Source organism: Lathyrus oleraceus, chromosome 7 (assembly GCF_024323335.1).
Source record: "Lathyrus oleraceus cultivar Zhongwan6 chromosome 7, CAAS_Psat_ZW6_1.0, whole genome shotgun sequence".
Lineage (NCBI taxonomy): Eukaryota > Viridiplantae > Streptophyta > Magnoliopsida > Fabales > Fabaceae > Lathyrus > Lathyrus oleraceus.
In genome coordinates, this window is record NC_066585.1 from 89,092,886 (window position 1) to 89,164,974 (window position 72,089).

General features: G+C 37.3%; 1 protein-coding gene and 1 non-coding gene across 2 annotated transcripts; one reads left to right on the forward strand and one right to left on the reverse strand.

Moving 5' to 3' along the window:
- The first annotated feature begins 9,683 nt into the window (after nucleotides 1–9,683).
- On the forward strand, nucleotides 9,684–10,529 carry LOC127106092 (RING-H2 finger protein ATL78-like). Its single transcript, XM_051043373.1, has one exon. It carries the CDS (start codon nucleotides 9,688–9,690, stop codon nucleotides 10,369–10,371), a length of 684 nt encoding a protein of 227 aa, XP_050899330.1. The 5' UTR covers nucleotides 9,684–9,687; the 3' UTR covers nucleotides 10,372–10,529.
- A 13,200-nt stretch (nucleotides 10,530–23,729) lies between these two features.
- LOC127109945 (small nucleolar RNA R71) lies at nucleotides 23,730–23,836 on the reverse strand. The gene has a single exon (XR_007797188.1). It is a non-coding gene; the product is annotated as a small nucleolar RNA R71 (small nucleolar RNA).
- Between the last annotated feature and the right edge of the window lie 48,253 nt (nucleotides 23,837–72,089).

Here is a 72,089-nt window from a genome sequence, read left to right on the forward strand (position 1 = left end):
TCTAAAGGTGAGTCTGACTCTGAAGGCGAGTTTAACTCTGAAGGTGAATCTGAATCTAATTCAGTTTTTGATGGTGATTCAGACTCTGGTGGAGACCCAGACTCTGGAAATATTCTAGACTCTGAAGGTGGTCATGCCTCTGAAGATGGTAGTTATGGGGTTCCAGTATCTGATACTATTCCAACATTCGAAGAATATCCTGAACAAGTTCATAGGCCACAAAGAATCAGAAACATTCCAAGAAGGTTTGTAGAGTTTGACATGCTGCAAGATACTAAAATAGACTCTGAAGGGGAAGTCATTTAATGTGTCATGTTAGTAGACTTTGAACCAGTGAGCACAGAAGAAAAGATCAAGAAGAAAGTGTGGCTGAAGGACATGAAATAATAACTTGAGGCTATAGAAAGAAATAAGACTTAGAAGTTGACTGAGTTTCCAAAGAACAAGAAAGCCATCAGCTTCAGATGGGGTTTCAAGGTGAAACTGAAGCCAGATGGATCAATTGGAAAACACAAAGCAAGGTTAGTGGCAAGAGATTTTATACATAAACCTGGGTTAGACTATGTTGAGGTGTTTTCTTCTGTAGTGAGACATGAGACAATCATACTAGTGATTGCAATATCTACTAACAAAAATTGGCCTATGATGCATTTAGATGTGAAATATGCATTTATGAACGGTCCATTGCAAGAAGAGGTATATGAGTCACAACCTCCTGGATTTCTAAAAAAGAATCAGGAAAGAATGGTGTACAAATTACATAAAGTGTTATATGGACTGAAACAAGCTCCTAGAGCTTGGAATCTAAAAATTGATTCATTTTTCAAGCTCCAAGGATTCAGAAAGTGTGAGATGGAGTATGGAGTTTATGTTTAACATACTTATGAAGGGAATATGATTCTGGTGTGTCTCTATGTTGATGACATATTGCTAATAGGGAGTTGTCAACATGAGATAACTAAGTTCAAGAATGTGCTGATGAATGAGTTTGAGATAACTAATATAGGAAAGATGACATATTTCCTAGGGATGAAGTTTATATACTCTGAGAAGGGTATCATTTTGCATCAGTTGAAATATGAACTTGAGCTTCTAAATAGATTCGAGTTGATGAACTATAAGGTTGTTGTCACACCTGCAGAAACAAATCACAAATTGGATTATGATTCTTAAGGTGATGATGTAGATGCCACAACTTTCAAGTAGTTGGTTGGCTCTTTAAGGTATTTGTGTAATACCAGACCTGCCATTTGATATGCAGTTGGAATGGTTAGTAGGTTCATAAGTAAACCAAAGTAGTCCCATTACCAATCTGCTTTTAGGATTCTGAGGTATATTAAGGGGACTATGAAGTATTGAGTTTTGTTCCCCTCTGGTGAAAAGACTAATTCAAAGATGATATGTTACTCATAATCTGATTGGTGTGGTGATAGAGTTGACAAAATAAGTACTTCTGGATATTTCTGAGAAGCAACCAGTTGTTGTTTTGTCAACCTGTGAAGCTGAATATATTGCAGGCGTTATGGCTGCATGTCAAGCTGTTTGGCTTCTGAATTTACTGCAGGATCTGAAGATTAAGGTAAACAAGCTTCTGAAGTTAATGATTGATAAAAAGTATGCAATCAATCTTGCCAAGAACCCAGTATTTCATGGGAGAAGCAAGCATATTGAGACTAAGCATCATTTTCTAAGAAATCAGGTTCAGAATAGAGTGCTAGAAGTTATGAAACTGTAGCACCAAGAAGAAACTGGCAGATGTTCTGACGAAAGCGATCAAGACTGATTAATTTTTCCACTTGAGGGATGACATTGGTGTTATTAGTTTTGGTTAGTTAAATCCTGAATCAAGGGATAATATTGAAGGGTAACTCAATATTTTTAATATTTCGCCTACGCGGCATGATTGTTTGTGTATATAAGTGAGTAGTGTGCTTAACCATTAAGTAATGTAACACACAATACGCAAAACATGAGCTGTAATCATTATGTGTATTCGTTAGTGGAATAGTAGTGGAAGTTTGTTAGAGTTAGTTATTCTCTCTCCCTCTCTCTCTCTTTCTCTCTCTCTCTCTCTCTCTCTCTCTCTCTCTCTCTCTCTCTCTTATCTCTATTCCTTCATCTTCATCTTGTACACCAACATTATTTCTTTCACTAACCACTCTTTGAACATATAACCTATTAAATTAATTTTAAAAATAATAATATGAAAAATTATGTTGTATTTGAAAAACATCTTACAGTAATCAATCTTTTTCGAGCACTCATAACTCATTATTCATTTCATGTTCTTTAATGGTTAAAATTTCTCTCAGCGATTTTAGTTTTCGTTCAACTTTCTTCTATACTTGTTCATTTTGCAAAACATCAAATGTTATGCTTTGAAGAATGAATTAGTATAGAAGAAAGTGTTGAATGATGAGCTTGAAACATTGAAGGAAATTTTAACCATTAAAGAACGAGAGATGGATAATGTGTTACAACATGTTCGAAAAATATTAATTAGTGTAAGTTGTTATTCAAATATAACATAATTTTCATATAATTATTTTGTAAAACAATTTGAAAGTTTATATGTTCAGTTAGGGTTTGGTGAAATAAGCAACTCGCATTAGATATTATAAATTCAAGGGTTAAATATGTTTGTGGTCCTCTTAAATATCTCAATTTTCGTTTTTAGTCCCTCAAAATGTTTCCTTCAAAGAACGGTCCTCCTAAAATTTTTCATCCACACTTTTGGTCCCTAATACTAAAATCGTTGCTAAAATAGTCGTTAATTCAATCGCTAAGTAATAATTATTCGCTAAAACTTTTGCTAATTTTGTCGCTAAATTGTAAAAGTTGTCGCTAAGTTGCAGGAGGGACCAAAAGTGTGGATGAGAAATTTCAAGAGGACCATTATTTGATATTTTGAAGGACTAAAAATGAAATTTGAGATATTTAGGAGGACCACAAACATATTTAATCCTAAATTCAATTTAATATTACCCGCCAATTAAATGAATAAATTGAAGGGAAAATTATTTTTGCCATTTAAAAATTCAAGAAGTTATCATTGAGGATCGAACTCATGACCATTATACCTTTTTCGTTTGTGGAATTTTTCAATTCGAAAGGTAAATTGACGTACTTTTAACGATGCCCTTCTTTTCTTTGCATATGAAACCAAAGTAACACCTTATAATGTTAAATATGTTTTCCATAGTAGTGTTAAAACCTTGATGATATATTTAATATTCTCAATTATGAAAAATGTATTCGATAAAGTACATAATGAAATAAACGATGTGGATTCAGAAGAGGGTTCATGTGGGTACTAGTGTCCCCATTGCCTAATTTGTCCCCATATTTTGTAATCGAAAAAAATCTAAACCCAAATCTAAATTCAGTCAAAATAATTTTTTCTCGCCAACATTGAGATGGGTTCGGGCGAACACCCGCATGTACATATTATGTTGTCATGCTTAGTCTATACATCACAGAAAATAAAACACATTTTTTAGCGTGTAAGTGTTACCTAGATCTTGATTTAAAAACCAAGCGTTGTTGATTGAATCTTAAAAAAAAACACTATCTCATCCACCTCTCTACCTAGAATCTCCCTAATAGTACCCCAACTCCACATATATGTCAGACATGCACACCTTTATCTAACACAAAGAAAACAAAGTCTCCTATTAAGTATTCTATGAGGATAAAAAATTCTTCCCATTCTCACATTTTTTACATTAATTACTAGTAAACCACTTAGCCTCTCCCCTTAAACCAATGTAATGCCTTTTCATCAAATAAAGTACTCTCACACTACCATCCACCACCATATTTGTATTTAGAAAACCTAATCACAAATTTTAGACAAGTTTATGGATCAACAAATTACAAGTTTTTTTTTAGTTAAAGATGCACTTGAAAATTCTCAAAGAAATCAAAAGATTTCATCAATAACCACCCTAAAATATGTTGAGGATACAATATTAAGTCCTCCACTCATTTGTATTGTCTTTATACATAAAAGTCAGATATCAAAATTAACCATGGCTAGCTAATCAGATATCTCCTTGATACATTTTTATACATAGTTGGAGTAATAGATATATCTAACATTCAACTAACACTTGTATATGCCCACTATGAGATACTGGATCGAACTCTAGTATGGTCGAATGATAGTTTCTTGGTTCGACAATCCGACAAGAACATTAACATGTCGTCAAAGTCTATTCACATGTTGTAGTCGAAGTATGCTAGGATTGTTAGCATGTCGAATTGGGCCTATTTGTTATGCATAATTGTTTAAGTTATCTTGTTCCCTAAGTTAGCTTGTGTAATGGGCCTGTGTGTAAAAGTTCATTAGTTTAGTATGTTAGTTTTCTTATAAATAGCATACTAGTCTCTCATTATTACACAAATGTAAATCCTAATTATGGTGAGATAGGTTATTTTCTATTCTGTAACACTTGTAATCTTGTTTCAAAGAGAAACTAAAGAATAGTAGTTTATAAACAATTTCATTGTATTCTTATTGTTTTCTCCTTTTCTACCCTTATGGGTTTCTTATCGATCAAGAAACCAATTATACTTTGTAATTTTGACATCGTTTTCACAACAAATTGGTGCGGTGAGCATGGAGAAGATGCCATCAACAAAGTATGAGATTGAAAAGTTCACCGGAGTGTACGATTTCTATATGTACGCTTGCAGATGAAAGCCATACTGGTTCAGCAAGGTTGCTTAGAAGCGTTGAAGGGAGCCGCATCCACGGATGTTGCGTTAAAGGATAATGAAAAATTGACTATGGTAGAGAAAACCCACAACGCCATCTTATTGAGCCTTGATGATAAGGTTCTTTGACAGGTTTCGAAAGAGACGATGCGCCAGGTCTTTGGAAGAAACTCAAAAGTTTGTACATGACCAAATCGTTGGTCAACCGCCTCTACCTAAATCAAGTTTTGTATTCATTCAAGATGAGTGAAGAAAAAGTTCCGACTGAGCAGTTGGATATATTTAATAAGCTGATTCTTGATCTTGAAAATATCGATGTAAAAATCGAGGATGAATATCAAACAGTGTTACTGTTGTGTGCTTATCCCATAACACATGACCACTTCAAAGAAACTCTCTTGTATGAAAGAGTCTCTGACCTTTGAAGAAGTTCAATCAGCCTTATACTATAAGGATTTGAACAAACGAAAGAAGAACATGCCATCTTCGACTGGTGAAGGTCTATAGGTTAAGGCGAAATTCACAAAGAGATATGGAGAGTTCGAATAGAAGAAGAGTAAAAGTCAGCAGAAGTCTTATAGTGGTGATGCATCTGGTATTCAATGTTATCACTGTAAGAAGGAAGGTCATACAAGAAAAGTATGCTCTGAATTCCTGAAAGACCACAGAGGTAAGGATAATGGCAAAGCAACCATTGTTCAAGATGATTTTGAATCATCTGATGTTCTTGTGGTTTCAAGCGGCGACTCAAGTAAAAAGTGGATTATGGATTCAGGTGGCACTTGGCACATGAATCCAAACAAAGACTTGTTCAAGGAACTATGTGATCAAGATAATGGATTTGTATTAATTGGAAACAATAAAGCTTACAATATTGCAGGTGTTGGATCTATGAGATTCAAGCTCCGTGATGAGTCAATAAGGTTGTTGACTGAAGTCAGATATCTACCTGATTTGAAGAGAAATTTGATTTCTCTTGGGGAATTCGACAAGAAAGGATATGTTTTCCAAGGAGAGAAAAGTATTCTACAAGTCATGAAGGGGTCGAAGGAAGTCTTAAGAGGCATAAAGAAACAAGACTTGTATACCCTTTAGGTTGAAGTTGTCAGTGGTTTTGTAGATGTTGCATCCACGAAAACTTTGTCGAAGACAGAAATTTGGCACATGAGATTGGGCCATGCCAGTGAAAGGGGTCTGGTAGAATTAGGGAAACAAAATCTACTTGGTGAAGACAAAGTCGAAAAGCTGAAGTTTTGTGAACCCTGTGCACTTGGAAAATCTTGCAAAGTGAAGTTCAATAAAGACAAACAAAGAACACATGGATCCCTTGATTACATCCATGCTAATCTTTGGGGGCCTGTGAGGTGTCTATCACATTCAGAAGCAAGTTATTTTTTATCCATAGTTGATGATTATTCCAGAAAGTTATGGGTATTTGCCCAGAAGACTAAGGATGAAACTTTTGAGATCTTCAAAATTTGGAAGACTCTGGTCGAAAATAAGAATGGTAGGAAGCTTAAGAGGTTGAGAAACGAAAATGGCCTTGAATTTTGTAATGAGGCATTCAACAATTTTTGTGCAGCCTCTGGTATTGCAAGGCACAAAACTACTGCAGGTACTCCCCATCAAAATGGTTTGGCTGAAAGGTTTAATCGAACCATTTTAGAAAGAGTTAGATGCATATTGACTAGTGTTGGGTTAAAAAAGGTGTTTTGGGCAAAGGCTGTTTCGACAACAACATATATGATAAACAAATATCCTTCATCTGCGTTAGATATAAAGACACCTGAAGAAATTTGGTCGGGACATCCACCAAATCTCGAAAAACTTAGAGTATTGACTGCATAACCTATGCTCACATTAGGCAGGATAAGGTCAAACCTAGAGCTCTGAGATGCATGCTCATGGGATACCTTGAAGGAGTCAAAGCTTATAGGATATGGTGCCTAGAGCCAGGTCACATGAGGTGTATCACCAGCCGGGATATAGTTTTCAATGAAGCTGAGATGTCTTTCCAAAAAACTGTTGACGTTAGTCAAAGTGCACATATATCTGAAGAAGAGCTAGAACAGGAAGAGGTTCCTGTTGAGGCGGAACATGTCGATGCTGAATTATGTATCCCATATCAAGTTGAAGAAGAAGCACAAGATGCTGAAGATATTGAGGAAGATGAGGAAACTGTCGATGACTACCTGTTGGCAAGAGATAGGACATGAAGAGTCATCAAGTCACCTCAAAGACTTGGGTATGCAGATCTCATAGCTTATGCCTTAATCTCTGCAAGCGAGGTTCTAGATGAAGAACCTAGAGACTATTAGAAAGTTATGAGAAGTCAAAATAAGACTGAATGGCTGAAGGCCATGGATGATGAGATGAAGTATCTTCATGATAACCACATTTAGGAATTGATCAAAAAACCTGTTGGAGCCAAGTTAGTCAGTTGTAAGTGGATTTTCAAAGTTAAGGAATGGATCTAATGAGTGACGTCGAAGAGATACAAGGCAAGATTGGCCGCAAGGGATTTCACCCAGAAAGAAGGTGTCGACTTCAATAATGTGTTCTCTCATGTTGTGAGGCACATGTCCATTCAAATGTTACTTGTCATAGTGACACAGTTCGACCTAGAACTGAAACAAATGGATGTGAAAACTGCTTTCTTATATGTAGATCTAGATGAAACAATCCTGATGAGGCAACCTGGAGGGTATGTAGAAAAGGGTAAGGAAGATTATGTGTGCAAGCTGAATAAATCTTTATATGGACTAAAACAATCTCCTCGACAGTGAAATATGAGATTCGACAAGTTCATGACACACATAGGTTTCATTAGAAGTCAGTTCAACCACTGTGTTTACTTCAGATTTTGACCTGGGAATTTATTTGTTATTTTGTTGCTTAATGTGGATGATATTCTCATAGCAAGCAACAATGTTGAGGATGCAATGAAGGTGAAGGATGAACTTAATAAAGAGTTGGATATGAAGGATTTGGGAGCAGCACCCAAGATTCTTGGGATTGACATCCAAAGAGAAATAAAGTAGTCAAAATTATGCTTATCTCAAGAGACATATCTACGGAATATTCTCGACGTAGAATATCATATGCAGTAAGTCTTGTAAGCAGGTACATGGCGAATCCTAGAAAGGCTCATTGACAAGCATTGATGTGGATTATAAGATGCATAAATGGATCTCTGAATATAATCCTGACTCATTGTGGAGTATGTGGTGAAAATAGTAAATCAAAAATCGAAGGGTATGCCGACTCTGATTATGCAGGTTGTATGGATTCCAAAAAATCTATTTCTGTAATGTGTTCACTATGTTTGGCACAACAATCAGTTGGAAAGCAACCCTTTAAAAGGTTGTTGCCTTATCAACCACTGAAGCGGAATATATCGGCCTCACTGAAGCTGTGAAAGGAGCATTGTGGCTTGAAGGTTTTGCTAAGGAACTAAAACTTCAAGATCGAGTTATCATTGTTAAATGTGATAGTCAAAGTGCTATACACATGTCGAAGAATTCAACATATCATGAGCGAACCAAGCACATCGATGTGAGGTTGCATTTCGTCAGAGGGGTAATCAAGCATGGAGAAGTCCAAGTGCTAAAGGTTTTGACAAATCACAATGATGCCGATATGATCACCAAGACATTACCAAGTTGCAAGTTTTTCCATTGTATGCAGTTGATAAAGCTGCATGAAGAAAGCTAGTTTGTTCTCTTGATGTTATAGAGTTTGTTCCAAGGTCGAGATTTGTGAGATATTTGATCGAACTTTAGTATGGTCGAATGATAGTTTCTTGGTTCGACAATCCGACATGAGCATTAGACCGTCGAAGTCTGTTCACATGTTGTAGTCGAAGTATGCTAGGATTGTTAGCATGTCGAATTATGCCTGTTTGTTATGTCCAATTGTTTAAGTTAGTTTGTTCTCTAAGTTAGCTTGTGTAATGAGCCTGTGTGTAAAAGCCCATTAGTTTAGTATGTTAGTTTTCTTATAAATAGCATATTAGTCTCTCATCATTGCACAAGTGCAAATCGTAATTAGAGTGAAAGAAGTTATTTGCTATTCTGTAACTCTTGTAATTTTGTTTCAAAGAGAAAATAAAGAATATCAATTTATAACCAATTTCATTGTGTTCTTATTATTTTCTCTTGTTCTACTCTTGTGAATTTCTTATCGATCAAAAAATCAATTATACTTTATAATTCCGATATCATTTTCAACACCCACCTTAATATTTCTTCCTTATCTCAACACTGCATATGCAAAGTAACACTAACATTACAGATACGAATATCCAAGTAAGTGGTACTTGTTCTATTATTGCCTTATCCAAAAGCAAAAGTATCACTTTTTAATAATAGACAAACCAATACTATAATTCATGTCTTCCAAGGTTACTAATTCACTTTTGCGCTACTACATCCAAATATGTTACAATCAAATATTACCAATAAACTAAACAAATGAATACAAATAAAAAGCCCTTTCAAGAAGCACTTTCCCCATAAAAGTACGTATAGCTGTGTAATAAAAATGCTATTATTAGATTGCCTGAAAAAGTAGTATTATTAGATTAGATTGCAGATGAGATATTTAGTTTAAACATTTTGCCGATTTGATTAGGAGCCACGATTTCCTCAAACATATTGCGATCTAACCACTTGCATGAAGATTGTAATTAAACAAATATTCAATATGGCAAAAAGGATTTGTTAAGGATCCAATTATATATTTCAATATAGTGGGCGGCCATAATGCATTAGTAAGTCTTTAAGATAAAGAGCATTCGTATAGTAACTTATTTAGTTTAAACAACTTGGTAACAAAATTATTATAATACTTTAATCAAAGCAAAATACCGTATCCTACTATATTATATAATAGAACTTCCCTATATATACTCCCTTATCTAGTACTATAATATAACAATAGCCATCAACTTCACCAACAAAAAAAAACATGCATGCTTTTACTTCCTTTACTTCACCACTCCTCCATGAGCTTTTCGTGGAATCCCACACAAGAAGGTTACTTTTCCAAGGCCCTATTGATCATCAATCATTAACAACCTCCCATGTTCTCACACACAACACTTCAACAAACTTATATTTTGGTCTTAGCGAAACTGATACAAATGTTGTAATGATACTTGCAGTTCTATTCTGTGCTCTTATTTGCTCACTTGTATTAAACTCCATCATAAGGTGTGCTTTAAGGTTTTCAAACATGGCCATCAACAATAACGCTTCTTCGAGTTCGAGCAGCAACTCTTCACCTCAATCGGTCAACAAAGGAATCAAAAAGAAGGCTCTCAAAACATTCCCAACAATGAGTTATTCAACTGAACTGAAATTACCTAGTTTAGATACGGAGTGTGTCATATGTATCTCAGAGTTTACTAAGGGTGAAAAGGTACGCATTTTGCCAAAATGCAACCATGGTTTTCATGTTCGTTGCATTGACAAATGGTTAAAGGAACACTCATCATGTCCCAAGTGCAGACAATGCCTCCTTGAAATATGTCGAAAGGTTGGTGAGTCGCAGGTGCAACCAATTGTGCTGCCAGTGCCAGAAATCATTATAAGGGTTCAACCACTAGACCATGAAGCTGTTGAACGTAACTATAGGGAAGAAAGAAGATAAATGCTCATTGTAGTTTGAAGCCTTTAGTTGCTTTAGGTTGACCCCAAATGTAAATATAAATGAGTTAAAATTTGGAGAAAATTGTTTTCAACAATACTCTGAAGTAAATAATTGTTTGAACATATAATATAAATGATATTCAATCGGCTGACCCCCTTCCATTTCCTCTCTGCCTATACATCCCCCTTTATATTTTTAGGTAAACTTTGACATTTGTGAAAAAAAGTTTAGTTGCTTTAGGTTGACCCCAAATGTAAATGTAAAGTAGCTAAATTTTGAGTACATTTTTTTTTCAACAGCAATATTCTTCTGTAAATAATTACTTTAAGGGATGATATTCTATTGATTGAGCCCCTTTCAATTTCGAAGGAGGTTTAAAGTCCCAAATATAAGAATCACTTGCTTACAAAGTGTTAAAGAATATGCTATCAATCAATTAGTATTGATTGATATTCAATTAGTCATAACTGTAATTGATATTATTTTCTATTGTATATTCCCTATTTGCATATAAATATACACCATGTGTGATCATATTAGACACACAGAGATACAATTACAATATGGTATCAGAGCTGGTTGACCTACTGTCTTCCACAAAATAAAAATAAAAATTGTTTCTTTTTCTTTCCGGCCACCCACAGCGCCGCCCCCGTCTCCGCCGCTCCTGTCGACTTTTCGGCGAGATTCCTATACGCCGGAATCGTCTCCTACAGATTGGCCAGATTCACTGCCTTCCGCCGCCGCACGCGTCCGCACACGTCTCTCCTTCATCGCACGTGAATCCCATGCGCCGGACAATCAGCCGCGCATCCGCTGCCCCCAGCCGTCGCCGTTTTTCCAGATCTGCTCTCGGTTTTTCGTTCCGAGCCATCAAATATCATGGGAGATACCGATTCCATCATGTTCACTAAAATTCCACTTATTCCGTGTGAGAAACTGACCGGAACAGCCAACTACAACATATGGGTTGGTGCTGTCAAGATGTGGTTTCACGGTCAGGGATATGAGGATCACTTAACTACAAAAGCCGATACTATTCTCGCCGCCAAACGCGATAAGTGGAAACAAACCGATGCTTCTCTATGCACTGTGTTATGGTTTTCCATAGCAACTAATCTCCAAGCACAGTACCAAGCCTATACCACTTGCTACGAGGTTTGGGAAAAGGCCAAGAAAGTCTTCTCAAATGATGTCCATAATCTTTACACTGTCATCACCAAACTCCGCTCTTTGAAATTGAAGAATATGGATATGCAAGGCTATCTGACTCAGCTTGACGCGTTAAAGGCAAATTTCACAACCTTAATGCCCTTTACAAAAGATGCAACAACTTATGCTGAACAACAAAGTAAGTATTTCATGGTCATGGCACTTGCTGGACTGCCATCTGAACTTGATTCCGTTCGGAATCAGATTTTATCAGGTATCAACGTTCCTAACTATGAAGCAGTTAGTGAACAATTGTTACGCTTGGCTACACCTCATGCTTTTGAACCGGTCCCTACTTCCTCTCCCACTGAATCATCTACTCTTGCTTCCCACTATCACGGTCGTGGTGGACGAACCGGTGGACGAGGTGGACGTCAAAGTATTCGTTGTAACTATTGCAATCGTTACGGTCACATTGAAGCCGATTGTCGTACAAAGGCAAGAGAACAACAACGACAACCACGGATCGCTGCTGTTGCTCAACCGGATATCACTAAAGATGTCACTATTCCCGCCGTTGATTACAATGATTTCCTCCAATACAAAGCAGCCCATCAACAATCATCATCTGCCGCTGTTGCTCAGTCGGGTAATCCTGTAGCTTTTGTCTCTACATCTTCACTTGGTCCTTGGGTCCTTGACTCTGGTGCATCTGATCATATGACTGGTAATAAATCTCTTTTATCTCATTTGTCTTATTCTGATTCTTTGCCTTCTGTCACTATGGCGGATGGTTATAAAGCCAAAGTTCAAGGCCTTGGTCAGGCACATCCACTTCCAAACTTGTCTTTACAGTCTGTCCTTTACATTCTTGGTTGTCTCTTTAATCTAATATCTGTTCACAAGCTTATTCGTACTCTTGATTGTTCAGTTCTTTTTAATGCTAATTCTGTTCATATCCAGGATCGACGTACAGGACGGACGATTGGAGCATGGAGTGAAGTTGAAGGATTATATCATCTTTCTCCACCGGTGGCCTGTGCTTCTATTGCTTCTCAAGAACTCACACATCAACGTTTGGGTCACCCTAGTCAAAATAAAATGCGTCTTTTAGTTCCTAGTCTTTCTAAGCTTTCTTCTTTTGAGTGTCAGTCCTGTCAATTAGGCAAACATACTCGTAGTACTTATTGTCAACGAGTAAATAAAAGTGTTGCATCACCTTTTGCTTTAGTTCACTCTGATATTTGGGGTCCTAGTCGTGTGAAGTCTACTTTAGGATACTATTACTTTGTAACGTTCATCGACGATTACTCACGATGCACTTGGTTATTTCTAATGAAAAATCGTTCAGATGTTTTCCGTATATTCCAAGAGTTTTATGCTGAAATTAAAAACCAGTTTAATACTACCATTAAAATTTTACACACAGATAATGCTCGTGAATATATGTCATCCCAGTTTCAATCTTTTTTAACATTACAGGGAATTATTCACCAATCATCACGTGCTCATACACCACAACAGAACGGTGTTGCTGAACGGAAGAATCATCATTTAGTTGAAACTGCACGGACTCTTCTTCTTCACCACAATGTACCCTCTCGTTTTTGGGGTGATGCTCTCCTCACCGCATGTCACCTTATCAACTGAATTCCTTCCTCGGTCCTTCAAGATCAGATTTCATACTCTATCTTGAATCCGAAACACGATCTCTACCCCATTCCCCTTCGTGTGTTTGGTTGCACATGCTTTGTTCATGATCTTAATCCAGGTAAAGACAAACTTTCCGCTAAATCTCTCAAATGTATTTTTCTAGGCTACTCACGTATACAAAAGGGATATCGTTATTTTTGTCCTCAACTTCAACGGTACATTGTCTCTTCCGATGTAACATTTTTTGAAGGTTCTCCTTTTTTCTCTGCCTCTTCGTCCTCCCAGGAGATTTGTAATTTAGATGATCAAGATATCCCTTCTGTCATCCCCACACCCATTAAACCTCATTTGCAGGTATATCAGCGACGCACAACGCGTCCATCGGCAGTTAGAGATGATATTGATCCACCAGCACCATCTCCTACTCCAATTGTTCCTCCAGCTACGTCACCTGAACTTGACCTTCCAATAGCATTACGAAAAGGTATTCGATCTCATAATCCAAATCCTAAATATGTCTGTGCTTTAAATTATGACCGTCTATCTACTTCCCATGTTTCTTTTGTGTCTGCTTTGGATTCTGTGTCTATTCCTAAGTCTACAGGTGAAGCTATAACTGATCCCAATTGGCGTCAGGCGATGGTGGAAGAAATGAATGCATTGAATTCAAATAACACTTGGGACATTGTTCCTTTACCTCCAGACAAAACTACAGTGGGCTATCGATGGGTTTATACAGTGAAAATTGGACCAGATGGTCAGATTGATCGTTTTAAAGCTCGTTTGGTAGCCAAGGGATACACACAAATATTTGGCCTTGATTATGGTGACACCTTTTCTCCAGTGGCCAAGATTAGTTCAGTCCGTCTCTTCCTTGCATTGGCTGCTATTAATCATTGGTCGCTTCATCAGTTGGATATTAAAAATGCATTCTTACACAGAGAATTGGAGGAGGAAGTGTATATGGATCAACCTCCAAGTTTTACTATTCCTGGTAATTCAAGATTTGTTTGTCGGCTCAATCGATCTCTTTATGGGCTAAAACAATCTCCACGTGCTTGGTTTGGTCGCTTCAGCTCTGCCTTGATACAATTTGGTATGACTAAATGTGAAGCAGATCATTATGTTTTCTTCCTTCACTCTTCCAACGGACAACACATCTTTCTTGTGGTTTATGTTGATGACATTGTTATCACTGGAGACGACACAGACGGTATTCAGCGACTCAAAACTCATCTTTTCAAAAACTTTCAGACAAAAGATTTGGGTTCACTCAGATACTTCTTAGGTATTAAGGTTGCACAGTCCTCATCAGGCATTGCAATTAACCAACGTAAGTATGCATTAGACATCCTAACTGAAACTGGTATGCTTGACTGTCGTCCGATTGATACTCCTATGGATCCCAATGTCAAGCTTCTTCCGGGTCAGGGGGAGTTGTTGAAAGACCCGGGAAGATATCGACGTCTAGTGGGTAGACTCAATTATCTTACCGTCACCAGACCGAATATTACTTTTGCAGTGAGTATTGTGAGTCAATTCCTTAATGCTCCTTGTGATACTCATTGGAATGCCGTTATTCGGATTCTCAGATATATAAAGAATGCACCAGGAAAAGGCCTATTATATGAAGATAAGGGTGATGCTAAAATCACTTGTTACTCAGATGCAGATTGGGCAGGATCACCGTCGGATAGGAGATCCACTTCTGGATATTGTGTTCTTATTGGAGGAAATATGATCTCATGGAGAAGCAAGAAACAAAACACAGTTGCATTATCTAGTGTTGAAGCTGAATATCGGGCTATGGCAGCAGCCTCAAAAGAACTTGCTTGGCTTAAGAATTTGCTCTCAGAACTTAGGTTCGGTGACCTTCAGAACACAAAACTCATATGCGACAATCAAGCGGCACTCCACATTGCGTCCAATCCAGTTTTCCATGAACGGACCAAGCACATAGAAATAGATTGTCACTATTTAAGAGACAAGGTACTGTCGGGAGAAATAACCACAGAACTTGTCAAATCTGAAGATCAATTGGCTGATATGTTTACCAAGTCTCTCAAGGGTTCTCGAGTGAATTATATTTGTAACAAGCTCGGATCATACAATATATACGACCCGGATTGAGGGGGAGTGTTAAGAATATGTTATCAATCAATTAGTATTGATTGATATTCAATTAGTCATAACTGTAATTAATATTATTTCCTATTGTATATTCCCTATTTGCATATAAATATACACCATGTGTGATCATATTAGACACACAGAGATACAATTACAATACAAAGTGTGTTTGATGTGGGGAAAATATGATTTTAAGTGAGTTGATTTAGTAAAATTAATTTCGATTATGTTGAGAATGTAATTCTTTGTGTCGAAACATGATGCTCAATAGAATCAGTTATAAACGATCAATCAATGGTTGAGTCTGTTATGCAATAGTTAATATATGAATTAGTTACAAGTGGTTGATAGTTATTAAAACCTATTAACACCATGCATCTTTGGCATCCAGTAAATAAGGAAGGCTTGAGATATAAATAATGGTTGAAGACCAAACATGAAAGGGGTATTGACACGATGAATAACATAGAAAGGAGAAAAAATACAGAAACCTTGGTCCGCCAACAATGGTGACCATGAATTCTCCCCTATACCAATCACAGTCACACTAACCAATCAGTTAAGGCTCTCCCTGACTAATAATAGGGAAGTCAATATATGTTTTTAGCAAGAATAGTGTCAAAATGGTCATTTATTACCTCAGTCGAGTCTTGAATGATGCAGACACCAGGTACAGTCTTATAGAGAAAATGTGTCTTTACTTGTATTTCTCTCGTATGAAATTAAAACATTATATAAAAGCAGTTGATGTATATGTGTCTTCGCATTTCTACGTTATTAAACACATGTTATCTAACCCAATTTTGCATACTCAAATTGAAAAATGGGATCTTGCCCTAACAAAATATTCCCTAACATATGTGTCATTAAAGGCGATAAAGGGACAGGTGGTCTCCGACTTATCGTCGATCATGTGATAGTTGAGGCACCTCAAAATTATTAGGATCCAGAACCTTGTAAGCTATACTTCGATGGCTCTAGTCATAAAAATGGAATTAGCATTGAAATTTTAATAGTTTCACCTGATAAGGTTCCGACGAAGTTCAAATATAGAATTTTCGGATCTTGCTCAAATAATGAGGCCGAGTCTGAAGCTTTAATAAATGGTCTCAGAACCATGTTAGATTTTGGGGCAAAAAGAGTTGAGATAAAAGGAGACTCTGAATTGGTTGTTAAGAAGTTAACGAAAGAGTACATATCTATTAAAGAAAACTTAATCATGTACTTTGTTATAGTCAATCGACTAATCAAGTGCTTCGATTTCGTGGATATTCAACATGTTCCTCGACTTGTGGAAATAAAAAGGAAAATGAGTTGACACAAATTGCTTCAATAGACAAAGTGTCAAAAAAGAAGTTAGAGGATTTGATTGAAGTAATAAGAAGAGTAAAGTCTACAAAGTTGTCTCATTCGGATCTAATAATGACGAAGTTGAGGATAGTAGATCCTGAAAATTTTGAGATCTTTGCCATCGAAAATTTGACTGATATTGATTGGCGAAGAACAATGGTCGAATACTTAGAGAATCCGACAGGATCAACTAATCGAAAGATTAAGTACAAATATTTGAGCTATGTTATCATAGGGAATGAATTGTTCAAGAAGACGCCTAAAGGTATTTTGCTCAAATGCCTTGGTGAGAATGAGGCGTATCTAGCTGTACTGAATGTTCATAGCAAATCATGTGGTGCTCATCAAGTAGGGAACAAGATGATATGTTTATTGTGTTGACAAGGTGTTTATTGGCCTACCATGCTAAAGTATTGAATTGAGTTTGCTAAGGGTTGTTAAGAGTGTCAAGTGCATGCAGGCATTCAACATATCCCTAGAATCGAATTACATGCAATTGTGAAGCCATGGCCATTCAGAGGTTGGGCATTGGATTTGATTGGTGAAATTCGACCAACATCATCTAAAAGTTAGAAATATATTTTGGTGGGTATTAATTATTTTACAAAGTGGATATAAGCGCTTCCCTTAGTTAATACTGACCAAGAAGCGATAATCAAGTTTATTCAGAAATATATTGTTTATATATCTGGAATTCTTGAGACCATTACGACAGATCAAGGATCAATGTTCACTGGTTGAAAGATGCAAGAGTTCGCCTCTGAGATGGGGATCAACTTATTGACATCAACGCCTTATTATGCCCAAGCCAATGGCCAGGTCGAGTGTCACACCCTGATTTTGATCCTGAATCACCAATTCAAAACATTCATCATAGTTGTTGCCTCTCTACATAACATAATATGCATTCCATAGCGCATAATGGCCAGGTCGAGTGTCACGCCTTATTTCTTTCTTTACTGAACCTGCATTTTTTCATACACTCTTCATTTTCTTCCTCACTCTTTCCCTCACTTCTCCCAACTCTCCTTTTTCTTCCTTCCTCCACACACTATTCTCTTCCATACTCCCCTCATTCCAAAAACAGTGAGAAAAAACATAACAACAATAACCACCTTAAAAAAAACCTTCCACCACTTACAACTTCGGCCACCTCCGCCCTCTTCACTCTCTTTCACCCTCATCATTTCAAGAAAAAAAAACTCATTAATCACTCATTGTCCTCCTTCACTCCCACCTCCAATAACTAACCTTACTACCCTTCTCTCACGTAAAACCATAAACTTCACATCACACAACCTCCTTCCTCTACCTTCATCACCGCCGACAACACCATCTCTCCGATCCAAAAATCACGCAACAATCTCCTCCTACCCTCTTTCCGCTGCTGCAACTACCTCCAATGGACCACCCTCATAAACTTCCAGAACCGTGAATTCGCATCATCAAACCCTCATCTCAATGACAACCGTGCCCTTAAACTTCAATCGTCTTCCATATCAAACAACCCTAATAAACTCCTTAAATTCATGTAACAACCATATTAAAAATCCGATGGACTTGGGGTTTTGTTGGCTTTTGTTTGCTATGTCTCACATGAGGAAAGAAGAAGATGATATTGAGGTTCACAAACATGTTACTGCTACTGAGTTGAATTTATTTATTTATTTTTACCATGTTTTTTTTTATTATATATGGACCTGGAAATATATATATATATATATATATATATATATATATATATATATATATATATATATATATATATATATATATATTTCCATGTCCATATTTGACAGAAAGAGGGTCATGGAGGAGTGGTTGAGACTTCGATCTCCCAACCTCCATGACCTAGGTTTGATTCTTGGTGCTCCCTTTCTGTTATTTTCATGATTTTGTTTGCTCTTCCACTTTTCTGTATTGCCTTCTTATATATTTTTATCATGGCAATGTCTAGCTAGTAAGAGGACCGTGGGGGAGTGGTTGAGGCTCATGCTTCCCAACGCTCATGTCTTGGGTTCAACACATGCTATCACCATTTTTCTTTTTTATGCTCCTTTTTCAATTTTTTTCTTCCATCTTTTATTTTGCCTTCTTTTATATTTTTAACCAAATTAATTTCCATTTCTTTTTTTAATTTTTATAACATATTTCTTGTTTTTGACATTACATTTGTAATTTTTTTCCATTATTTTATTCCGATTACGCTCATTGTAAATATGCAATTTTAATTGATTAATAAAGTGTGATGCTGGTGGATCTTTGTTACCATTTACTTTGAATCTTTTCATTGCTAAACATCGGATTTTAATTTGTGGATTCAACATTTCTCATGTCGTTATGCCACCAATTTTCTATCGATACATTGATTGTATTTCGTCGTGCTTTGAATCTTTTCACTGAAGGACGTTAGAGCATTTGAAGCCAGAATCAAGTAGAGATAAGAAGGATTACAAACATCTTAAAAGGCTAGGTATACCGAACGTTGGAGCTTGTGATAGCTACGTCAAATCTTCATCATGTTGTTACGGAGAATGTTGGCTACCGATATGGCATTACTGTGGTGACTAACCCGACATATGATCTTCCTCATGACTATGCCCTTCAATAAGTGGACGTTCCTACTCGACCTCATCCGATGCATATCCCGATATCGAATGAAGTCCTTATGGTGAAGAAGAACCCAGTTGTTCACAATGATGATAGGAATCCTCAATTCACAAGGAACATGCTAAATTGCCAAGGTGCACACTTGATGACAAAAGTGGAGCATTATCAAGTGAATAAAGTTTCAGAAATAGGTCATGATATTGAGAAAAGATTGAGGGCTATGGAATGCTTTGACACATTGATACTTGATGACATGTGTTTGGTTCCAAGCCTAGTTATACCCATGAAATTCAAAGTACCAAACTTCGAGAAGTACAAAGGGGATAGATTCCCATACTCACGGAGATAAGCTGATGATTCACTATTTTATAGACAGTGCGAGTGGGGCATCTTTGAGTTGGTACATAAAGTTAGAAATAAGCCACATTCATCCTTGGGAATATTTGTCCAATGCCTTTTTGAAGCATTATAAATACAACTTGGACATGTCTCCAGACCGAAGGAAGCTACGAAGCTTATCTCAAAAGAGTGACAAATCCTTTAGAGGATATGCGTAACGGTGGAGAGAATTGGCAGCCAAAGTGCAACCACCACTCTTAGACAAGGAATTAGTTAACATGTTCATGGATACCTTGCAAAGCCCATACTTCCTAATGATGGTAGGCAACGAGTCATTAGACTTCTACGACCTTGTGAAAGTAGGAGAATACATCGAGATCAGCCTCAAAAATAGAAGAATCTAATGCACCTCGAGTAGCCATACTAGCGAGATTGAATCCCTTAGCAGTTCCCAAGAGGAAGAAGAGGATATCAATGTAGTTGTGGTAGATGTTGAGTATTCTCATGGTGCACTGAAAAGACCCTATGGTCCTCCAACTTTTCAGCAACCATTATTTCCAGTGCCACGCTACCCTTATGAGCAACCAACAATGCCTAGAGAGCCATACCAGCAACATTGGATTGCTCCTCATCCAAATCAGTAAGCCCAAGGTCGAGGATATCAGAATCAACGTCAGAATCAGTATAGGTGTCGCAACGCGAAAAATAACTGGCGGAAAAAAACAATTTACAGAGCCGCCACCGACGCTATTCATCCTATGACGGAAAGGAAGCGCAGGACTAACCTAAGAAAGGGAAAAGGAACGGTCTTACGACCAGAGATTGCAAGGCACGGGAGTCGGTTACGCAAGGGGAAGGTATTAGCACCCCTCACGTCCGCCGTACTCGACGGGATCCACGCTCAAAAGAATAGGATAAGGTTGCTAAATAACTGCTCAAAGAGAATGCACACACACTGGAATAATAAACAGGTGGAAAACGGAGGAAGTGGACTCGGCAGGATGTCGCATCCTGGGCCTACGTAGTTTGTCAGAAACAAACATCAGAGTCAACGTAGTTCGGGGAAATGGGAGACATGCTCGCTAGGACATCGCATCCTATGCCTACGTATCTTCTCTATCCAGAGTAAGAATCAGAGCATCCGTAGCTCGGCTAACGCACACCGAAACAAAACACAAAAAGGAGACGCTGAGACGTCAAAAGAAACACTCAACAGGAAATAGAATGCCAATAAATGGGCTTACATCCGACTCCAAACAAAAACACACAAGGAAACAGAATGCCAATACATGGACTTACATCCGACTCCGAACAAAACCACAAACAAGGAAACAGAATGCCAATAGATGGTCTTACATCCGACTCCAAACAAAAAACACACGCTAACCCGCGAATACCAAAGAAAGAGGTTATCGGATTGACAAACTAATAGGGAGTGTGGAACTCGAGCCTAACAGTTGTCACACAAACACAAAGAGACGCTGAGACGTCAAAAGAAACAAAAAGCTTGCCCTGAGAGATCTCGCTTGATCTCCTGCCTACGTATCTCATCTGGTATGAGAATCAGGGCGACGTAGTTCCCCTTAACAGGGGAAAGAACAAACTAATAGGGAGACTAAGACTCGAGCCTAAAAGTTGTCATGCAATCAGATATCCCTAAGTTGAGGTCTCTAATCATGCATCTAACTCACACAGGAAGCAAGTCAGCTCAAACAACAAGTAAACACCAATCACAAATGATCAAGCATCACACACTATATACATACAAGAGGCTTAGACAAACGGTTGGGCTTTAGTCAAGAGGGGTCATATCAACCTCGACAAACAAGCCAAAACTGTAAGGGTATGATAACACTAAAATTTACGTATTTTCGACTCCGATTTCACATGCATTCTAGTTGTTTTATTGTCATTTTGTTGTGTTATTACTGTGTTTTCCTTTGTTTTCAGGTTTTTACTTTAATCGGAGCCCCGATCGAGAAAAGGAGTGAAAAAGGGCTAAAAACCCTAAAATTCAGCATTTTGTGCTTATGGCCTACCCAGTGGCGGGCGCCACAGGCCAAGCCATGACGTGTCAAATTCAACTTCCATCAACTCCCACGTTTTCCCACTACTTCCACTAAGCCGCCCCATATTGTGCTTGTGGCGGGCGCCATGGCCTTGTGGCGGGCGCCACAAGAGGAAAAACGGTTCCCTCCTATTTTCAAGTTGAAGGGCATCCAAGTCATTTCCATCTTTTTTACTTGCTTATAAATAGAAACGCGAATTCACTTTTACAATCATCCAAACTTAGAGCAGAGGCAAACTCAGAAGCAACTTTGTTTCACTTAGGCATATATTCAGTATTTTATAGTGGTAATCGCTTCGCATTGGAGTGTTACCACAATTGTGTAATCAAGTCTGTGATAAAGTCTGTAATCGAGTTTGGAGCACTTTGGAAGGAAGTTAATCCTGCCGCCATTTTCTTTTCCGCATTGCAATTTACTCAGCCCTCCGATTGGAGCAGGTTTTTATTTCTTGTCTTTACTTTATTTATTTCCCGCCCTCGCCTTTACTTTATTTATTTCCCGCACTCGCTTTAAATTATTTATTTCCTGCACTCGCTTTAAATTATTTATTTCCTCTCACTCGCTTTTACTTTATTTATTTCTCGCACTCGCTTTTACTTTATTTATTTCTCGCACTCGCTTTAAATTATTTATTTCCTCGCACTCGCTTTAAATTATTTACTTTCCGCACTCGCACTACTTTTATTTACTTTAATGCACTTTTACTTTACCATGTCTAACTAAATTTATAAGGTTAGAATGTAAGGATCGTAATTAAACCGATAATCCGTACAATTGTTCGTAGAAACACTTAAGGGCTATTTTAACTTTCAAATTAAGTTTTCCCGCACTTCAATTCCGTTGGGTAAGATCGAAAGCCGTCCAATGTCTATTTAAACTTAATTGTTTTTAACTATTTCAAAAACAGCGAAAGCGCTTTGTCTAGTTCATTAGGAGTCTTAACATTAAGAAGAAAAGATATTTTAAAACTATTTTCGGACGTGTTTATAAGTTTAGAGTCTGGTTCGTAAGAACCTCTTTTGGTTAAGAAGTCCAGGTTATAATACTTTTCAACTTAGTCAAGATACTATATTTCTTAAAAATAGGTTTACTACTCTAACGCAATGCGCGCCTTTTTATAAGTGACAATAAGAGGGTTTGATTAGGGAGTACAACTCGGTTCTGAATACGCGAAAGCGATAGTTCCTGTTAAATGAGTTCTTTTCAAAGTAGGAAACATTGTCCATAAGTAGTTCTATTAGCAAGTACTTGGATTATCAATTGATTACGTGAATTACATTCGACTCTGTCTTTATTAATTAAATCTATTTAAATAATTTACTTTTCATTGCACACTACGAAAAACACCTATTTTGACTGCCTTTGTTAAACACCATAACAACAGATAACGATAGCTTGACACTTGGTCTCTGTGGATTCGACAATCTTTTATATTACTCTGACGTGTTCGTATACTTGCGAAAAACACCGCATCAAGTTTTTTGCGCCGTTGCCGGGGACCAATTTCGTCAAATTTCATTTTCCTGTTGTTATATCGTTTAGACTTAGGTTATTTCCCGCTGGTCAATGCGAAGAACTCACAGTACCGGAAGTTTAAGCTTAGTAAACCCTCTGGCGGAACCTGAATGTTACGCTCGCGCAAGTTTATTCTTTCATAGAATTAAGAGAGCTATGGCCGAAGATCAAAACCAAAGACCTCTTAAGGACTTTGCTCAACCATCTAATGAAGAACCTAGTTCTAGTATAGTAAACCCAACTATCCCAGCCAATAATTTTGAACTTAAACCATCCCTGTTGCAACTAGTACCACAAAGACAATTCGCGGGTCTCGCTACCGAGAACCCTAACCAACATTTAAAAATATTTCTTCAATTAGCAGATACTTTTAAAACCAATGGAGCTTCTCCTGAGGTAATACGTTTAAGATTATTCCCTTTTTCCCTCAGAGATAAAGCCCTATCATGGTTAGATTTCCTTCCACCCAATTCCATTACAACTTGGGATAACCTTAGAAGAGTTTTTCTTGCTAGATATTTTCCCCCGAGTAAGACCGCCGTTCTTCGAAACCATATAACTAGATTTACTCAAAACCAAGGAGAATCGTTGTTCGAAGCTTGGGAGAGATATAAAGAGTTGTTACGAGCATGCCCACATCATGGCTTAGAAAATTGGTTAATCATTCAAACCTTCTATAATGGACTTCATTATAAAACAAAGATGACCATCGACGCTGCCGCAGGCGGTGCTCTGATGAACAAACCTTACCCTGAAGCTAGTGCCCTCATCGAAGATATGGCTCAAAACCATCAATCGTGGGGAGTCGAACGAGCGACAGTTGAGAAGAAGGAAGCCCAAGGAGGAGTGCATGAACTGATCTCTATAGACATGATGCAAGCTAAAATGGGCGCATTAGCCCTCAAAGTCGAGCATATGTACACGAACCCGAATACTGTAGCCGCAATTTCGTCGGATTGTGAGATATGCGGAACCCAAGGACACCAATCTGCAGAATGCAGTCTATTGAGCGAAACCCACTCCGAGCAAGTGAACTACACCCAAGGGAACCCATACTCGAATACCTATAACCCTGGATGGAGGAATCACCCGAACTTCTCCTATAAAAACAATAACCCTATCCAAAATAATGCACCTCCGAGACCTAGTTATCAAGCCCCAAGATCAAATCAACCTATGCAACCTGTACCACCAAAGCTGAGCCTTGAGAAAATTATGGAAAATTTTATCACCGCTCAAACCCAACAGAACAAGGAGTTCATGAACCAAAACATCCATGTTAACGAATTGATTACTCAGTTAGGAACCAAGGTTGACCAAATAGTTACTCATACCAAGATGCTTGAAACCCAGATCTCTCAGGTAGCTTTAAACCAAGCCCCTCAGACTACACCTGGAGGACAATTCCCTGGACAACCTCAACAAAATCCGAGAGGACAAGCCAATGCCATTACCCTACGAAGTGGGAACGCTTATGATGAGCCACCAAACCCAAGATTGAGTGAATCCGAAACTTCTAAGGAATGTACCAAACCCCCGGACAAAGTAAAGGAACCAGAGGAATCTGAAAACCAGGAAGGTCGAGAGAAAGGAGAAGAACCTAAAGATAAAATTTACGTACCACCCCCGCCATATAAACCACCTATACCAAATCCGCAAAGACTCAAACAAACCCAGATCAATAAACAGTACCAAAAATTTATTAAAGTTATAGAAAAACTTCATGTAGAAATCCCTTTCACAAAAGCCATCACCCAAATACCTTCTTATGCAAAGTTTCTCAAAGACATCCTTACCAACAAACGTAGACTTGACGATCCGAAGCCTTTGGAATGTAATGCAATTTCCGAGGACAAATTAGCAAAGAAAGATAAAGATCCTGGAAATTTCTCCATTCCTTGCCTTTTAGGTAATCATGTCATCGATAAAGCTTTTCTAGACTTAGGAGCTAGTGTGAGCCTAATGCCTCTAGCAATTTGTGAGAGGTTAAACTTAAGAGAGTTACAACCCACTAAGATGTCACTTCAGTTAGCCGATAGATCTGTTAAATATCCGATAGGCGTTTTAGAAGATGTTCCTGTTAGGATAGGTCAACTATTTATCCCTACTGATTTTGTCGTCATGGACATCAAAGAGGACAATGATATACCAATCCTTCTAGGTAGACCATTCTTATCAACTGCAGGAGCCATAATAGATGTCAAGAAAGGAAAGTTGACATTTGAGGTAGGTGACGAGAAAATAGAATTTATACTTTCGAAATTTCTTATGGCACCTGTGATGGGAGACTCGTGTTATGCCTTAGATATCATTGATGAATGTGTTAAAGAATTAGAACAAAAAGAAATTATAAAAACAATTAAGTTACCATCAACCCCCAGAAAGGAAGATGATGACTTTAAAGAACCTTACATCGATGATAACCTTTACGAATGTTTATCCTTTACCCCAGATCCTATGCCATGCCCTAAGAAACCAACCTTAGAACTTAAGGAACTGCCTAAGAACCTGAGATATGAGTTCTGTTAGGGACCGATTGGTACTACTTTTTATATCATTTTATTGGTCCCTTTTACCAAGTTTTGATGTAATTACACACTTTTATTCTCACTATTTTGTATAAATGCAATTAGGTTTAATTTATTTTGTTTTGAATAGTTATTTCACATATTTGTTAGTTTTGTAGAATTTTTGGATGAGAAAGCTTTGGATTGCAGCATCATAATATGGAAGATTTTGGATGAAGCTTGCAAAGCAAGGAAACTGAGGCAGCTTCAGTTCGCCCCGCGAACCAAGTTCGCCCCGCGAACTGAATGAGACAGCATCAGTTCGCCCCGCGAACCCTGCGAATCCAGCAAACTGATTTTTGGGTCAAAAGTGCTGTTTTGAAGGCCAACTGGTTTTGCCATTTTGGGGTCTGCCTTGGAATAGCTTTTCTGCTTTGGATGGAAATGATCAATTAAGGAAATGTCAACTCTTTTAGGAGAGAAAAACACATTATTGAGAATCATTCATTCACTATTATTCACATTGATATTGAGAGATTTTGTAAGAGAGAAAAACAGAGTTTTTCTTCTTTAACTTTCTGCTTTGAACAATGATGATGAGGAGCTAAACTCCCTTTTGTCAAGATTGGAGGTAGTAGCTATTCTCATATGTTTATGTATTCCATTTGATTTATATATATGATAAGGATTGTTGATGTATTGAATACTGTTTTTGCCCTAAGTTGAAAACCAGATTTGAGTAGTTGTCGAGAGAGATTATTTGAGTCTTGACATAAAACAGATTTTCAAGTAGTGAATAAGTTGTAGAGATAGATTTATTCATTACTCTTCTTTGGTATTAAGCATTAAAGATTGCTATATTGATAGTTAGGTGGAGAGATCGTCTAAGGATCAATATAGTGATTATCACAATATCATTTAGACATAAATGACTTTGAGAGGATACTTGAACATCATCAATAATCTTGAATCTATTTATTTATCATAAGGAATAATAAGCATTTGAAATAGTGAACTCCAATCTTGCCAAGCTTTTACATTAGATTAAAACCATTTTACTGTTTTTAGTGATATTTACTCACAAGATAACTTTCCAACCAAAACAACCGTGTTACTTTCTAAACTTACAACATTTGGATTATAGAACGGCGGTAATATCAACCAACCTCTGTGGATACGATATAAAAATATTTGCCGAAGATATACTTTTCAACAAATTGGCGCCGTTGCCGGGGATTGGTGTCGATATTACAAGCATTGCAATAATTCATTGTTTTAAGTTTTGTTACTTTTATTGTTATCCCTCTTTTGTTTCACTTGGTTTGTTAGTTTTGTAGATTCTAGTGCATGCGAGGAAAAGCAACCGAGGAGCAACTTCAATTCGATCCTGAAATTGAAAGAACACTTCGGAAGCTCAATAGCAAAACACGAAGAAGAAGGCAACTAGCCGAAGAGAGGAACCGGAGAGAAGAAGCATCTACTTCTGCACTTGTTCCAATCGAAGAAGTGGTTGTAGAGGCTTGTGACGGAAACATGGCGGATGACAATCGTACCGAAATGTACGCTAATAGTCCAAGAAGAAATGCTCAATTTGCCCGTGGAGGAAGAAATACAGAGATGAAGACCGGAATTCTCCAACTTCTCTATGCAAATCCATTCACCGGATGGATCATGAAGATCCGTATACCCATCTCATTAAATTTTATGAGATTGCGGGTTCTACGGGAATAGACGAAGCGGGTGAAGAAGCATTATTCAAGAGGATGTTCCCACACTCCTTAGTAGGAAAGGCAAAAGAGTGGTACCTTGATCAAGAATCAAGAGTGATGACGGATTGGAATTTGTTAGAAGAAAAGTTCTTAGAAAGATATTTTCCTCAATCCCGATTCATGGAAGCCAAAACGGCTATTGCAGTATTCACTCAAGGAAGCAACAAGTCTTTAAATGAGGCTTGGGAAAGATTTAAGTCAATGTTGAGAAAATGCAAGGGTCATGGTTTTGATGAGCTCACTCAAATCCATATTTTTCTAAATGGGCTCCAATCAACTCACAGAACACATTTTTCTAAATGGGCTTTCCTATGTCAAAGAATGCGGAAGAAGCTAAAGTCATTATTGACCGGATGGCACTCAATGATCGTCAAAGTCAACATGACCGTAGTCCTTCACAACGTAAACCGGGAGTTCTTGAGTTAAATACCAATGACGCCATTCTTGCTCAAAATAAGCTACTCTCTCAACAAGTGGAGTTGCTTACTCAACAAATGGCCAAGCTTCCACAGCAAATGAAGGAAATTCAAGGTTCTCAAGTTCGACATCAAGTAGCATGTTGCGAATTATGTCAAGGAGATCATCCTACTGGTTTCTGCCCTCCACTAGAAGAAGTGAGTTATGTGAACAATCAAAATCAAGGCTATCAAAGGAACAATCAAGGTTATCAACCATCAAGGTTCAACAACCAGAATTTTCAGCAGCAAAGTCCTTATCAACACCCAAATTCTCAAGGACAACAATCGCAAGGAGGAAATTCAACGCTAGAAGACACTCTCCAACAATTCATGCAAACCTCCATGGCAAATCAGAAGAGCACCGAGGCAGCAATCAAGAATTTGGAGAATCAAGTAGGTCAGCTTGCAAAACAATTGTCGGAACAAACTGCAGGATCCTCTTTCTCCGCTAACACTCAAACCAATCCAAAGGAGCACTGCAAAGCAATATTTACTAGAAGTGGTAGAGAGTTGACAGGTGAAAAAAGTGAGGAAATTACAATAGAGAATGATATGGATGTTGTACTGGAAAAGGAGAAAGTGGCAGAAACTGCTCAGTTCGCGCCGCGATCTCGCTTCGCGCCGCGAAAACAGCAGAACCAGCAATTGATGGAGGAACAGCAGTGTGAAGCGGAAATGAATAAGGAAATCGAACCAAGAAAGAAGAAAAAAGGAGACAAAGGAGTGAAGGTCATTCCAGTTCAACATTTGCCATATCCGCACGCACCATCAAAGAAGGATAATGCTAAGCATTATGCACGGTTCATGGACATCTTCAAGCAACTTCAAATCAACATTCCATTTGCTGATGCATTAGAACAAACGCCACGGTATGCTAAGTTCATGAAGGACATTCTTACAAAGAAAAGGAGACACGTGGAAGACGAAACCATACTGCTTGATGCACGGTGTAGTGCCATCATCCAAAAGACTCTACCAAGGAAGGAGTCCGATCCGGGCCGAGTTGTTCTACCGGTAACCATTGGAAGCACATACATTGGAAATGGTTTGATTGACTTGGGTTCTAGTATAAATTTAATCCCTCTCTCCATTGTTAAAAGATTGGGGAATGTTGAGATTAAATCGACAAGGATGACTCTACAACTAGCCGACAAGTCTACCACTTCACCATACGGAATTGCTCAAGACATGTTAGTGAAGGTGGACAAATTCTTGTTTCCGGTAGATTTTGTGATAGTAGACATGGATGAAGATCGTGAGGTTCCTATAATTCTTGGAAGACCATTCATGAAAACGGCACGAATGATGATTGATATTGATGATGGACTAATGAAAGTGAGGGTACAAGATGAAGAGGTAGCCTTCAATCTTTTTGAAGCCAAAAAGCATTTCAATGGTAAGTGTGACTCCTTCCGAATCGATGCCACCAAGAGGGAGTAGTTGAGATCACAGACCAGGTTCATCTCTCTAATCCATCAGAGAAATCTCTTATCGGAGTCTACAAAGTTTCCACCAAAAACGAAGGCTTGGAGATGACAAAGGAAGTGGAAGAGCCAAAACTAGAGCCACATTTGAAGTATGTGTTCCTTGGTGATGCCTGTACTAAACCGGTGGTTGTTAGTAATGCACTATCCACAAAAGAGGAGAATCAATTGATGCGAGTGCTGAAGAAGAAGGAAGTTGTCAAACTAGTAGAGGCTGAGATGATTTGTTCTATCTCCGATGGTGAATGAGTGAGTGTTGTGCAAATAGTTCCGAAAACGGGTGGTATCAGATTTTATCGAAGGTTCATCAAGAACCTCTTGAAGACAACAAAGCCCTTTAGGAAGTTGCGTAACAAAGCCGGATCGTGAAGACCGTTGAACCGTCGAGCTCTAAACGACGTTAAACAAAGCGCTTGTTGGGAGGCAACCCAACGTTGTAAGTCTGCATTTTAATTTTTTTTTCTGCTGTGTGAGTTTCTGCTGTGTTAAATTTTGAAAAAATTGGGTTCTGTTTTTTACCGTTCGCCCCGCGAACTGAATTCACAGCTTTAGTTCGCGCCGCGAACAAGGTTCGCCCCGCGAACAGTGAATGGCAGAACCAATTTTTTTGAAATTTTCTTCAGTTCGCTCCGCGAACAAAGTTCGCCCCGCGAACTGAAAAAAAAAAAACTTTTGTTTTATGTCATTTTCGTTTCATTCCTATTTTCACGAACTTAGGAGATTCTTTCAACAACCTCGCTGCTCCACTTCCAAACCTCCAAATTTCAAAACTTCCCCTCTCCATTCCCTTCCTAAGAGGATTATGTTGATTATGATAAGTGGCCTAAGGGCAGACCAATTTTTTTTTTGGGGGTGCAGGAAGTGGTGCTACCCATGGCGATAAAATGAAGGAAGATTAAGGAGTTTGTTGAATTATAGGGTTTGTTTTTATTTTGAGTTTTCTGTGTATTATTACTGTTTTTGTTGAATTTTGAACTTTGGTTTGTTGGTTGTTTTGATAATTGCATGAATACTTTTTGAGATTTAAGTGTGTTACAATCAAATTGGTTTACCAACATTTTTTGTTTAATTGTTCTTACTCTTAAGTCAAGCTTAAAGCAACCGAGAAATGATCGCAAAGAAAGAAGCATAGGACACTTCGAATGGTGATGATAAGAATTAGTGTCGGCCTTTCAAGGTACACTTTATCGCTTTCTAGAATTAACATGAGTAGTTTGATGGTGTGTGCAAATTCCATGTCATAAATTCATTGAAGTATATGTCAGTTTTGAATCAAAATAGGACTTAACCAATTGTGAGGAGGCTTTCCATTATACACTAAAAAGCGGGAAACCGAGCATTATTTTAACTCATTCTTATCATGCTAAATCATGCATCAATCTATTTTTGTGTGAAAATTTTGAAAATGATAGAGGCATTGTTTGTGAGAAAAACCACTTGACCAAAAAGTTTGAATCAACTAACCTTGTGAGGAATAATCCTTAGTTAAACCCCTTTGAGCTTATTTTAGGATTCATTTGATTGATCATTGTAAAATCAATTGAAAATTGTGGAATAAATGAATCCTAATTTCTTTCGTATCAGTTGAAACCTCAAACCGAGTTGTTTGCAAAATTTTTCCTTTTGCTTATGTCTAAGTAGGGAGCATTATTGAATAAATTTGGTTTTGGAATCTAAAGTTGGGGAGAGTAAAGTGAAAAGTTGATTAGAAACTTGGAAAAGTGAGTTTTTATGAAAGGGTAAAAATATGAAAAGAAACAAGAAAAAGAAATCACCCTTGAAACCATAGAGCATAGAAAAAAAAGGATTAGAAAAAGAAAAGCAAAGAAAATGCTCATGGTTGTGTGGATGTGGAAAGAAAAAGAAAAAGAAAAAGATAGGGATCGAAGAAAGGAAAAGTGTGTAGAGTTGAATATTTGGAAATGCTCCCTTAGGATAGGCAATTTGGTTGAATTCTCTTACTCATATCCTTTCTTGTAACCTAAGCCACATTACAACCTTTGAAAGACCTCTTGATTCTTGTTTTTCACATGATTTGGTACTTGTTGTGATAACCGCATGATTTGAGTTGTTGTTGATTTAATTGCTTGGATGAGTGAAAGTAACCCTTAATATTATTCTTCATTATTATGATGTGTGTGTAAGTTTGATTCAATTTTGGCATATATGGCTTTGAATTCCTTGGAATGATTTTTGCACTTTACCATTTCCCTTATTCATGTTTTGTCTAGAATTGAGATAGGTGAATTGAGAAAATGCCAAACGCTTTTGAACCATTTGAATGTCCTTGGTAAATCCTTGTTTCAATCTTTTGTGTCATTGCTTTGGTTGTAAGGGTGGCAACTTTTGTTTAGGGACAAACAAAATGCTAAGTTGGGGAGAGTTGTTAGGGACCAATTGGTACTACTTTTTATATCATTTTATTGGTCCCTTTTACCAAGTTTTGATGTAATTACACACTTTTATTCTCACTATTTTGTATAAATGCAATTAGGTTTTGTTTTGAATAGTTATTTCACATATTTGTTAGTTTTGTAGAATTTTTGGATGAGAAAGCTTTGGATTGCAGCATCATAATATGGAAGATTTTGGATGAAGCTTGCAAAGCAAGGAAACTGAGGCAGCTTCAGTTCGCCCCGCGAACAAAGTTCGCCCCGCGAACTGAATGAGACAGCATCAGTTCGCCCCGCGAACCCTGCGAATCCAGCAAACTGATTTTTGGGTCAAAAGTGCTGTTTTGAAGGCCAGCTGGTTTTGCCATTTTGGGGTCTGCCTTGGAATAGCTTTTCTGCTTTGGATGGAAATGATCAATTAAGGAAATGTCAACTCTTTTAGGAGAGAAAAACACATTATTGAGAATCATTCATTCACTATTATTCACATTGATATTGAGAGATTTTGTAAGAGAGAAAAACAGAGTTTTTCTTCTTTAACTTTCTGCTTTGAACAATGATGATGAGGAGCTAAACTCCCTTTTGTCAAGATTGGAGGTAGTAGCTATTCTCATATGTTTATGTATTCCATTTGATTTATATATATGATAAGGATTGTTGATGTATTGAATACTGTTTTTGCCCTAAGTTGAAAACCAGATTTGAGTAGTTGTCGAGAGAGATTATTTGAGTCTTGACATAAAACAGATTTTCAAGTAGTGAATAAGTTGTAGAGATAGATTTATTCATTACTCTTCTTTGGTATTAAGCATTAAAGATTGCTATATTGATAATTAGGTGGAGAGATCGTCTAAGGATCAATATAGTGATTATCACAATATCATTTAGACATAAATGACTTTGAGAGGATACTTGAACATCATCAATAATCTTGAATCTATTTATTTATCATAAGGAATCATAAGCATTTGAAATAGTGAACTCCAATCTTGCCAAGCTTTTACATTAGATTAAAACCATTTTACTGTTTTTAGTGATATTTACTCACAAGATAACTTTCCAACCAAAACAACCGTGTTACTTTCTAAACTTACAACATTTGGATTATAGAACGGCGGTAATATCAACCAATCTCTGTGGATACGATATAAAAATATTTGCCGAAGATATACTTTTCAACAAGTTCCTCGATGAAAAGATGAACCGTCCAGTTATAGTTAGTGCTACCTTGAGCCATGAGGAAACGAACCAACTTTTAGACGTTTTACGAAGATATCCCTCAACCTTAGGATATAATATCTCTGACTTGAAAGGTATAAGCCCATCCGTATGCATGCATCGGATTTCGCTAGAAGAAGATTCAAAACCCTCTAGGGAGCATCAGAGAAGAATAAACCCTATAATGAGTGATGTTGTTAAGAAGGAAGTTCTTAAGTTACTTGAGGCAGGTATAATCTACCAGATCTCGGATAGTAAGTGGGTGAGCCCTGTGCATGTAGTACCTAAAAAGGGAGGCATCACAGTCGTGCAAAACGATAAAGGCGAACATGTAGCAAAACGTTTAGAAGGAGGATGGCGGATGTGTATAGATTATAGAAAATTAAATAAAGAAACTAGGAAGGACCATTTCCCTTTACCATTTATAGACCAAATGTTGGAGCGTCTAGCCAGACACTCCTACTTCTGTTATCTAGATGGATACTCTGGATTCTTCCAAATACCTATTCACCCAGAAGATCAAGAGAAAACTACCTTTACATGCCCTTATGGAACTTTTGCCTACAGACGAATGCCTTTCGGCCTCTGTAACGCCCCAGCTACTTTCCAACGTTGCATGATGTCAATATTCGCAGATTACCTAGATGGTATCATGGAAGTGTTTATGGATGATTTCTCGGTTTGCGGATTCAATTTTCACAATTGTCTTGCTAACCTTGAGAAAATCCTGGAGAGATGCGTAGAGGTGAACCTCGTGCTAAATTAGGAAAAATGTCAATTCATGGTGACCGAAGGAATAGTTTTAGGACATATAGTTTCCGAAAAAGGTATAGAGGTAGATAAAGCTAAAATAGAAGTTATAAAAAACCTAAAACCCCCAAAAACCATCAGAGAAGTCCGAAGCTTTCTTGGACACGCTGGATTCTATCGACGTTTTATTAAGGACTTCTCCCAAATAACAAAACCGTTAACCGGACTTTTAATGAAAGATGCTGAATTCATTTTTGATGAAAAATGTAATGACGCATTTAATCTTTTAAAGCAAGCATTAATCTCTGCACCCATTATGAAACCGCCCGATTGGTCGGAACCTTTTGAGATAATGTGCGATGCTAGTGATTATGCAGTTGGAGCCGTTCTAGGACAGAGAAAAGATAAAAAATTACATGCCATTTATTATGCCAGTAGAACCCTAGATGCCGCCCAACTTAACTACGCAACAACCGAAAAAGAATTACTCGTTGTAGTTTTCGCTATAGACAAATTTAGATCTTATCTAGTAGGAGCAAAAATTATTGTTTACACCGATCATGCTGCCATTCGTTACCTATTAAGTAAAAAAGATGCCAAGCCCAGGTTACTCTGATGGATTCTATTACTACAAGAGTTTGATTTAGACATAAGAGATAAAAAAAAGGCACTGAAAATGTAGTAGTCGATCACCTTTCTAGGCTAGAACATCTAAAACCTGAACTAGTACCCATAAATGATGATTTCGCCTATGATAGACTGATCGCTAGAGTAGAAACCATTGAAGACAATAACCTAGATCCTTATGAGCACCCCCAAAATTCCTTAGCAATAAGTAACGTACCCTGGTATGCAAATTTCGTGAATTACCTAGCTGCTGATATAGTACCCCCCGATCTTGACTACCACCGCAAGAAGAAATTCTCCACGATGTGAGAAACTTCTATTGGGACGAACCACTCCTTTTCAAAAGGGGTAAAGATGGCATTTTTCGCCGTTGCGTTCCAGAAGAAGAGGTAAATAATATTATCGAGCATTGTCATTTTGCACCTTATGATGGACATGCGAGCACCTCTAAGACATACGCCAAGATTCTTCAAGCTGGCCTATTCTGGCCTACCATGTGGCGTGATGTCTATGCTTTCATTGTCAAGTGTGATAGATGCCAATGCACTGGAAACATTTCAAGACATGATGAAATGCCTCTAAGAAACATTCAGGAAGTAGAACTCTTTGACGTATGGGGTATAGATTTCATGGGACCCTTTCCACCATCCTTAGGAAACAAGTATATTTTAGTAGCTGTAGACTATGTGTCTAAGTGGATTGAAGCTATAGCTGCACCCACAACCGACACTAGGGTAGTAATCAAACTATTTAAAAACTATATATTCCCTAGATTTGGAACACCACGTTTAGTCATAAGCGATGGAGGATCACACTTTATATCAAGAATATTTGACAAACTTTTAAGAAAATATGGAGTTAGGCATAGAGTAGAAACACCGTACCACCCACAAACTAGTGGCCAAGTAGAAGTATCTAATAGGGAGATAAAACAAATCCTAGAGAAAACTGTTTCTATTTCTAGGAGAGACTGGTCTCAGAAGCTTCAAGAAGCATTATGGGCCTATAGAACCGCTTTCAAAACCCCTATAGGAACTACTCCTTACCAACTAGTCTATGGAAAATCTTGTCACTTACCTTTCGTATTAGAGCATAAGGCCTATTGGGCCATTAAGACTTTGAATTTAGACTACCTAGCCGCTGGAGAAAAGCGTACCCTAGACATTCATAAATTAGAAGAACTTAGGCAATCTGCCTACGAGAATGCAAAAATATATAAAGAGAGGACAAAAGCCTATCACGACAAAAGAATAGTAAAGAAAAACTTCAATGTAGGCGATTCTATTCTCCTTTTCAACACTAGGTTACGACTCTTCCCTGGAAAGCTACGTTCAAGATGGACTGGTCCTTTCGAAGTATCCAAGATTCTGAGGTCAGGAGCCGTAGAAATCAAGAACCAAACATGTATCCCATTCATTGTAAATGGACAAAGACTGAAGCTCTACGAAGGAGGAGACATTCCAGCATACTACTCAAGCCACACCCTGATTGATCCACCGATTCCTACTACTACAGGTGTATAAATTCAGATCGTCAAGCTAATGACGTTAAACAAGCGCTGCGTGGGAGGGAACCCATGGTTTTTCTTTTCATTTTACTTTTTTCGCATTTATTTTACTTTATCTTATTTTGCATAGAGACTAAAAATTTGAATGGTTTGCATTTTCAGGATCACTTTCTTAACTTTTACAGGATGCAGGGTTTTGATGACATGCATGTTGCCTATAGAGACAATGCTCAGAGGGAGCGCTACATTGCTTTATATCAGCGTCCTATGGCACCCACACGTTACCCTGACCAACACTGTATGGAGGCACTGGGTATCGAGCCGAGTATCCGATTCCTTAGCCACCAGCTTCACTGGGACGAGTTTGCTGATGATTTGAGTAACACATATAGGAACCTGACTTTGGAGTTCCTGAGTTCATTCGACTATGACCCATATTCTGGACCAGATGGGTATGCTGCTTTCAGACTTTTTGGAGTTGAATACTCCTTCAGCCAGAAAGAGTTCAGCGACTTATTGGGCTTCCAGACCACTCCTGATGCTATCCCGGAGACACCTATGGGATATTTTTTGGGCAAGGAGGTGGAGAAGTTTTGGAGTGATATATCAGGTGGCGGAAGCCAGGATCCATCTACGCAGTTATCTTATGTCATACATAACCCAACCTTCAGATATTTTCAAATGATATTAGCACATTCCTTCTTGGGAAGACAGGATGCAGAGACACTACTGAGTGAAGAGGAGATCTTCCTATTATTTTGCGCATCCCAGTCTCGCCCAGTAGCATGTGGGAACTTTTTATTGAATAATCCTAGCGGTATCTCTAGATCCACCGAAGAAGTCATCTATGTTGGTGGAATCATCACACAGATTGCTGTCGCTTTAGGTCTGTCTCGCAAGCTGTTGCATCTTCGGACCTACTGTGGATACACTACCATGGACATCGATTTCTCTTTGACCAGAGGATTGATGAGGAGAGCCTCTTTCCACCCATGTCAGTTCCGATTGCTAGTCGACAGTGAGGCTATCCATTATTTCACACTGCCAAACCCTATGATGACCAGTGTGCATGATCCAGCGAATTGGAGTTATGCTCTAGAGGGCCAGGGAGAGACCGTCGAGGCACCGAGATCACCACCCGCTGCTGAATACACGCCTACACCACCATCTCCTAGAATCACTGTTTTCTCTAATAATCATTCATTGCAGACACCCGACATACGCACCCAGATTGCTGAGTGCCGTAGAGAGATTGCAGGGCTTAGACAGGAAGTGGCGGACCTAACTTTACAGATAGGAGTGTCTGATCTCACCCATGCTACTGAAGCCGATTGTCTATATCAGGAGATCGCAGAGCTCAGGCAGGAGATAGCCGTGCTCCGTGGATCCACTCAGGCAGACGGCACCCCTACTACCTGATCTCACCATTTCATTTCATTTTATTTCTCTCTTATATATTTCTCGTATTTGCATTACTCATTATTATCGCATTTGAATATTATATAAACCACTACTATACATTAGTATTTCTATTTTTATCTATATATGTTTTATATTTATTTTTTTTGCATTTTAATTTTTCAGTTATTTATTTATATTTAATTTCTGTTTTTTTTTGTTTCAGTTTCACTTTTTTTTCTTTCACTTTTATAAAAATTATGCAAGTCGAAGAAACTAGGAGAATCACAAGACAAATGATATCCAGACCCCTCAAAGCCAAAAGACAAGAGAAGCCCAAACCAAAGGACCAAAATCTGGCCCAGCCAGATTTGCCTTGTGGCGCCCGCCATAGGACCAGTGGCGCCCGCCACAACGTCTGTAAATGGTCGGGGCAGACCCCTTTTCTTCACCATTTTTGCAATTTACAACCTCCAAAACCCATTTTTTCACCTTGGAAAAAAGTCCTTGAACCCACAAAAAGCTCATACTTTCCTAACCATCATACCACACAAATCATTAATCCACTTTCCATTTTCGATTTCATCCGCCGGATTTTGTAAAAATCCAACCTTTTCACCAACCACTTCATCTTCTTCATCCACTTTTCAAGAGCATTCAAATGAAGTTCAGCGGATTCATTCTTCGAGGAGGGAAACCGGGGGAGAGACAAAGAAAAATCATTGAACGGTTGCAAAATCGGGAAATCCTCCCGACAAGGTATGTTGACGAAAACTGTCTCTACACTTTAGGTATCTACCATAGCATTTTCCATTTATTAGACAACTTAGGTTTGCATAATTTCTTTATCAACAAAGAACCCACCTATGAGCGGTTGACAATCGAATTTTTAAGTTCCTTAATTTATATTGTTAACCCTAACACTGCTAGCACAGTTGGTACTGTCAAATTTAGAATGTTTGCTGTTGAATACCAATTCAGTACCGACGAACTAGCCAACTTGTTAGGGATCCCTCATGGGGAAGGTGCTATTTGTGAGGCCCCTTTGGATTCCGAATGGTCTGTTGAGGTATTTTCCTTCTGGGAGCGTTTATCAAACACTTCCATAAACTCTTTTGAAGGAGTTCTTGCCTCAACTATCCATAACTCGGCCATCAGAGTTTTTAGATATCTGTTGGCATGCACTATTTTTGGCCGGGAGAATCCAAATAAGGTTAATGCTGAAGAGCTTCTATATTTGCAAGGAAGCCTCACAAATAGGCGAATTAATTCGGTTCGTTTATGCTCGCCCATATGATTTTAACCCTGAATAAGGCGGGACCGATTTCTTTTGGTGGATTGATTACGTCTATTGCTCGGGCACTCAACCTGAACAATGAGATGGCTACCCTAGACCCCTTACCGCCTCGCACAATTAACTTAAAATTTCTGAGAGACATGAAATTGTGTCGTTCAAGGAGAGAAGGAGGTTATACACTTATGGTTCATGGTGTAGCCATCTCATCTATTATTCTATCTTGCACTAGACGTACCGATATACGTGATGAGAGGAATTAGACCTACGATTTAGATGCTCCACCTGTTTTGGGTCCTCTTCCTCCTAACATTCCTGATGAGGCAGGACCAGACACTGATGATGAATATGACCGGAGAGAGAGATCTCCCGTACCCCATGTGTCCCCCCATCATCCTTCACCACCACACACCGCACCATCTTCTTCTTCTGCAGGTACCACTCCTGGCTTCTATATTACAAAGGAGATGTGGCGAGACCACATGGCTAGAGAGCAGAGGCGAGATGACCTACTCTCTACCATCCAACAACAAATGGCGGACAATATGAACTTCATGCAAGAATCGCAACGGAGGAAAGACAAGTCCTACGACACTGTTCTACAGTCCCTGCAAACGATCACAAATACACAGGCCCATCAATAACACTACCACTAGCAACATATTGCTCTCGTAGAAAACACTCAGGGTACCATTTTAGGTCACCTTCGAGACGTAAGGACCACTCAAGATGCCCTGCAGGCGAGGATGGATCAAAGAGACCGTCGTCGTACCCGATCACGTCGTCCACCTCAGGATGGCGAGGGCACTAGTGGTCAGCAATAGGTTGCCACGTAACTCTTCCTTATCTTATTTCGAAACATTGGGGACAATGTTCGATTTAAGTGTGGGAGGAGACTCTATCGCCTTTTATTTATTTTGCATTTCTCGTTTTTCCTCTATCGTTTTTTTTCTTTACTGTTTTTAGATAGTTTATTTATTCTTATTTCCTTTTAGTTGTTTATTTTTCTTTTTAGTATAATGCATGAGTCTGACGAGTCACCAAATATAGTAGATCCTTAGTACAATCCTACCTCCCCATACCTTTTAGCCCCACCAAATTTTTTTTGCAAAAGAAAACAGTGCTATTCCGAAAGCTTTCAGGTTTTAAGGACATGTTTTGAGTAAGGATGCGGTGACTTGGGAGAACTTTGCGAAACATCAGTATTATTTTAGCACCATAAGCTTCGTAAATATAGGAATCATTCCCGAAACCCCATATACCATGGCCTTAATCATCATTTCCGTATAAGTCCTCAGTAGTTTATCCCAGCAGTCAGCTCCGGCCTACGCATCCTCTACGTAGGGGACCAATGCAAATAAGTGAATGATCCAGAAAAACAAAAAAATAAAAGAAAGCAAAAAGACAACTCCGGTATAGGTGACCCTCACAAAGTCGTTTAAACCAAAGGATTGTAAAAATTGCTACAAAAGGAAAAAGAAAAAGAAAAAGAAAAGCAGTACCCACTGCTAGTTGGTTCAGAGGTATCTGGCACTGAACTCGGTAGGGCGGATTACGATCCAATCCCCCATAACTATAGTTGGGTCCAATAAAAGGGTTTACACATATTTATGTGCCAGAAAACCCATGCTCAGATCATAATCACTAATAGGCCACTCTACTATGAAGCATGTACGGATAACGGGCTTAATGTGATTGCGCCTGAATGAAAAGGACACAAAAAGAGATGAAGAGGCAGGCCTAGGTATTGTGGGATAATATGGGTTGATTAATATAGGAATGAAGTTTATGTCCGTATTCGCGGATTAGTGTCATCATGATACCCTTAGTTCACTCAGTTAGTACCTATCACTGCATCCCGACTTGAACTTAGAATTTCTACCTGAAGCACTCGTTTACACCGGTTTTTCTTTCATGAGCTTTATAATGTTTTGCTTGAGGACAAGCAAAGGTTTAAGTGTGGGAGAGTTTGATAACACTAAAATTTACGTATTTTCGACTCCGATTTCACATGCATTCTAGTTGTTTTATTGTCATTTTGTTGTGTTATTACTGTGTTTTCCTTTGTTTTCAGGTTTTTACTTTAATCGGAGCCCCGATCGAGAAAAGGAGTGAAAAAGGGCTAAAAACCCTAAAATTCAGCATTTTGTGCTTATGGCCTACCCAGTGGCGGGCGCCACAGGCCAAGCCATGACGTGTCAAATTCAACTTCCATCAACTCCCACGTTTTCCCACTACTTCCACTAAGGCGCCCCATATTGTGCTTGTGGCGGGCGCCACAAGAGGAAAAACGGTTCCCTCCTATTTTCAAGTTGAAGGGCATCCAAGTCATTTCCATCTTTTTTACTTGGTTATAAATAGAAACGCGAATTCTCTTTTACAATCATCTAAACTTAGAGCAAAGGCAAACTCAAAAGCAACTTTGTTTCACTTAGGCATATATTCAGTATTTTATAGTGGTAATCGCTTCGCATTGGAGTGTTACCACAATTGTGTAATCAAGTCTGTGATAGAGTCTGTAATCGAGTTTGGAGCACTTTGGAAGGAAGTTAATCCTGCCGCCATTTTCTTTTCCGCATTGCAATTTACTCAGCCCTCCGATTGGAGCAGGTTTTTATTTCTTGTCTTTACTTTATTTATTTCCCGCACTCGCCTTTACTTTATTTATTTCCCGAACTCGCTTTAAATTATTTATTTCCCGCACTCGCTTTAAATTATTTATTTCCTCGCACTCGCTTTTACTTTATTTATTTCTCGCACTCGCTTTTACTTTATTTATTTCTCGCACTCGCTTTAAATTATTTATTTCCTCGCACTCGCTTTAAATTATTTACTTTCCGCACTCACACTACTTTTATTTACTTTAATGCACTTTTACTTTACCATGTCTAACTTAATTTATAAGGTTAGAATGTAAGGATCGTAATTAAACCGATAATCCGTACAATTGTTCGTAGAAACACTTAAGGGCTATTTTAACTTTCAAATTAAGTTTTCCTGCACTTCAATTCCGTTGGGTAAGATCGAAAGCCGTCCAACGTCTATTTAAACTTAATTGTTTTTAACTATTTCAAAAACAGCGAAAGCTCTTTGTTTAGTTCATTAGGAGTCTTAACATTAAGAAGAAAAGAGTTTTTAAAACTATTTTCGGACGCGTTTATAAGTTTAGAGTCTGGTTCGTAAGAACCTCTTTTGGTTAAGAAGTCCAGGTTATAATACTTTTCAACTTAGTCAAGATACTATATTTCTTAAAAATAGGTTTACTACTCTAACGCAATGCGCGCCTTTTTATAAGTGACAATAAGAGGGTTTGATTAGGGAGTATAACTCGGTTCTGAATACGCGAAAGCGACAGTTCCTGTTAAATTAGTTCTTTTCAAAGTAGGAAACATTGCCCATAAGTAGTTCTATTAGCAAGTACTTGGATTATCAATTGATTACGTGAATTACATTCGACCCTGTCTTTATTAATTAAATCTATTTAAATACTTTACTTTTCATTGCACACTACGAAAAACACCTATTTTGACTGCCTTTGATAAACACCATAACAATAGATAACGATAGCTTGACACTTGGTCTCTGTGGATTCGACAATCTTTTATATTACTCTGACGCGTTCGTATACTTGCGAAAAACACCGCATCAGGGTATACTGAAGCTCTTAACCACTAACATTGAGAGTTAGGGTGAAGCTGATGAAATGTGGTAATGAGGATGAGACCTCATGCTCTTAACCCTAGCTTGGGTGAGCTCAAATCAAAGAAAGCATGGGGCTCCAGAAAGAGGGACCCTATTCCACTTGACTGACTCTATACAGAGATCTTGGGTACATTGTTCAAGAGCATCAGCACATAGTGCGAGCATAATGAACGACTCACTGAATAACAGGGGATTGATTGTTAATCCCTTCTATCTGTCAATTTCCTCTTCACTTAGGAGGACTTATCAAGCAACATGCCTCATTTAGAGGTCTTTGGCACAAATGTAAACAAACACAAATATTGCCTCTTAAGGAAGACTTCAGCCAAATGCCTGCCAAAAAAGTGACAGGGCTTCCAGACTACATGGAGTAAGAAGGCTAAACAACCTTAGTGGTGTATCAACCACACTCCAACGCTTAAGCAAAAGCTAGCTAGCAAGCAACTAATGTACCTGTACAAAAGTCAAACAGTTAATATTGTATTCAGAAAACCAACAGACAACAACAGTGGAACTTTCCAATATCTACACAATGCAAGTCATAAGTGCAAGAACTCAAGTGAGTTCATCACATCAATGGACCTACAACACAATAAGTATTAGTGATCAAAGCAAATGGCATCTCATGTAGTGAGACCACACCAACCATTAGGGCCAAATGCTCAAACCTGAAACACAAAGCTCAATTAGTATGTGTACAAACCACTAGTTCAAAGACTAGGTTCAAAAGCAAGTCCAATGACCAAAACAGAATTCAATATTTTGCACAAAGCACATTCAATCAAATAAGAAAGTGTCCTCAAAAGGATCAAACTCAACTCATAAGGCAAATGCTTCAAACAATTCATGTAAAGCAAAGGCAAGCAATGTGATCAAAGTTGGACAATCAAATGAGAAAATCCAAATCAAAATAGAAAAACATCCAATGATCATGAAATTTTTTATGCGAGTTTAACATGTTATGAACAAGCATCATACCAAAAATCAAGTCCAGAAGAGATCAAATGGTATATGTATGAAAATGCACAAATGCAAGGCAAATAATATGACACAAAATGTTACACTTAATGTTCATGTGTCCAAAACAGTGATGTCAAATGGTAAAAATGCCAAACAAAAGCCAAAAAATCACTTCACATGTTAGGATCAAGCATGCCAAATTTCAAGTCAATTGGATTAAACATGAGCATTCCATAATCAAATGAATGCAGCACATCAATATGGCATCATGTTCAATCAAACAATCACAATTAAAAACCCAGCATCAAACAATTTATGAAAATAACATCAAAAAATAATAGAAATTAACACAAGCATGTGAAAAAAAGTTTGGATCAATTTGGACATTTTTACTATTTTTTATGATTTTTAGAAGTTGATGAAATAAAATGAAATAATCAAAGAAATAATGGAAGAAAACAAAAATTGAAGTAAATCAGCATATGCACTCAAGCAGATTCGAACACATGCGCTTATGGTAAATGGAAAAATGCAATTGGAAATCAGAAAAGTGCATAAGCTAAGTCTCGAACCCACGCACTGAAGGATGAAGCGAATATCCAAATTAAAGTCAGAAATGTACACGCGAGGATTCGAACCCACGCATGCCATGACCAAGAACCTAATGAAACACAGCGTGCCAAGGGATCAAATAAATCAAATGGAATTTTTACAAATGCATAGCGACGGTATCGAACGCAGGTGTGAACGGTTCATGAGCGCTTGAAGCAAAACCCTAAGGAGACGAACCAGACGGCCGGAATAGTGATTCCCGTCGTCTTCTCCGATTGACTTCCGGTGAAGATGCATAAAAAATTTCCAGAAACGCGCAAGCTACACATGGATCCAAAGCTCTTCCAACCAGGAGCATGAATATCATATCAAAATCATCTAAAACTTCATGAATTCTATGGATCGAACGAAAACAAATTCAACATCAAAACTTTAAATCCACATATCCAGCTCAATTCTTAACCATTTCAAGATCTAAATACATCAGAATCATCAGCAGTGCAAGATCTACCTAATAATGGCAAGCAATTGGCAAAAAAGAGAGGTCGAAAATTGCACCTACTTGAAATGGCAGTGATGAAATCGTGTCTTTCAAGCCTCCATAAGCTCCAGATCAACTTCTCTACTCTTGATTTGAAGCTTTGAATAAGAATTACCACTTGAATCCACCTGAATCCTCTTCAATTCCAAAATCCGATCCAGTTGAAAGTTCACTTGTTCTGCTCGAGATCTTGCTCAATTGCCACAAAAAATGGATGAATCTTCCTCAGAACTCCACAAGGATTATGAATATGCAAAGGAATTCAAGAATTATGTGAAGAAATTTGAGTTTTGAAGAGAGAGAAAAATGGAGGGAAAGATGAATTTTCAGATCTAGAATGTGTTTTCTGAGCAAATTCTGTTATGATTAGGCTTATATATGGTGTGTTAATGACTTTGATAATCCCACTTAAGCCTTGGCTAAACATGATTAGGGAAAATTGAAGTGAAGTGCAAAAATGAAAATGAGGTTATGCATGGCCATGTGTACGTGAACAGTGCATGCAATGGCTTAAATCTCACTTAAAATCAACCAACAAACACAATGGAAGTGGTATTTGGCTTGTATAATCAACCAAATTCAAATTATGGATTTTCCCTCCAAAAAGCACATGTATGAACACATGATCATATGAGCTTCTTTCATGCAATGCAATGGTTGATTTGGAAAGTATTGGTCAAGACAAGCATTTTGCAAAAAGAGTGGACCAATTTGGAGTTTTGAAGCCAAAGTTATGTCATGTCGAACTTCCATGTACACTTTGTGATCATTTGGCCATAACTTCTTAACCAATCATCAGATGGACATGACATAGGACTTTTTGAAAAGGGGAGATAAAGATCTTCAACTTTCATGTTCATCAAAAATCCATTTGAAGCTTATTTGATGTTGATAAGTCAAGTTGAATGTGGACCAAAAACTTGCCATTTTTGGAAACTTGAAATTACATGTCACTTTCCATTTTTGGAAACTTTTGATTTGACTTCAAAATCTTCAAGATAGATGTTTGACATGATGAATAGGCCTTGTTTGAACATGAATGAGGTATTTCAGATCACTTCCCCAACCTCAAAGCCCTCAATTGACTGCACAGTTGATTGTATTGGTCCTCAGATGACCTTGACATGTTCTGATGAATTTGGGGCCTTTGCCACTTGATGAATTTGCTTCAAAATGGAACTATAGATCATATAAGATCAATATAATGATCACGTGACCTCCATCTCAATAGAATGCCTCATCTTCTTAAGAAACCCTGGCTGGAAGAATGTCATTGATCAGGGTTGACCATAGGTCAGAACCCTAATCCAAAGGAACTTGAGGATGAACTTTGAAACCCTTGATGATGAAAGAACCATGATGATGGTAATATATCCTTGCAAACAAGATAATTCTCAAGACCTTTGAAGGATCAGGAAACCCTAATTAAAGTGCAAACCCTCAGATGGTTGATCATCAATCCATGGAAACCCTCAGGCTTGAACCATGTAACATCTCCATCTTCTGAAAAGACTTTGGAGGATGATCTTTTTATTATCATATGATATGCAAAATGCAATGCCTAATGCCCTAAAATATGAAATGCAATGTGTCAAACTAGTCCCAAGAAGAGGAGGGCAAATTTTGAGGTGTTACAATAGGCCTCACAACAACCTGGAAAGAAGGAATGCTCCTCTTATTCCAATTCCTATGACATACAATCAACTTCTGCATCCTCTGATTCAAAGATCATTGGTGGATCCCAAGACTCTAAAGCATATGCCATAACCCTACCCATCTGGGTATGATCCTGATATGCAATGTGGGTATCACAATGGATCAATAGGGAATTCGACTAAAGATTGCAACACTTTCAAAGCTAAGGTTCAACGATTGATCGGAAAAAAAGTACATATCCTTTCTTCAAGGAAACTTGGTAGTTCACGTCAAGCTCTCACCACGATAAATGTGAATACCTAAAGGGGCATCTCCTGAAGTCAGTGGATCAGACAGGAAATCATCCTCAACACTGGAAGTTATTGGACATTGTTTTATCATTTGCATTTGTGTTTTCTTTGTCTGTTAAATGCTACTTGTTTTTAATGATTGTTGTCTTTTATTGGTAATATTAATGAAGTGATCATGCATTTTGAATTAATCCATTCGTATTCACTCATGCTCATTTTCCATTTTAATGTAAAAAAAGAAAATTCCATTCCTTTTGTTTATCAAACTGTTGTTTTAGGAAAGATTAGAGGGATTATGATGAAAACTAAATACCCATGATTGTTGTGGTGTGCTTTTAAATAAAATTTTTTTGATGATGTAAGACACTGTTTCAAATTCCCAAACACCGAAGAGATAAGGAGTTAATCCCTAGTCAAACACTTTGAGCCTAGAAGACATTATTTCTTTCGGAATTCAAACCCTTAATCTTAACCTAGGGCATGATAGTTATGTTCAGATAGTTTGACTGTGCATTTAATCTTTCAAGAGAATCCGTCCATCTGTACACCCTTCAAAAAGGTTCAACCACATGTTATTCTTCGCACACATGTTGAAGTGTCGAAGAAGATGAGAAAATCCAAAAGGTTTATAATGGGTGTTCCTCATACATAAATAACATGAACATAAAAACCTTTCAACAAAAAGAAAAAAATAAAGAAAATCCTGCTTAGTTGAATACCACAAAAGACAACTTAGGCAAAAATCAGGGCATCCTGATGGACTGAAAGCTTCGAAGAAGCAGGCCAGGAAAAATCAGGGGTCAAAACAAAAGTCCATCAAGAGAGGTCATCAAATCCTTAACAATGGAAAATAAATAAGGTGACTGTCATTTCAAGAAAATCTCATCTTGAATCATCATTTTTACCATCACACCTTCGAACCCTCTTGGAAGTTGAATGCGTGTGTCAATGAGCTAAACGTAGGAACTGGAAGCCATCAAGAAAAAGGGGTGGGTTAAAGTTAAATTTTGAGCCTTTTATCCTTTTGTTTCAAAAAAATCATGAACCATACCATTTTACAACCCTTAAAAGACCTAATTGAGGCATGGTTTAGTTTGAAAGCATACTACAACAAAGTTGCGTTAACCTGACTCCTAAATGATCTTTGCTAATCATTTATTGATTGTATCACCTTGCACACTTTGAATGGCTAGACCAACATTGCGTATGATCATTGACCCATTCACTGTGTATCACCATCATTTCAATAATATTCATTTCAAATTTTGCGTAAGAACTGCATTAAAATTACCATTTTTGAATGAACGATTTTATTTGTAAGCCAACATTTAGCATCAAAGGAATCCCAACAATGTGCACTCATACATTTGAGGAACTTGATCATGTGAAAGAATTTCAGACAGAGGAAAGTCACGCAAAGATCTTAATTAAGTCTATCTCTCTAAAGGTCGGTCAATCAGAAGCCTGTCATTCCAAGAGTTGGACAACCAGAGGTAGAATGCTTCAAATATTCAAGCATTAGGGAAAGTCACCTCAAAGTCTTGTTGTGACAAGATGTCTTCCAAACTCCTTGTGAGGAGAACATCTTCAAAGACTTAGAAAACTGGGGCAAGATGCGCCACAGAGGGGCAAGTCATCTCCATGCCTTCAAGCTGCTCAAGCTTATGCCATATGTCATCAACTAATGAGTTCAAGACCAGTGTCAGGGAATCATGCTATCACCCCCATCAAATAACATGTTGCCTTTTGTCAAAGGAGTTTTACAAAGGGACCTTCCATCCATTACCCATCACAGGAGCATCATTTTGGAAACCTCAGAGTCATTGCACAAAGAATTCTCATGAATTAATCATGTCACTTTGATCTAGCGTTAAGCCATACATATCCTCTCATTCATCGAGCATATGCCCATACCATGAAAAATCAAACATCAAAAACCAATTCTCGTCTGGTAAGTCTTTTGCAAACCAGTTCCCATATGGCAGCCTATTTTTAACACCAGTTCTCATTTGGTGGTCTTTTCTTAAAATTAGTTCCCGTCTGGTAGATTATTTGTAAACCTGTTACCGTATGGTAATCTTTGTTCAAAACCAATTCCCGTCTGGTAGCTTATTTTTAACTCTAGTTCTTGTCTGGTAGTAAGTTTTCTTTTCTAAACCAGTTCTCGTCTGATAGTTTATATGAAATTCATTTCCCGTATGACAATAAATCAAAAGAAACCAGTTCCCGTCTGGTGGCTTACTTTTAACCAGTTCCTGTATGGTAGCTCTTTTTTAAGTTAGTTCCCGTCTGACAGTAAACCTAGAAACTAGTTCTCGTTTGGTAAACTATATGAAAGTCAGTTCTCATCTGACAAACACAAAACAAACACCATTTCTCGTCTGGTAATCTAACCTTCAAGTCCAATTCTCGTATGGAAATTCATCTTAAAAATTCTAGTTGTTATATGGTGCCCTTGAACCATATTTCGGTTTTCATTGGCATAAAGCCCAGTTTTCTCTAGAACATTCAGAGATTATGCTTTGTATGTCTTGATTAAATTCCCTATTAGGAATCTCTAAAATATTTGACTGGATGATTTTCTTGTGAGAGATCTCCAGAATTATCAGGAGTGTTCCTAAGGTGTAGTCAGGTCATGTCTGGACTTGTTGATGAACTTTTCTTTGAATATCCCAAATGTCATCAGGTCATGTTTGAACTTGTTGATTAAACTTTCTTTGTATAATTTATAGTGATTATCAGGTCATGTTTAAACCTGTTGGTGAAATTCTCCTTTAATATTCAAATGTCGTCAGGTCGTGTCTGAACCTATTGATTAAAATTTCTTTGTATGTTTTCCAGTGATGTCAGGTCATGTTTGAACCAGTTGGTGAAATTCCCTTTTAATATTCAAGTGTTGTCAAGTCATGTATGAACATGTTGGTTAAAATTTATTTGTATGTTTTCCAATATTGTAAGTTCATGTTTGAACCTGTTGATGGAACTTTTTGATTATCCCCTAACATTGTCAATGCATGTATGAAACTATTGATTAAACTGTCAAATCCAATTCTAAGATGTATCCAGGTCATGTATAAACCTGTTGTTGAACCTTTCTTTGAATCTTATAATTTTGTTGAGGTCATGTTTGAACCCGTTATTGAAACCCTTTAAATTTTCCAGTGTTATCAGGTCATGTCTGAAACTGTTGTTGATAATTTTTTTAAAAAATATTCAAGTATTGTCGGGTCATGTCTGACCCTTTTGTTGAAACATTTTTTGCATTTTAAAGTGTTTTCAGGTCATGTATGAACACGTTGATAAAACTTTCCTTGTGGTTGAAACTTGTGGTTGAAACTTTCCTTGAAATTTCCAGTGTTGTCAGGTCATGTATGAACGTGTTGATAAAACTTTCTTTAAATATTCAAGTTATTGTCAGGTCATATTTGAACCTATTGTTGAAACTTTCTTTGTATGTTTTCCCCAGTATTGTCAGGTCATGTCTGAACCTATTGTTGAAACTTTCTTGGTATGCTCCCTAATATTTCGAGGTCATGTCTAAACCTGTTATTTGAAACTTTCTTTAAACACTCCAGTGTTGTCAGGTCATGTATGAACCTGTTGATTAAAATACCTTTGAATATTCCCCAGTGTGTTTTCTCCAGCAGGATTGTTATCCCTAATGAGTTTCTACACTTATTGAGGTTTCCTATGGGCCATCTTTGCTTTATCTCCACCACATCCCTAGTAGATCAAATCAAAATCATAAAAAAAGAGTCTCGCATCTATGCGTAGTATATTATATCATGTCATATGCACTCCTGATCAAAATTAGAGTCTTCTTAGTACTTAACTATCTCCCACTATGATCATATAAAGAGTGTCATGCTTCATATTCTCTGGTTGAAGATACTTAAATACAGCCAACTGTCACATCCCGATTTTGACCCTGGATCGCTGATTCAATATATTCATCATAGTTGTTGCATATCTGCATAACATAACATGCATTCCATACCATATAGTGCCTAGCATGTCAATCGAAATAAATTTTCGGATCCACAGGAAAACGGTTGAATCAATTTTCAAATATGCGTCAAATCAATGGGTAAAAAACTTCAAAGTCGAGCTTGTAAACATCATTTTTATTAGTCGATGTTCCTAGTAACTTAACCTGGTGTGTTCGATTTATTTTTCGGCTATTTTTTCGGTCACATATTGATTCGTTTAAGCGTCTTAATAGGAAGTTTTCTATTTCAAAATTTGACAAAAACCTGTATGTTTTCGAGAGGTTTGTTTCGCAATGATCATTATGGTGTAGTCATTTTAATTTTTGAGCATTTTCGCACCCAATTTTTATTCATTTTTGATTTGTTTATTTCTGTTTTTTTAGTCGGAATAATTGAGACGATTACTTATAATTAATCATATCTTTAATTTAAATTTTTGTTGTGGGTTTTATTTTTAATTAATTATTGAAATGTTCCCTATTAATTAGATTTTATGAAGAAAAGTCAAGAAGTTTGAAAATATCGTTCCCATTTTTGGACAGTTGTCCAAAGAAGAAAGGAGGAAATGTTGCCCATGGATGACCACTAAGCACAACCCACCAATTCACTTGAAAGTATTTTTTGACCAATGAAAAAAGAGCACATATGTACAAAAGAATAAAGAAAACGAAAAATAAAGGGGAGGTAGGGGGTTCATTCTTTCTTCTTACGTTTTGGTTTTCTTTCTTTACTGAACCTACATTTTTCCATACACTCTTAATTTTCTTCCTCACTCTTTCCGTCACCTCTCCAAACTCTCATTCTTCTTCTTTCCTCCATACACTATTCTCTTCCATACTCCTCCTCCTCCTCCCAAAAACAGTGAGAAAAAACTCAACAATAATAACTACCTTAAAAAAAACCTTCCACCACCTACACTTTCGACCACTTCTGCCCTCTTCACTCTCTTTCACCCTCATCATTTCAAGAAGAAAACACTCACCAATCACTCACTCTCCTCTTTCACTCCCACCTCCAGCAACTCACCGTGACTCGCCTTACTCCCCTTTTCTCATGCAAAATCGTAAACTTCATATCACACAACCTCCTTCCTCTACCGTCATCACCTCTGACAACACCATCTCTCTGATCCACAAATCGCACATCAACCTCCTTCTACCCTCTTTCTTCCGCTACATCCTCCTCCCCCGGACCACCCTCATAAACTCCCTCCACAACCGTGAATCCGCGACGTCAAGCCCTTATCTCAACGATAATTGCGTCCTTAACCTTCAACCTTCTTCCATATCAAACAACCTTAATAACCTTCTTAACTTCATGTAACAAATATATTCAAAATGCGATGGACTTGGGGTTTTATTGGCTTTTGTTTGTTATGTCACACATGAGGAAAGAAGATGATATTGAGGTGCATGAACATGTTACTGCTACTGAGTTGGATTTATTTTGTTTTCTTTTCTTCATTTTTACCATGTTTTTTATTATATATATTTCCATGTCCATATATGACTAAAAAAGGGTCATGGAGGAGTGATTGACACTTCGGTCTCCCAACCACCATGACCCAGGTTTGATTCCTAGCGCCCCTTTTCTATAATTTTCATGATTTTATTTGCTTTTCCACTTTTCTGTATTGCCTTATTATATATTTTTATCATGGAAATGTCTTGGCAACTAGAGGACCATGAGGGAGTGGTTGAGGCTCATGCCTTTCAACCCCCATATCCTGGGTTCAATATTGTTGCCATAATTTCTTATATTATGCTATTTTTTCCATTTTTAACCAAATTAATTGCTATTTCTTTTTTAATTTTTGTAACATATATTTATTGTTTTTGACATTACATTTGCAATTTTTTTTTTGTGTTTTTATTTTCATTATTTTATTCCGATTATATTCATTGTAAATATGCGATTTTTATTTATTAATAAAGCGTGATGCTTGTGGATCTTTGTTACCATTTCCTTTGAATCAGATTTTGATCTGTGGATTCGACATTTCCCATTTCGTTATGCCACCGATTTTCCATCGATACATTGATTGTATTTTACCGCATTTTGACCCATTGCATACGACGTTTTCGTTGTTTTCAATATGCACAAACCGTATTTGAGCATATTACCAAGGGTTTTGCTTAAGCTTATCGATTCCATTTTTCCTTGCACGTCCTTCCGTTATGTGACTTTGATTTGCATCCCCGTATCACGATTTTAATCTTTGCATGCTTCATTTCTACTTCTTTCGATGTAATTATTATGAATGTGTTATACATATAACTTGTGTGTTGCTATTTCCTTCACATGACTTACTCTTGGACATTCTTACAATGAGAGCATTTCCTTGTGCACGTACACTCATTTACTTGTGTTTGTTATTTGGTATGTAAATCGTTTCAATATCTCATAACCTCATTCGACAAAATGTACACCCATTCCCATGACGTGTAATGATTTTATCGCTTTATTTTCTTTATTTGTTTGTTTGTTGAGGTAGTTCTAACACAAGAATAAAATCAATCTCTTTCTCAAAAGAATGAAAAACAAATATTCGATCCAACGTCGAGAATTTTCTCAAATGAATCCATTCCCAATCTTTCAATTCATTCCTATCTTTCCAAAACCTTTCAAATTATTTCATTCAAACTCTTTCACAATCGATCATCAAATACTTGATCCAACATCAAGCCATTTTCCCAATAAAACTAAAAAACACTTAATGCTTATTAGACACTTTTCAATAAAGATGGAAACAAAACGAGGTGGATACCACCAACTCCTGGGGCTAGGATTCGAGTTGGATATCTCGCCCATCCAAGTTCTCACCATCACTCAAAACACCCACAACCAATCCAACTCTTTTCACGCCGCCGTGCGATTGATCCTCAAACCCTTTCTGTACCCGAAAGGTATTTTGTCTCAAGACGACGTAAAAACAATATTTCATCCACTTGAATATGTGAGTAAGCTAGCGATGTTGCCCACTGTCAAACCCCAATTTTGATCCGGAATCGCTGATTCAATACATTCATCATAGTCATTGCATCTTTGCATAACATAACATGCATTCCATACCATGTAATGCCTAAAATCTCAGTCGAAATAAATTTTCAGATCTAGAGGTAGATCGGTTGAATTATTTGTCAAATGTGCATCAAAACAGCGGGCGAAAATTTCAAAATCAAGCTTGTAGACATCAGTTTTATTAATCTACGTTTCATGTAGTTTAACCTAGTGTGCTTGATTTATTTTTCGCCTAATATTTTTGTCATATTTTGATCCGTCAGAACGTTTTAATTTGGCGTTTTCTATTTCAACATTTGATCAAAACCTGTATGTTTCCGAGAAGTTTATTTCATGCTGATTACTTTAATGCATTAATTTTAATTTTTCGAGCATTTTTGCGCCCGTTTTTTATTCATTTCATTTACTTTTATTTTTATCTTTTTATGAAGATGTCAAAAAATAAAATAATAAATAGAATTAATAAAATAGTTAGTTTGATTTGATTTTGTTTTGTTAAAATTGTTTGAATTTTTATTTCTTTTTATGTTAAACTTATTTTGGATCATTAAATGTGTCTAAGGATAGTATTGACATAAACTAATTTATAACCCTAAAAGTGTGGTATAAAAACTAACTTGCATGAGCCAATAAACTGGGAGATCCGCGACGGATATGAATCACAATTCTCTCCCTCGTTGTCAAAATGGTACAAAATTTTTTTGAAAGAAAAATACACTCAGTGGAGCAACACCACCCTACTACAACAAAATCTTCATCACTTCTTTCATTTCATTTCCATTACCACCACCAAAAACTAATAAATCCAAATATACCTCTTCATAAAAAGTAACTCCTTTTACTGCAAAATAAATTATCTCATCTCTTTATCACATAAACTCTTCCGACTTACCTTAGTTTATTTTTTTTTTCTTTTCTAAAAAATAATAGCTTTTTCTTCCACTCATCTTCCTCATAAATCACATATATAAAACCACATCCATAATAAACCATACCTCACTCACTAACTTTTCCTAATCTACAACAACAATATCACATTTCACCATTTTTTCTCATAAACATTCAACCACATATAATACTCCATTTTAAAATCACAATCTTCATGCTACACCAACCATACCCTTCAAAAACCAACTCATGAAACACTAACTATCTTATCTCTTCTCACTTATTCTACTACCTTCAAAAAATCACCTCATATGCCACACACAATCTTTTCCATAACCATCTTCTTCCCATAACAACCACATTAACACACGCTAATATGACTTACCAATGGAAAAAAAGCGAAACAATAACAATCGGATCGGAGCTGCTCCACATAACCGTGAAACATTGCCATCTCCTCCGATTCGGTATCGTTCCTCCACTTTTGCTTTGATTCCCTTGATTTCATTTTATTTGCTTTGTTTTTGCTATCTTTACATGTTATTGTTAAATGGAGAGTTCTTGTTTATTCATGTAGTTTGTTTTTAACTCACTAACTAATGAGTGTAAGAGATAACGAGAGAGCTTGTGAAAGAAGAAGATGAATAGTATTGCTTAGAAAAATCTGCTACTATTTTATTTAGTTTTGTTTCTTTTTAGTATTTGTAGCACACTTTCATTTTATATATATTATTAGTATTCATTAGTTGACAAGAAAAAGACTCGGGAGGAGTGGTAGAGCCTTTGGCCCCCAACCAACAGGTCCCAGGTTTGATTTTGGCGCGCACCATTTCTGCTGTTTTTCATGTTTTCTTTCCAATTTTTCTTTTTTTCAAGGTTTAGTTGACATCAATAGAACCATGGGGGGAATAATTGAAGCTTCATGTCTCCCTCACCCATGTTCGAGGTTCAATCCCTTATTGCCACTTTTCCATTTTTTTTCACCCTTATTTTTCATGATCTTTCACTTTTTTTTAATCATCAAAATGTTGTTTTCTTTCTGATTTTTTTGTTCCCACTTCTTATTTGTGACATTACCTTTACAATTTTTTTTATTTTTTTCCATTTGTTTCCCCCCGATTACGGCTATTGCAAAAGTGCCCCGTGAACGGTTTAAAAAATACGATACTTGTTGAATTTTTGTTTTGTGTCTTTGATTTATTTTCATGGTTAAGTATCGGACTTTAATATATGGATTCGACACTTCCCATGTAGTTATTCCACCGATTATCTTATTGATATATTGATGGTATTTCGCCGCATTTTGACTCATCGCATACGATATTTTCGTTGTTGTCAATATGCACAAACCGAGTTTGAGCATATTACCTAGGGTTTTACTTGCACCTCTCAATTTCATTTTTTCCTGCATGTTCTTGCATTATTTGATTTTGATTCATATCCTCGCATCCCGATTTTAATCCCTACTTGTTTCGAATTTACTTCTTTTGATTTAATTTATGAGCATGTTGTAAATATAACTTATGTGTTGATATTTTCTTCACATGGATTACTCTTGGGCCTTCTTACAATGAGACCATCATCTTGCACCTACACTTATTCATTTTTGTTTGTTCATTGGGCTCAATTTAATCATTTCATTATCTGAATCCCCATTGGACAAAATGTACACCCATTCCCATGACGTGTAATAATTTTACCGCTTTTATTTCTTTGTTTGTTTGCTTGTTTAACTAGTTCCAACATAAGAATAAAATCAACCATTTCTTTAAAAAAATCAAAAAAATAAATACTCGATCCAATGTTGAGTAATTTCTCAATAACCAACTCAAACCATTTCTATTCATTCCATTCTTGCAAGCCCTTTCATTCAAACCTTTCACAATCGTTCATCAAATGCTTGATCCAATGTCAAGCCATTTTCACAATAAAAGTAAAAAAAACTTAATGCCTATTCAACACTTCTTTTCAATAAAGATGGAAATGGAACGGGGTGGATACCTCCCGAGACTAAGATTCGATATGGATATCTCACCAATCTTAGCTCTCTCCATTACTCAAAACTCATTCAAATCAATCAGACTTTTTTCTCGCTGTCGTGCGATTGATCCTTAAACCATTTCATAAACGAAAGGTATTTTGTCTCAAGACGATGCAAAACAATGTTTTTCCCACTTGAACGTGTGAATAACCTTGCGACGTTTCCCACGGATGTTGATTTGTAAATCCATTCGGCCGTGATGCAAACTTTCTCTTCTCCACTTGTTTCAGGTAGCCAAAAATGTTTTTGTCGATTCACACAAAGTAGATTTCGCTAAAGTCGACCAACAAATAAATATTTTCTACCCAGAACTACGTAATCCTTGAGTTCTCTATTGCACCTGGAGATACGTAGGAGTATGATTTATAAATCTTGTCAGACCCATTAATAAAAAACTTAGGTTTAGTCCCCTTCGTTGCAAATATCCAAAAATATTTTCCCTTTTCTTTTGTTCCTATTCTTCTTTCCCCTTTTAATAACTCGAGAAGCTTAACATTTCTTAGCAAACACTAACACACACAAATAACCTAATGGTTGCCGTTGAGTACAACAGACGTGAGGGATGCTAATACCTTCCCCTTGCGTAATCGACTCCCGAACCCTGATTTGGTTGTAATGACCAATATCTTTGTCGCTCTTTTTTTGGGTTTTACTGATATTTCCCTTTTCCTTTTTAGGAGTAAATAAAGTTCGGTGGAGACTTTATTCAGTCCATCATTGTGAGTGTGTGATTGCGCTTCCCTAAGTCGTGTTCTTATTTTTTTGAGGTGTGACAAATGGCGACTCTGCTGGGAAACCGGTTCCCTAAGTGAGTCAAGCCTAGTTAGGTCATTTGTGTGCCTTTGTTTGTTTACTTGTGTGGCTTTTCTTTATTGTTATATTGATATAATATATTGCATGTATTGGAAAAAATAGGTAAAAGCTGTTATATTTTGTTCGTTAGCCTTAGGCTGGTTTATATAGTGAGGATACAAGTATTACAATTGATTTTCTCCTTAATGGAGAATAAAGAAAAACAAAGGTAGTATTAAAGCCAATAATAAAATCGGAAATAATATATTCTCCAACACCCCTCCTCAAGTTGGTGCATAGATATCTATCATGCCCAACTTGTCTATCAAATACTCAAAAGTAGGTCTTGTCAAACTTTTGGTCAGGATATCCGTAGTTTGTTGACTTGAAGTCACGAAGGGTAGACATATGATTCCCACATCTAACTTCTCCTTTATGAAGTGTCAATCAATCTCGATATTCTTGGTTCTGTTATGTTGAAATGGATTACAAGCTATGCTAATAGAAACTTTACTGTCAGAGTACAATTTCAATGGAAGCTCAATTTTCATCTTAAGTTCTTCAAGGACTCTAAGGATCCATAATCCTTCACAAATACCTTGAGACATAGCTCTAAACTCGGCCTCTGAGCTACTCCTTGCTACAACTCCTTATTTCTTGCTCCTCCATGTCACAAGATTACCCTAAACATAGGTACAATATCCATAGGTTGATCTTGTATCTGTGACTGAACCGGCCTAATCGACATCGGTGAAGATAGACACATTTCTTTCACTAGTCTTCTTAAAAAATAATCCTTTTCCAGGATTTCCTTTCAAACATCTCAGTATCCTATAGACTGCCTCGAGATGTTCCTCGAAAGGAGAATGCATAAACTGACTCACTACAGTAACTGAGAAAGCAATATCAGGTCGGGTGAGTGACAAATAAATCAGTTTCCCAACCAATCTCTGATATCTCCCAGTATCAACAGAAACATTACCTTCTTCCCAAAGTTTAGAATTAGGATCCATAGGGGTATCTGTAGGACGACATCCACTCATTCCTATTTCTTTCAACAATCCTATAATGTATTTTTGTTGTGAAACCATAATACCATTTTTTGAACGAGAAACCTCCATACCTAGAGAATATCTCATGAATCCCAGGTTCTTGATTTCAAAGTCTACTGCCAATTTCTCTTTTACTCTTGCCATTTCCATTATATCGTCTCCAGTAAGGACAATAACATCAACATAAACAATCAGGACAACAAATTTTCCATCGTGGGAGAATTTTGTGAACAAGGTGTGATCAGCCTGTCCTTGGATGTACCCTTGTTTCTTTATGGCCTGGGTAAATTTTTCAAACTAAGCTCTAGGGGACTACTTTAATCCATACAAATACTTATTTAGTTTGCATATATTTGATCCATATTTGTTTTCAAAGCCAGGAGGAATGTCCATATATACTTCTTCGTCTAGATCGCCGTTAAGAAATGCATTCTTAACATATAACTGATGCAAAATCCAATCCATGTTAGCAGCAAGAGACAAAAGAATTCTAACAGTGTTCAATTTTGCAACAGGAGCAAATGTCTCTAAGTAATCTATACCATAGTGTCGCATCTCGAAAAATACGATTCCTCGCGATGGTCGCGGAAAAATTAGTGTTCGAACAGAGTCGCCACCGAACTTTATTTATCCCAATGAAGGGATATGAAAATATCGATAAAACCTTTAGGAAATAGAATAATGGTCGTCGCAACCATATTCAGGTTCGGGAGTGGGTTACGTAAGGGGAAGGTATTAGCACCCCTTGCGTCCGTTGTACTCAACAGGAACCTTTTAGTTCTAATTTGCGTTTCGAGTGTTAATTTATGTTTGTTTGTTATTTTTGGGTTATAAAATATTGAAAAATAGAAATGGATGAGAACCTAAGAAAGGGAAAGGGGAGGTTTGTTATTAATGTGCTCGCGAAGATACATCAATCTCCTGCCTACATATCCTTATGGTGCAATAAGGAAATCAGAGCATTCGTAGTTCGGGGAACTACGGTTTGTTGGTGTCTTTTAGTGAACATATGTTTAGGTCGCATTCTAAAGGCTAAACATTGGCTTGTCTACTCTCGGTGGAGGCTTAAGCACTAATTTGTTGTGCGCATTAGAAAGGATTAAATAATGTTCATTCTGAAAATAGTTTTGGTCACACGGGGGTGACGAGTTGAGTTATTGTATTGAATGTTTTGTTTGGTTTCGATCATACAAGGGCGAGAAAAGATAGATTGGTTGTGTTGAGATTTTTTGGTTGGATGACGATTACTCGGATGGTCGAGTAAGACAACTCGCATCCTAACAGTCGGGAAAGGGAATAGAAGACTCTAGACCGCTTTCTTTTTCATCCTTAATTGTGAAAGGATCTTAATGATGATTAAGGTATTTTAAATGGATGACGAATACTCGGATAATCGAGTAAGACAACTCGTATCCTAATAATCGGGAAAGGGAATAGAAGACTCTAGACCGCTTTCTTTTTCATCTGAGTGATTATGAAAATAGGTTTGTGTATGGTTGATGTATTTTAGAATGAACGACTAGTGCTCGAATGACTGAGTAAGACAACTCATATCCAAGCATTTGGGAAGAGGAACTGAAAACTCAAGACTATCTCCCTTTTCGTATAGTTTATTATGAAATGATTTGACTTACGGTATAAGTTGGTGGAAAAATGACAATTGTTCGACTGACCGAGTAAGAGAACTCGTATTCAAACAATTGGGAGAGAATTTGAAGACTCAAAGTCATCTCCTTTTTCATTTCGTTATTATGAAATAGTTTGATTTAAACGAGTTAGGAAAGTCTTTAAGAGAGATGACAATTATTTGACTAACCGAGTAAGAGAACTCGTATTCAAACAGTTGAGGAGAGAAGTTGAAAACTCAAAGTCATCTCCCTTTTCATTTCTTATTACATAAATGATTCGGTTTGATTGTGCTTAGATGGATAGAAGTGACGACTATTTGACTAACCGAGTAAGAGAACTCGTATTCAAATAATCGAGGAGAGGAATTGAAAACTCAAAACCATCCCCCTTTTCATTTCCAAATGAAATGGTATTCAATTGTGATTGTGTATTTTATTTTGATTTGAAGAAAAATACTCGACATTGGATCGAGATTTGAATTTGTATTTGCGGATAAATTAGATTATAGTGAATCAATCATCTAATCGATTAATTAATAACCGAATAGGTCTCATTGTAAGAAAGCCCAAGAGTAAGCTATGCGAGGTTGATGGCGATACTTAAAAGCAATCGACTTACAAAAATATGGAAAATGGGTTTGATATTAAATCAAAAAATGTGTGATTTTAATGGTTTAAACATGATTTTGAATCGATGATGAAATGGCTTGGAATTGAGTTTGTATTATGAAGTGATAGTGGAAAATGATGACGAAATAAGTCGGTCAATTTTTAATCAACAAAATCAATTGATTAAAGCTTGATTAATTGAATTTAATTAAGATTAATTATCAAAATTATTTAATTGAATCAAATAATTAAGTTAATTAAAATTGATTAATCGTAATTAACTAATTAAATAAAAATGTAATCAATTAATTAATTATAATTAAAAGAGAAAGAAGTAGGTGAAGATGTCGATTTAAAAAAAGTTAAATTGAATTGGTGGTAATGTGCTCAAACCGGTTTGTGCAAAATGACAACATGATATATGTCATTCGCAAAAAATCAAAACGCGGTGAAAATATTCCATTGATGTACCGAAATTTTGGCGGCATGTCGGCATAAAATTGCCGAATCCGTATATCAAAATTTTGATTTAAAGCAATGTAAACATAGTCAAAACAATATAGGATAACATTATATTTACCATATTTACATCATTGTTTACAAAATACATTCACGATGCCAAAAAAAAATGGTTAAGGGGCTAGCCATCCAATATTCTATTTAAATTCATTTTCTATCATAATTATAAGTAAAGTGAATTAAGAAATAATAATGAAAGTAAACATATTAAGATAAATATATATAATAAAATAAAGAAATAAAAAGAAAGTCCTGGAACTTCTTATCTCTCTCCTTTATAGTTCACTGGCTCTACCCCTTTTCAGATAAGAAAAAGAACGTGACAAGTAAAGCATTACCAAAACTCCATAAACACCAGAATACAGCCAACATATAATCATATTGATCGAACAAATCAAGAAAACAAAACCGCATTTCATTTTAAAGTTCATCATGGGCTTACACGTTTACGACATTTCAGAAAATCAAAAACCAAAATCGCAAACACAATTAATACAAATATAACGGATAAATAAAGTTTACCCATTGATAAACAAATGAACTTACCATGAGGTGATTATCAGATGTTGGATGATGGCGAAGAAAAATGATGTGGTGGTTCGTGGTGGTTGAAGCGTGCTAACGGATGGTTGTTTAATGGTAGCGGAAGGAGGACACTTTGTTTGGATGTCGGTTATTTGGTTGGTGGTTACGGTTTTCAACGGAAAACAGAGGGAGAGCGGTGAGGGAGATCCGGCAGAAGGTTGCAGAAAGTTGTCGTGTCGACGGGATTGTGGTTGCTGTCGGCGTTACCGCGACAGATGGTGTTTTAACGACGACGAAAGGGGAGTGTTGGCGGAGGAAGGGTGTAAGACGAAGGCGACGTTAGCTACATATTTACGGCTTGGTTGTTTTATGGAAAAGAAGAAGTTTTTTGAGCGGAGGTTTTATGTTGTTCCCCTGTTCCTTTCTTCTTTTCGTTTTTGAGAGACAGAGAGAATGTATTTGGTGGGTTTTTGTTCATCAAGGAGAGAGAAAGACTCTTCCGACATCTTTCTTCTGGAAAACTCCCCCTCCATTTAATTGAAAAAAACCAGAATCTATGTGTGGCCTTTTTTCTCTTTTTTTAGCAGAGAGATGGTGGAGAGAGGAAGGAGAGACGTGTGTGGTGAAGTCTGTCCTCTCTTGTGTGTAATGAGTGTCTCCCTTTATTTCTTTTTCTTTCCCTGCTTACTCTTGTTACTGTTGGTGAGGATAGAGGAGAAAGGAAAGGTGAGAGCACATGAGTGGGTGAGGAGACAGATGCGTGTGAGATGTTGTCAATTGTCCAAAAAAAGATTTTTTCGAATCTTGAATGCCAGCTGGCCCTTGGCAAAAGGGATCCAATGCTAATATATTTTTATTCCACAATAATTATTACTATCTATTGTTAAAGAAAACTTTTATTAAAAAAAATCCTAACTAATATTTCAATTTGAATAATAATAATAATAAAACAATCTCTAATTTGGGTACTTGAACAAAGAAGTAAAAGGACTGATTATAAATAGAAGTCGGATGAGAATTTGTTCGAAAAATTAAATCAGACACACTAAAATGATCAGCACAAAATATACTTATCGAAAAAATACAGCGCTTCTTCAAATTTCTGAAATAAATTTGCACCGGTTAAAAGGCTCTAGCGAGTCAAAACGCCCCCGAAACAGTCACTGAAAAATATGACGAGCACACCAGGTTAAACTACGTGAATCGTAGATTAAAAATACTGGCGTCTGCAATTTTAATTTTGAAAATTTTTACCCGCTGATTTTGCATGTTCTTGAGAAATGATTCAACCAATTTGTCTGTATTCTCAATAAATTTATTCCGACTGATATTTTAGTTATTATTTATGATGGAATGCATGTCATGCTGTGCATATGATGAAAACTAAAAATGAAATCGATTTTACAAAAATTTAAATATGCCCGGACAAAATTGGGGTATGACAGCTGCCCCTATTTCATTATCTTGAACTAGAAGGTAAGAATGACAACAGTCTTCATACATTCGTAGTGGAAGGTAATTAAATACGAAAAGACCCAAATTTTGTCCTTTGAAATGCAAGAAAGAAATGCAAAAAAAAATACAGTGAGGAATACAGTAAGAAAAGATTTTTATTAGAAGGTAAATGAAACAGTCAAGACTCTCTGGGAATCATCGAAACAGAATCTTGGATGCCACGATTGAGATATTCCAACAATAGACTGATACCTCAACGGTATCTAAGACTTTTTGAAAATTAGCAGAACATTGTCTTAAACTGTAAACATGATATTCTCTGGGGATCAACGAAGTAGTTTCTTACATGATATAATTGAGATATTCCAACAAGGGAATGATACCTCAATCGTATCTAAGATTCTCCGAGGATACTGGAGCAGTATCTTGAAAACAAATGAGATTCTTCAAATGAATGAAACAGTATCTAAAACAGACAAATGAGATTCTTCGGATAAATGAAGCAGTATCTTAAACAGATAAAATGAGATTCTTCAGATAAATGAAGCAGTATCTCGAACAGATAAATGAGATTCTTCACATAAATGAAGCAGTATCTCAAACAGCAAAATGAGATTCTCTGTATCAAATCGAAGCAGCATCTTATATGATAGAATTAAGATATTCCTAGCAAGGAAATGATACCTTAATTGAATCTAAGACTCTCCGAGGATATTTAGAGCAGTATCTCTAAAAAATCTGAAATGAGACTCTTCATATTGATGAAGCAGCATCTCAAACAGTAAAAATGATATTCTCTGTATTGAGTTGAAGCATCATCTTATATGATAGAATTAAGATGTTCCAGCAAGGGAAAGATACCTTAATTGAATCTAAGACTCTTCGAGGATATTAGAGCAGTATCTCTAAAAAAATCTGAAATGAGACTCTTCATATTGATGCAGCAGCATCTCAAATAGTAAGAATGAGATTCTCTGTATCGGGTCGAAGCAGCATCTTATATGATAGAATTAAGATGTTCCAGCAAGGGAAAAATATCTTAATTGAATCTAAGACTCTCCGAGGATATTAGAGCAGTATCTCTAAAAAAATCTGAAATGAGACTCTTCATATTGATGAAGCAACATCTCAAACAGTAAAATTGAGATTCTCTGTATCGAGTCGAAACAACATCTTATATGATAGAATTAAGGTGTTTCAGTAAGGGAGAAATACCTTAATTGAATCTAAGACTCTCTGAGGATATTAGGGTAGTATCTCTAAAAGAATCTGAAATGAGACTCTTCATATTGATGAAACAACATCTCAAACGGTAAAAATGAGATTCTCTGTATTTAGTCGAAACAACATCTTATATGATAGAATTAAGATATTCCAGCAAGGGAAAAATACCTTAATTGAATCTAAGGCTCTCCGAGGATATTAGAGCGGTATCTCTAAAAGAATATGAAATGAGACTCTTCATATTGATGAAGCAGCGTCTCAAACAGTAAAAATGAGATTCTCTGTCTCGGGTCGAAACAACATCTTATATGATAGAATTAAGATATTCCAGCAAGGGAAAAATACCTTAATTGAATATAAGACTCTACGAGGATACTTAGAGCAGTATCTCTAAAAAATCTGAAATGAGACTATTCATATTGATGAAGCAGTATCTCAAACAGTAAAAACGAGATTCTCTGTATCGAGTCGAAGCAGCATCTTATATGATAGAATTAAGATATTCCGAACAAGGGAATGATACTTTAATTGAATCTAAGACTCTCCGAGGATACTTAGAGCAGTATCTCTAAAAAGATCTGAAATGAGACTCTTCATATTGATGAAGCAGTATCTCAAACAGTAAAAATGAGACTCTCTGTATCGAGTTGAAGTAGCATCATATGTGATAGAATTAAGACATTCCGAACAAGGGAATGATACCTTAACTGAATCTAAGACTCTCCGAGGATACTTAGAGCAGTATCTCTAGAAAACAAATGAGATTCTTCAAATTGATGAAGCAGTATCTCAAACAGAGAAATGAGATTCTTCAGATAAATGAAGCAGTATCTCAAATATTCATCTGTTTGGGGAATTTTTAAGAAAAGACTCCTTTTGTGGGAGACATACTGGAAATGCTCTGCAGGAGAAAAGCTCATAAGAGACTTTTTAGGGTAACCTCTGCCTGGGGAGCAATGATTGTAAAGAAAAATGTTGGAAATATCATTTTTAATCATAAAGTTGAACAATGATTTGCTGAGAAATAATTCTACGAGCACATGCAGGGAAATAACTTTATTTGGAAATGAGAAATATCCAAGATATACATGAATGACCTTGGATCCTGATATTTATGTTTGATTCTCGTATGATGTTCCACTTTAGGTGGGAATACCATGCATGGGATGATGCATGAGATGCATGCAAGTATGCAATTTGCTGGGGATATTTGGTTGTGCATGTAGGAATGCGAATGATTTTTGTTTAGTTGAAATTCCCATTTTATGGGAGTGTTATGCCTGAGTATGCTGATGATTGATATGACTGTGTTTTTTTTGAATTTTCTGTTTGGTAGGAAAACCATGTATGGATGATTCGTGTGATGCATGTGGGAATGCAACTGGATAATTGGATGTTTTGTAGGGTTTAATTCTTGATTGCCAATGAGGTTGGACTTTAAATGGGAACTTCCAGATGAGAACTGGTGAAGGAGATTGAACTGCCAGATGAGGACAACACTTGAAGGATATGTTACCAGACGCGATCTGGTGAAAATAATTGAAATGTCAGACGGAACTGAATTTGTTTTTGTTTGTCAGACAGGAACTGATTTTTAAAGTAGGCTACCAGACGAGAACTGGTGAAAATAATTGACTACCAGACGAGAACTGGTATCGAAATAGGTGACCTACCAGACGAGAATTGGTATTAAGAGATAATTTACCAGACGAGAACTGGTATTTGGCAAATGATTTGTCGTACAAGAACTGATTTTTGATATAGTTTGCCAGACGAGAACTGGACTTTGAAATAAATTGCCAGACGGGAACTGGGCTTTGAAATAAATTGCCAGACGGGAACTGGTTTTTTGAAAAAGGTTTGCCAAATGGGAACTGGGCTTTTGAAATAAGTTGCCAGACGGGAACTGGGCTTTTGAAATAAGTTTCCAGACGAGAACTGGACTTTGAAATAAATTGCCAGACGAGAACTGGACTTTGAAATGGCCAAGCGATGTTGGGCTTTGGTGTCAGATTTTGGGTTTCAAGGCTTTTTGATGTCAGGTTCATGTTATGGGTTATGCCTGATAAATGATATGATATGCATGGCTTTATGCTAGAGCAAAGCGACATGACTAATGCATGATGATGATTTATGTAATGATTGGAAGGTTTCCAAAATGCCCCTGTGCGGGTATTGGAAGAGAAGGTTTTTTTTTTGCATAAAGGCTTTTGTCTGTCAAAAGGTTATTTTATGGGGTGATAGCATGATTCCCCGACACTCATCTTGAACTCTGCAGTTGATGACGTGTGAAAAAGCTTTCCCTTGAACAGCTTGAAGTCAGGGAGATGATTTGCTCATGTATGGCTCATCTTGCCCCAATGTGATGGGTCTATGCAAAATGTTTACCTCGAAAGGATTTTGAAAGCAATTGTACCATAATTTGGAGATGGATTGCCCCAGAATTTTGATCCATGAAAGGATTTATCCTTGGTTAACCGACTCTTGGAGTGGTTGACTTTTCTGTGCTCTTGAGGTAGCTTGCCCCGGTATGAGCGTTGAAGCGACTTAACTCACCCTAAATGAACATTGAAGGGGTCTACCCCTGGCCAACAGAACCTCTAGGTGATCTGCCCCTAGTTAATAGAGTCCTAAGATGATTTGCTCTGGATCAACTGATTCTTGAAATGATTTGCACATTTATTAACAGATGTTAGAGACTGTTTAAGACTGACCAATTCTTGGAGTAATCTTCCTATGATCAACTGATGTTTAGGTGGCATGCACCTGATTCGTGGGTTATGAGGTAGTCTTGATTCGGGTTAGCACCAACGAATGTCCAAGTTCCTCTAATTGTTCCTTATTGTTGGAATTTCCCTGACGTCAAGTACTGACTTGTAGTTAAAATTGCTTGTTCAGAAATGGTAATTTTAATGCGATACTCATGCAAGTTTTGAAAAGAATTTATTTGAATGATGTGATAATGTGTGACGAGTGAACCATTTTAATCCAAATGCAATGATGATTTAACAAGGCGAAGGATACAACAAGAAGATTGTACCAAAGTAAAAGATTAGCAAATTTTTAGGAGTTAGTTTACGCAACCTTGATGTAGTATGCTTTCGGAATAAACCCTACTTCAATTAGGTCTTTTAAGGGTTGTAACGTGGCTTGGTTCACGGTTATCGAAACAAAGGATATGAGGCTCAAAATTGTTTTTGTACCCACCCTTCTTCTTGATAAACTCCAGTCCTATGCTCAGTTAATTCGCCATACACATTCAACTTTTAAGAGAGTTTGCAGGTGTAAGATCTCTTGAAATGACAAACACTTTATTTTTCTCTTCATGGATATTGGTGACCATTTGATTTGGATATGGTGGTCACTAAATCTTGTTTTTATTTTGTTGAGGGTTTTTGTGACCTCCTTTGATTTTTGTTTTGATCCCTAACTTTTGCATGGACCGCTTTTTGAAGCTTTAGTCCATCGGGATTGCCCCGGTTTTTGCCCAAGTCTCCTTTTGGGGTATCAACTTAGCAGGCTTTTCTTTGATTCTTTTTTTTTTTGAAAACTTGTGACTTCCAAGTCAGTGGTCATTCGGAGAACAACCAACATAACTTTTGGATTTTGCAAGGTTCCTTCGACACTTCAGGATGTGTGCGAAGAATATCATGTGGTTAATCCTCAAATAGGATATTTCGTCTTGTAATCCGAATGTGTAGTTAGATTAACTGAACACTACCCTGCCCCAGGTTTAATGTAAGGGTTTTTAGATCCTAAAGAAACTCCTACTTCTAGGCTCGAAGTGGTTGACTAGGGATTAACTCCTTATCTCTCCAGTGTTTGGGGATTTGAAACGATGCCTGTACATCATTAGTAGGATTTTATCCGAAAGCATACAGTCAACAATTATGGGTATTTTGTTTTCGTCATCCTCCCTTAAATCTTTGCTAAAACAAAAGTTATGATGAAGAAAAGTGAATGGGAGAAACACTGATGTATTTTTGTTTTTGATATAAGATAAGAAAAATGAGCGAATGAGAGATAATTAATTCAAAACATGCATCATTACTTCGTTAATATTACCATTAAAAACAACAATGTTTAAACACAAGCAGCTTTTAACAACAAAGAAACTACAAATGCAAAAATAGAAACAAATCAGTCCAACGATTGCCAGTGTTGAGGATGTCTTCCTGTCTGAACTACCGGCATTAGGAGATACTCTATGAAATCTTTGAACTCATTCTGACGAGAGGTTTACGTGCACCAACTGGCTTCCTTCTGAAAAGGATATGTACCTTTTGTCGATCAATTGTTGCACTTTAGCGTTGAAAGCATTGCAGTCTTCAGTTAAATGCCCTATTGTTCTGGCATGATATCCACATTGCACATCAGGATCATATCTAGGTGGGTATGGTTCTGACAATGGCCTGAGAGACTTGGGTTCCACCAGCGAGCTTTGAATCAGATATGGCAGAAGTTGATTGTATGACATAGGAATTGGATCGAGAGGAGCATTCCCTCTTTCCAGATTGTTTCGAGGCCTATGCTGGTTCAGATGCTGATTTTGATATCCTTGATCACGAAATCTTTGATTTGTATGAGGAACAGTCCATGGTTGCTTGAATGGTGCTCTAGGCCTTGCCGGTTTCCTATAAGGATAACATGGTGTTGGAAATGGTGATTGTTGAGAGGGTGAAGAACCATAAGATCTGGCTGGTGCATCGTGAGAATACCCAACATCTGCCATGACTGCATTTATTTCATCATCCTCTTCCTTTTGGGGATCGTTGAGGGATTCTCTCTTGCTAGCTTGGTTGCTCGAGGCGCCTTGGATTCTTCCGCTTTTTAGGGCACTCTCGATGCATTCTCCGATTGTCACTAAGTGAGTGAAGCCTGATGTTGCACTGCTAATCATCTTTTCAAAGTATGGACTTTGTAAGGCATCCCTGAATAGTCCCATCAATTCTTTGTCTAAGAGTGGTGGTTCAACGCCGACCGCTAACTCTCTCCACCTTTGGGCATACCCTCTGAAGGATTCGTTACTTTCCTTAGATAAGGCTCTTAGCTGCATGCGGTCAGGAGCTATGTCCATATTATATTTGTATTGCTTCAAGAATGCGTTAGCTAGGTCCAACCATGATTGAACATGAGTCCTTTCTAACTTCATGTACCAACTTAATGATGCCCCAGTCAAACTGTCCTGGAAACAGTGAATCATCAACTTATCATTGTGGGCATGAGAGGTCATTTTTCGACAAAACATCACCAAATGGTGCTTTGGACAGCCATCCCCTCTATACTTCTCAAATTCCGGTGCTTTGAATTTTGCGGGCATAACCAGGCCAGGTACCAAACACATGTCAAAAGCATTCAGTTCAAGAGTATTTTGTCCTTCTATGGTCTTGAGTCTTTTCTCTAGCATGCAACATCTTTTAGCAATCTCATCATCTTGTGGTTGTTTAGCATTAACCACTAGGCTTGTTCCATGGGAATTTGGCATGGAGAATGCAAAATTGTGATACTCAACAGCATCATGGCGTGAGGGATCTTGAACAACATGACGTTCTTGTACAATAGAGTGATTAACTGGGGTTCACAGAAGCTGAGGTTGGGTAGGACCATTTACTGGAGCTGGAATAACATTCTCTACGACTGCAGTCTGCTGAATGTTGTCCTCCCTCTTTTCTGAAGCTATCATAACCTCCACAAGTTGGTCTATTTGGTTTTTCATCGAGTCAACATCTCCTCTTAATGCAATGTGATTTTGCTCCAATGGATCCATGGTTTTTCAAGAACTACTTTAAGTCTGATATAAGTGTCGGGAAATCAACGGCAGGTTATGGACGAAGGATGGATGAGTTTTTTTGTATTTATTTTTTGGTGAAAAAAACTGTATGATGATGAATGCAAATGCAATGATATGTGTATGAATGTAGTGACATGTTTAGGATCACAGGTTCAAAGCGTTCTCAGATGGATCAGAACAACAGGTGAATGACGGGTATCTATGAATAATGTAACCCCAGGGGTAGGCTCTACAGTTGGTAGGTTCCTAGAGTCACAAATATTTCTTGAGAACGTCACTGCCGTGACGAAGACTCGTCGGACAATAATATCCTTAAGAAGATCTCGTCTAGGTGAGGTCTTTGTATTATCCAAACAAGGAAAACTCCATGAGGATTCTACTACATGACTCTCGAGTCCAGGGTTCTAACAAGGTTCTCAGAGTCATAGATCGAGGTTGGAAATATTACTGTAAGATAGTAATACGTCCAAGGGATCTCATCTGGTTGAGGCTTTCGTATTAACCCAACAAGTCTGAAACTTCGTAGGTTAATACTACATAACCGCCAGATATAGTGGGTTAAAAGGTCCCTAGAGTCATTGATCCAACTTGAAAATACTATCGTCGTGACGAAGACTCGTCGGACAATAATATCTCAAGAGAATCTCCTCTAGGCGGGGTCTTCGTATCTTCCCAACAAGGAAGACTCCTTGTAGGCGCCCACTATGCAACCACCAACTTAATCTTATAGTTTTTCTCAGACTCGGGTAGAGAGCCTATCTCACAAAGTATCACCAACCAGAGAACCCCGATAAGACATAGTCAATAAATCACAATATAATAATTATGACAGAATAATAATAACAGAATAAAAAATAATAGATAAACAAATAAGATTAACACACAATACAGAAACTGAACTAAATTAGGCTTCACTCTCTTTTGCTTGGAGCTAGTCCCTAGCAGAGTCTCCATCTGTCGCATCTTGAAAAATACAATTCCTCGCGATGGTCGCGGAAAAATTAGTGTTCGAACAGAGTCGCCACCGAACTTCATTTATCCCAATGAAGGGATAGGAAAATATCGATAAAACCTTTAGGAAATGGAATAATGGTCGTCGCAACCATATTCAGGTTCGGGGTTACGTAAGGGGAAGGTATTAGCACCCCTTGCGTCCGTTGTACTCAACGGGAACCTTTTAGTTATAATTTGAATTTTGAGTGTTAATTTATGTTTGTTTGTTATTTTTGGGTTATAAAATATTGAAAAATAGAAATGGATGAGAACCTCAGAAAGGGAAAGGGGAGGTTTTTTATTAATGTGCTCGCGAAGATACAACAATCTCCTGCCTACGTATCCTTATGGTGCAATAAGGAAATCAGAGCATTCGTAGTTCGGGGAACTACAGTTGGTTGGTGTCTTTTAGTGAACATATGTTTAGGTCACATTCTAAAGGCTAAACGTTGGATTGTCTACTCTCGGCGGAGGCTTAAGCGCTAGTTTGTTGTGCGCATTAGAAAGGATTAAACAATGTTCTTTCTGAAAAGAGTTTTGGTCACACGGGGGTGACGAGTTGAGTTATTGTATTGAATGTTTTATTTGGTTTCGATCACACGAGGGAGAGAAAAGATAGATTGGTTGTGTTGAGATTTTTAGGTTGGATGACGATTACTCGGATGGTCGAGTAAGACAACTTGCATCCTAACAGTCGAGAAAGGGAATAGAAGACTCTAGACCGCTTTCTTTTTCATCCTTAATTGTGAAAGGATCTTAATGATGATTAAGGTATTTTAAATGGATGACGAATACTCGGATAATCGAGTAAGACAACTCGTATCCTAATAATCGGGAAAGGGAATAGAAGACTCTAGACCGCTTTCTTTTTCATCTGAGTGATTATGAAAATAGGTTTGTGTATGGTTGATGTATTTTAGAATGAACGACAAGTGCTTGAATGACTGAGTAAGACAACTCATATCCAAGCATTTGGGAAGAGGAATTGAAAACTCAAGACCATCTCCCTTTTCGTACAGTTTATTATGAAATGATTTGACTTACGGTATAAGTTGGTGGAAAAATGACAATTGTTCGACTGACCGAGTAAGAGAACTCGTATTCAAACAATTGGGAGAGAAGTTGAAGACTCAAAGTCATCTCCTTTTTCATTTCGTTATTATGAAATAGTTTGATTTAAACGAGTTAGGAAAGTCTTTAAGAGAGATGACAATTATTTGACTAACCGAGTAAGAGAACTCGTATTCAAACAGTTGAGGAGAGAAGT

Excerpts from the sequence above, each read along its gene's own strand:
- LOC127106092 (XM_051043373.1), top strand. The coding sequence starts at position 9,688 with ATGCATGCTTTTACTTCCTTTACTTCACCACTCCTCCATGAGCTTTTC.